The sequence below is a fragment of the Staurois parvus genome, unplaced genomic scaffold (genome assembly GCF_062004578.1).
Source record: "Staurois parvus isolate SC_StPar_1 unplaced genomic scaffold, SC_StPar_1.0 ptg001158l, whole genome shotgun sequence".
NCBI classification, from domain to species: domain Eukaryota; kingdom Metazoa; phylum Chordata; class Amphibia; order Anura; family Ranidae; genus Staurois; species Staurois parvus.
This window is the reverse complement of record NW_028318954.1, coordinates 781,246-845,516: the sequence shown is the minus strand read 5'-3', so window position 1 is coordinate 845,516 and position 64,271 is coordinate 781,246. Positions and strand designations below refer to the sequence as shown.

The window sequence follows — 64,271 nt, the reverse complement described above, 5'->3', positions numbered from 1 at the left end:
AGGGGGGCAATTGTTTCCAACTGCATTAATGGTGTGTTTTTGTTTTGTTTTTGTTTTTTTTATTCTAAATTGTTTTTCTTTGTAATAAAGAACATTCAAATATTGACACAACAGTACAAATTTCTACCTGACATTGCCCTAACTGCTCATGCTGACTGCCCTTAACCTCTGGACAAATTTTGTATTGATGATCCTTGAAACCTTATTTAAGCACTCTGAAATTCACCATATTTATTTTTAGCAAGAATCATAAATTTTTACAGGTGCATGCTGGGAGTATATCATACTTGAATGAGTATTATGCTTAGTATGTTTTAGATTTAGTGTCTACCTCTAAGATAAAGCATGGTGGCTTCCTGTGTTTCACACAAGTCAATGGTGATTCTCTGAAGGAATACTTGGTCTTATTGCCCTTCAGCCAATTAGATTATTTCTTTCATGGCTGCAGTCGTATATGAGAAAATGGGAATATGGCGAGTAAGGTCATTGAGAACATCTGTTCCTTCAGACACTTGATGAGGGTAGGAGTGCAGCCTAGCTGTAGACTCGTAGTAAATGTTGTCAATAAAAAAGCATGCCTTGTCTTTCAATTTGTAAATTTTAATGCTTTTTATTTTGCGTGTTGACTTAATTTTATGTTTAAAATTGTTGTTGGCTTGAGTTAAGACTATAAGGGGATATTTAGATCAGCAATTCATGCTCACAGGATGATTAGGTCCTTTCCCACATCTCACAGACTGGATATCAGTCACATGTACTGTATTTCCTTATTGGTGTGCCACATACACTTATCTACCTCTGTACATAGCCGATAGCTTTTCTGGTAATCTGATGACCCTGTTTGTATATGTAGTTACACGGTTTGTTTAAAAGCAGGCCTGTAAATCTGGAACTCCTCTTGTAAAGGGCTTAACCCCAGAGATCCCTGGGGGCATGTAACCTTTCTTTTGGGAAAAGGGTTTCAGAGCTTCAAATCGGCCTTTATTCAGGGGACACAATTTTTTTCAGATATTTGAGTTTTTCTTTAAATAAATGTTTGTGTTTTCTATACAAGTTTGATGTTGTCTTTCATTTATACATGCAAAAAGTTTATGAAATTTTCTATTCAGTTTTATTAAAGTAGAATATTAGGCAGTTATACAGATGTACAGAATAAAAGTATTTTTTTCTTTTTTGGGTTTATGGGACCTTTCACATCAGTGGGTTGCCTTAACTTATGAATCAGTCCATTTTAAATACCAACCAAAGCTCTTACACATTTTATGTGGGCCCATCTGTGTGTGGTGCACTGTTTGAAATAAATGCTGCACATTTGGTTTCATTGACTTGTAGAGCTTTGACAGTGGACTAACCCCTTGGCGCTGCACCTCCCAGTTCTTTAGGGGGTTTGTGACGCTGGGAAGTGGGGTGGGGTTTATGATCATGTAATTGGCTGTCACAGTAGTCACATGATCAGAAAGCTGATCACAAGTAGAGATCGGGAGCTTCCCAATAGGCATGGGTAACTGTGCTGGGAGCATGCAGGGCACGCGCTCTCAACCCCCAACCCCCCTTCTCCCCAACAGTCCACATATTTGTGCACTGCCATTGCCAAGAGGTTAATATGTTAATCCAAAAAAAAAATTTTTTCTATAGTTTGATTAATTTGATTAATTTTGTTTGTGCTTTTACTACCGTCTGTACTCTTAGATTTATTCATTCTTATCCTGACAATGGTTTTACTGGACAGGAAGTGAGGGAATGTGCAACAGGGACACAGAGATCCCCATACTTTGGTTAAACATTGTCAGGAGAACAGAATTCTCTTGAATTACTGAACAGCTATAAAGGTCTAAAAGGGGTTCTAGCCTTCCCTCACTCTCATCTAAAACTAATAAGATTTGGCTTGACTTACAATTTAATGGGGTACCAAACACAACTGCAGTACAGATGTTAAACATGCCTGTGTTAAGCTGCCCATACGTGGATCAAAATTTGGCCTGTTCAGCAGGGACCAGCTGAATTTGGATCCATGTATAACCCCAGTGTTTGAAGAGAAGTCAATCTACCAATCAATTTCTGTTCAGCCATCTGGTTGGATTTGCCTCTCATCCAGTGCCACAAGCTATAGACTGCAGTGCCAATCAGTGTATTCAGAATACATTGACTCAGCAGGAAGATTCCCTCATCTACATTAAATGTGTGGATGGGAAGCGGGTCAGTTTATTCACCCCACTGGCTGAATGTAAAAAACGTACCGACGTGAACACAGCTTCTTTGTACACTTGGCAGTTGGTTGTTTGCTATCAGCAAAACTTTTTTTTTTTTTCAATCATTGCATACAGATCTACAAATGTATACAATCTGCAGACACCTTGGTTGCATCAGTGAAAACAATAGCCATAGGCCATACATCTACATGCAATTTTTTTTTATTTTTTTTTTTCAACCGTAGGTGGAATGAAAAGAGAATCGCACAGTCGGTTTTTATGGGGAATCCTTCCGGCAGCGCTATTGTGTTCTTCTGGTGGGGAGTGCAGAAAGCCTTCCCCCACTAACAGAATACAATGATCACTACTAGCAGCTGTAGCTGATGGCAGTGATCGCAAGAAAAACACAACAGGCCGATTGTAATGAAGTCAATCAATGGATCAACATCAGTACAATTAGCCTGCCAATAGATGGATGCATATTTGGTTGGTTCCTGCTGAACCAGCCAAGTTTTGATCCGTCTATGGCTGGCTTAAAGTGGTTGTAAACCTCCAACATGAACTATGAATATTTCATATCCCTCTATATTGTGTAGACAGGGGAGGGGCCTCCAGCAAATTGACAGCCTCAGCTCTGTTCATGTGAGCTGTGGTGGGTGTGACGATCGCGGCGTCAGATCCCCAGCCCTTCTCACCAACTCGTGACCGAAGGACTAGCCAATCTAAAACCGCGCTGTCACGTGCGTAACAATGCCACGCTCGGCTGCACCCTGCACAAAGATTTTCCAGCTAATGGACCACAATCTATGTACCTGCAGCCTGAGAGCGATTGTTACTGGGTCAGGTTAATTATGCAATTAACCCTTCACACTGCCACCACTGCCTTTTTGTAGAGAAAAGGAGGAAACTCTCCAATATTAGCAATAACACTGATGTTTGAATAATCGTCTCTATACCACTGTCACTGCAGGTAGCAGTATATAGAGGTTTAAAAACACAGTAGCGAATCTTTAGAGACAGGGATTCTTAGTTTGCATTAAAGCGCTTTAGAAACAGTTCAACAATTTTCAGATAATAGGATTTATTACTAAAAAGGTAAAAATGGTGCAATAAAAATATTTACAGAAAAAGATGTAGTGTGTGTATATATATATATATATATATATATATACATACATACATACATACATACACAGAGAGCAATACCACAACAGAGAGATAACAGAAGTTTAGAGAGGTAGAATACTTGCCGTCAGCCTTGGCTTAAGCCTTAAGCAGATCAAGTTTCCTGAGCAAAAGGGTATCGTCTCCCAAGTTGGTTCCTGGTGTTAAAAGGGAGATCTCTTCATCTTACTGCTCCAAGCATACCAGCCTTTTTCTAGGAACTCAGAAGGGTGTCTCAAAGCAGAGAACCAATTGCCTCATTTGGGGAGGGTTGTTTTTAGGCAGAGAACTCAAGCTATCACCAAATCCCTCCCAAGTTATAACATGGTCAATAACCTTCCCTAAGCACATGCAGCAGCCTAGCCACTAGTAGATTAATATGCAGAACAATATCCTGAACGTTCAGACATCAAACATGGCACATTTCACTATTCCAGCTAGAACTATATGGCTTTCTGCTCTCCTGTAGACTTCAACTAGGGGTGTAAGATATCAGATGACTCACATTAAACTGAGCTATCCGAATATATGCTTGGTTTCCTGGTAATGATTTCCTATCTTAAAATATGAAATTATATGGAAGAGTGGGTTTTAAATGTGATGTCTGTTTTACGGCTGTCTCGGAATGCGTTTGAAGTTCCGTGAAGGACTGGTTTTGGCTTTACGATTATCTCAGATTGAGAAGCTAACAGACACCCGAGCACCAGCTAATTTGGGATTTATAACCATGAAGCTGTGCCGGATTCCTGTGCACTTCTGAACCCAGCACACAGGGACCATGTGTCACAGAGAGGGAGGGGGGAGGTGATTTAGAGTAGAAATGATACAAGATGGAGGGCCTTTGGCAAAATGGAGGTTTGCATCCATCTCTGTACATACAACTGCTACAGAGGGGGTTGGCTCTTCCCTCCAATTAGCTCAGGTCTCCTCACTGAGCTCTGCAGGGTGCAACTTCAACTCCCTGCCCCCTTTTTTCTGAATTTTCATAAGCTTTATAAATTCAGATAAAAACAGAGTGCAGCGCTGAAAAATAAATGTAAAAGCAAATAGTCCGTGATTAATGAAATGGATATATATAAGCGAGTCCCAAGGAATAGCTGATAAAGGCCAGGAAACAATGGAAAGAGTGCGCACTCACCGGACGCGCATGGAAAATGCGCATAAAATGAATATCCCCTGGAATCCTTATAGAAAATGAAGAGAGTAAGCTCCAACTCTGTGGATCATTCAACCTGGAAAGGTATAAGAGAAGTCCAGAGATCCCCTTAAGGATGGTATGGTAATCAGCCAGGATCCAAAGCTCCGTCCCTCCGGTGGTAGTAGGTGCACACTACAGGAATCCGTTTGTGAATCACTTCCCCATAGTTTGGCCGGGGAGTTGACTACGAGGTGCCGGGTCTGACAGCAATGCCTGCCTCTGACCTCTCCCGGAGGCCGGGCTCTCTTTGAACAATCAGAGCACGGACGCTCCTAGTGGTCGGGGGTGTCTGTGTGGAACGGAGGAGGGGGATACGCAATCTGGGATCAGACACTCAGGTCTGTGTCTGATCCCAGATTGCGTATCCCCCTCCTCCATTCCACACAGACACCCCCGACCACTAGGAGCGTCCGCGCTCTGATTGTTCAAAGAGAGCCCGGCCACCGGGAGAGGTCAGAGGCAGGCATTGCTGTCAGACCCGGCACCCCGTAGTCACCTCCCCGGCCAAACTATGGGGAAGTGATTCACAAACGGATTCCTGTAGTGTGCACCTACTACCACCGGAGGGACGGAGCTTTGGATCCTGGCTGATTACCATACCATCCTTAAGGGGATCTCCGGACTTCTCTTATACCTTTCCAGGCTGAATGATCCACAGAGTTGGAGCTTACTCTCTTCATTTTCTATAAGGATTCCAGGGGATATTCATTTTATGCGCATTTTCCATGCGCGTCCGGTGAGTGCGCACTCTTTCCATTGTTTCCTGGCCTTTATCAGCTATTCCTTGGGACTCGCTTATATATATCCATTTCATTAATCACGGACTATTTGCTTTTACATTTATTTTTCAGCGCTGCACTCTGTTTTTATCTGTTATTTGTGGGTACACTGTGATTACCTTCAGTGCTATAGCTGCTTAGTCAGGAGCGCTCACTTTATACCATTTACATTTATAAATTCAGCACTTTGTATGGATGAAGAGAAGACTGCAGGTAGACAGGTACAGCATATTTAGCAGGATTTGTTTAATTTCTGTATCACCTGAGGATAGTCTATTCACTGGGTATATGTAAGGGTTTACAACCACAATGTTCCATAGCACCTTGCTAGTCGCCTCATGTTGACCTACCAATATTATACAGTAAATACAAATTGGTTTAACCTAAAAGTTCTACTTGCCAGGAACATTTTATGTGGCAATAGTTGCTTATCTATTTTTTTTTCTTTTCTTGTAACCATCCCTAACCAGCTGAACCTTATCAGGCAAGTCCTGTGTATTCCAGATAATTTGTATAGAGAAGTATAATTCTACTGTACAGAGGTTTTTTACCTTTGTGTATAGAATGCATGAAGGGAAAAAACTTGAGCCTTTACAACCACTTTAATTCTTTGTGGCATACATTCAACGTGTTAGAAACATTCGTCAGAGATTTTGGTTCAAATTGACATGAGTTACTTTTGCCTTTTTATCATCTTGCACCAGTCTGCCCATTCTCCTCTGACATCAACAAGGCATTTTCGTCCACACAACTGCAGCTCACTGGATATTTTCTCTTCTTCGGACCATTCTCTGTAAACCCTAGAGAGGGTTGTGCATGAAAATCCCAGTAGATCAGTTTTTTAAATACTCAGACCAGCCCGTCTGCCACCAACACCCATGCTATGTTCAAAGTCACTTAAATCCCCTTTCTTCCCCATTCTGATGCTCTGAACTTCAGCAAGTTGTATTCACCACATCTAGATGCCTAAATGCATTGAAATGCTGCCATGTGATTGGCTGATTAGCAATTTGTGTCTCTTAAACAATGCATTGAGGTCAGCTTGTAAGTCATTGGGCAACTGAGTGGCAAATGAGGTTTAATGTCGGTAAATATAAAGTTATGCACTTGGGGGTTAAGAATATGCATGCATCATACATATTAGGGTGAGTACAACTGGGGGAATCAATGGTGGAGAAGGATCTGGGAGTTCTGGTAGATCATAAGCTGTGATTTCTAAAGCAAGCAAAATCCTTTCTTGTATTTAACTGCTTGCCTGCCACCCTATAGCAGAAATACTGTTGCAGGGCTGCTCAAAATCACGTGTATATTTATGTGATTTTTGCATTTCCGGGTAGGGGGTGTGCTTGCCCTACCTGCTGCGCCACTGGAGCTGTCGAGCACCAGGTCCTGGGACCTCTCGTCTGTATGTAAACAATACAGATCTCTCCCCCTGTCAGCTCCAGTACACTGCTTTTGTATTGCTCTGCATAGCAGAGCAATACAAAGCAGTGTGCATACACTGTAAAACGCACACAGTTAACCCTTTGATCGACCCGGAAGTTAACCCCTTCCTGCCCAGTGTCAGTGCTTTTTATTAGCACTGATCACTGTATTCGTGTCACCGGAGATGTCAGTGACAGTCTGTGTCCCCCCCCCAGTGTCAGAATGCCTGCTGCAGTCCTGCTATAAATCGCTGATCGTTGCCATGACTAGTATAAAAAAAAAAAAATCAAATTCATATACCACCATTTGTAGAAGCTATAACTTTTACGTAATCCAATTAATTTATATGTATTGGGATTTTTTTTGTAGCAAAGACATGTAGCAGAATACATTTTGGCCTACATTTATGATGAAATTTGATTTTTAAAATTTTTTTATACTGGACATGTTTAATAGCATGAAGTCAAAAATATAGTTTTTTTTCCTCACAATTGTGGGTATTTTTTTGTTCATAATAAACACAGCGGAGATCAAATGCCACAGAAAGAAAGCTCCATTTGTGAGGAAAAAAGGACATAAATTTCATTTGGGTGCAGTGTTGCATGACCGCGCAATTGTCGGTTAAAGTAATGCAGTGCTGTATCACAAAAAAATGGCCTGGTCAGGAAGGGGGTAAAATCCTGTGGCGGGCAAGTGATTAAAGAGGTATAGACTCCAGCGAGAGAGATATCATTTTGCCCATGGACAAATCATTAGTGATACCTCATCTGGAATATGCAGTTCAGTTTTGGGCACCAATTCACAAAAAGCACATTGGGGAACTGAAGAGAGTGAAGAGAAGGGCAACCAAACTGATAAGAAGCATGGAGGAGCTCAGCTATGAGGCATATGGGTATAGGATTATAATTTTTTTTGTTCCCTTTTATGGTTGAACTAGATGGACTTGTTTGTGATTGAATAGGTGTACCTAATAAAGTGGCCGGTGAGTGCGAGATATATATATCATTTTTTTCCCCCCGGCGCTCACCACTGCATCGCTGTGGTGTGAACTGGCCACACCGGAGACAAAGCATTTTGCCTTGTCTTTAGCTGGGACTGCACTGGAATAGCCACCCAATGCAGTCCCACCACACTTAGTGTGAATTTACCCTTGCTGCTGTCTTTGTCCCTGTTGGGTAGATTTCAGCTCACTTCTTGTTTTGGTGACCACACAGTGAAGAGCATGCTCTCAAAGGGGTCATGGACAGCATGAAAAAAAAGTGTATCCTCTTGGTGATGTTTGGCTCATTTTCTATCTAAATGACTACACTGGAAGTAGTGCAAAACCTAGCCATAATACATTGCTCAAAAAAAATAAAAGGAACCTGTATAATAATAATGATAATTACTATAGCATTGCGCCACGGGCATGTAAAGTACTGGAAAGAAATCTCCAATTTGTGTTTTCTTATTCCTCATTCAGACCTGACGAGCAGGGCTGGCCAACAACCTTGGAGGCAATGGAACCCCAAAAACAGAGTTTCTTCATGTTTTATTTTTTTGCAATTGCTTTGCCGTCCTGCTCAAACATGGAGTAGATTTCAACAAACTACTCATAACATACACAGTACACATGTGAATATTGTAAATATGCAATAGTAAAACACAACCACTTTCACAAATCCTGGGTTTTCAAGTTATCAAACATGCAGTAATAAATGATACTGCAGGGACATCTAGTGGTTGTGTTTGATAGATAAGAGCTGAACTTCAGGAAGACATGAAAAACACAAATTAATGCAGCTCTCAATTCATCATTATATGTGTTTTCTAAATGCAACCAGTGTAAGTATTTGAATGTGACCTGTATCAGCTCAAGCTGGTACAGGTCCAGGATAACCTGGGCTCAGAGGAAGTGGGTTGAATGATGCTGGCTGTCAGAGGACATCTATTTAGTTGGCACTCTGCCTTAATTTGCCTTTGTTTTAAGAAGGCAATACTGTCCAGATTTAAAGTGTTACTAAACCCAGAACAGTAAATTTAGTCTGTATGTACAGTAAAGCATGTTTGTTATATTTAATGTGGAATCTAAGAGGTTAAAGGAGAAGTACAGCCAAAACTTTTTTGGCTGTATTTCTGTGGATTACAGGAGTGCAGTTCGTTCTGCACTCCTGTGACCCATTTTCAGCGGACAGCGGGCTGACGTCCACTGTCGGCTGACGTCACTCCAGGCTGGAGAAAGATCCTGACTTCAAAGATGGGATTCACCCCAGAGTCTGGAGCGGCACCTGGCTCAGAGCGGCTGTGAAAATTCAGCAGTCATGTGTTCGCTGAGTTCTCACACTTAGAGCCGACAGATGCAGCATCTATACAACAAAACTAAAAAAAGTGAAAGGGGTCTGAATACTTTTGTAATGCACTGTAGTTACATGTGAGACTGTATAGATGTGTAGTACCCCCCTAGTTAGATGGTAGGGAAATGTGAGGGTTTTTTTTTGGCTCCCTCTGTAGTCAGAGGAGCAGGATTGTCTATTTTTCTCTGCTTTGGCTCCACAGACTGTGGGATTGATTGCTTCCCCCTAGTCCTGTTGAAAAACTTCCAGAGCCTTGGGCAGGAAGACTAAAATCCTCAGCTTGAATTTTCGCTACCCCCTGATAAATCCTTGGGGAGGTGTGCCCATTAAGTGGTCAGGAAACGGTAAATAGGCTGAAGGCTGGGCAGAGGAGTTAGATGATGCCTGGTTCTACCTACCTGGAGCCATCCAGGATTGGCTGCTGGACCACTCAGGGCTATGGATAGAACCCACAAATTCTAGATCTCTCTAATTTGGTCTGTGAGCAGTCTCCAGCTATGGATGGTGACTTTTCTAAGACTTTTCAAGACTGTTTGTGGTTCTCAATTGCGAGGATGTTAGACTGCTCCATTCTCCTTTGAAGGATAAGTTCTCCTTTTGGAACATGTTCCATATTCCACCCGTTTTTAGGTAAAGTTTATGACATTTTACCACAAAGCGCCATTGATAGCACTGAATATGCTTTTTTTCTGTGAGTGTTTTCTAACCCTTTTAGTACCATTAAAAACTATGTACTGAGAGCACTATTGGTCCTCTTTGTTACCTTTACATGCTCTCTAGGAGTGTGAGTGGTGAATGCACCAAAGAAAAGCCTGAAGTGTGCATCCTACCCAGACAATAACCCTAAGGAGGATCTAGCGCAATTTGACCTAATTTCACTTAGAGGTAAAATCCTGGAGGTGAGCAGTTATATGTTATATGTGGTGGAGGCAGGCATGGCACAACCAAAAAAAAACAACATTTAAAAGGGAACCTCACTCACCTTTTTTTTTTTTTTAACAACGCACAACACCACCCTTAGGCCTCATTTACACAGGGTGTACATAATTGTACACCATGAAGAGCCATGTTTACATGCTTGGGCATGCAGCTTACATAGTTACGTTGAAAAAAGACAAAAGTCCATCCAGTTCAACCATTAAAAAGAAAAAAAAAGTTATAATCCTATACCCACAGTTGATCCAGAGGAAGGCAAAAAAAACCCCAGCAAAGCATGATCCAATTTGCTCCTGAAGGGAAAAAAAGTCCTTCCTGATCCCCCAAGAGGCAATTGGATATTCTCTGGATCAACTTTATAAATGTTAGTATCCAGTTATATTATGTTTATCTAGGAAACAATCCAGGCCTTTTTTAAAAGCAATCCACTGAGCTGGCCAGAACCAACTCTTGAGGGAGTCTATTCCACATTTTCACAGCTCTCACTGTGAGGAAACCTTTCTGTGTTTGGAGATTAAATTTCTTTTCATCCAGACGTAAAGAGTGCCCCCTTGTCCTCTGTGATGACCTCAGGGTGAATAACTCTACACCGAGTTCACTATATGAACCTCTGATGTATTTATACATGTTGATCATATCCCCCCTTAATCTCCTCTTCTCAAGAGGGAATAAATTCAGTTCCTCTAATCTTTCCTCATAGCTGAGCTCTTCCATGCCTCTTATCAGTTTGGTTGCCCTTCACTGTACTTTCTCCAGTTCTCCAATTTTCTTTTTGTGAATTGGTGCCCAAAACTGAACTGCATATTCCAGATGAGGTCTTACTAATGATTTGTACAGGGGTGATATGATATCTCTCTCTCTCTGGAGTCTATACCTCTTTTAATACAAGAGAGGATTTTGCTCGATTTGGAAACCGCAGCTTGGCATTGCATGCCATTATTAAGATTGTGATCTACCAGAACTCCCAGATCCTTCTCCACTATTGATTCCCCCGGTTGTACTCCCCCTAGTATGTATGATGCATGCATATTCTTAGCCCCCAAGTGGATAATCTTACATTTATCAACATTAAACCTCATTTGCCACATAGTTGCCCAATTACACAGTGCATTGAGTTCAGCTTGTAAATTGAAGACATCCTGTAAGGACATTATTCCACTGCACAGCTTGGTGTCATCTGCAAAGACTGAAATGGTATTTTTAATCCCAGACCCTATATTGTTTATAAATATATTAAAAAGTAAGTGTTCTAACACTGAACCTTGGGGTACACCACTGACAACCCTAGACCATTCAGAGTATGAATCATTAACCACTACTCTTTGAATATGATCTTTTAGCCAGTTTTCTATCCATTTACATACAGATTTTTCCAAGCCCATAGACTTTACCTTACACATTAGTTGTGTGTGAGGAACTGTGTCAAACGCTTTTGCAAAATCCAAGTATACCACGTCCACCGACACCCCTCTGTCCAAGGTTTTGCTCACCCCCTCATAAAAAGAAATCAGATTTGTTGGACAACTTCTGTCTTTCATGAATCCATGATGTCTGTTGCTTAAAATATTTTTTTCCAGCAAGAACTCATCTATGTGGTCTTTTATTAAACTCTCCAGTATCTTCCCAACTATAGAAGTTAAACTAACAGATCTATAATTACTTAGTAAAGATTTTGACCCCTTTTAAAATATTTGCACCACATTGACCTTACACCAATCCAGTGGTACTATAGGTGTTCCGTGAATCCACATGAAGGCCATCTCATTGCTCTCAAATGGGACGCAGCAGCTGCACAGACACAGTCGTAGCTCCCAATGTCACCTCCGTGCATGTCCACATCTCCAAATGCATCCTGGAAGCATTCAAAGCCATGCACTGTCAGAACTTTCACTCTGAGAAAATAATCAGTATATAATTTATTAAAATAGACAGTGATCTGGAATTTGTGGGAGATTCCCTACTAATTTTCATAAATCAACTGATAACCCGAGTTCTTTATTTGTGCTAATTTGAAGACGAAATAAAAAGCAATAATGTACAAAAATATATTTTTATTAAAGTGTTACTAAACCCACATCAGTAAAATCAGTCTGTATATGCAGTAAAGCATGCTGTTATACTCACTGTGGAACCTAAGGGGTTAATCTTCTGCATTGTGTGCACATGCTCAGTTGGGGTTTATTGCTAGTGCATGAGATCAGCACAGGGCCAATCAGCACTGTCCAGACAGAGGTCAGGGGTTTTGCATCCTCCTAGAGCAGAAAGAAAACTCTTCCTACAAGCTTTAACCAGTGCTCTGCTGGACATTGATAGAAGTCACAAGTCTGCTCTAACTGCTGATGAGAAAAGAAGTTTATATCTACTAAAATAATTTTATTTCTATGTTCTGTGTACTGTGGGAGATCAGAAATAGTGAACGCGGAGTTATGGGTTTAGTAACACTTTAACCATCTCCCGCCTGCCATATAGTACAATGACGGACGCAAGGCAGTTCTCTCGTTCTGGGATGACGTCATATGACGGCCTCCCATTCTCACCGCGCATGCGCGGCTCTGGGAGCGCGCAGCATGGCGATCGGCGGTGCGCTGTGTCCCTTGGACACAACGGATCACCGATCTACGGAAAGAGCTGAAGATGTCAGCTCGGTCATTTGATCAGCTGTGTCCAATCACAGCTGATCACATGTAAACAGGGAAATGCTGGTTATCGGCATTTCTCTCCTCACCAGCTGTCACACTGACAGCTGGTGAGGAGAGCGGTAATTGGCATTCCTCGGAGGGGACATCTACACAGATTATCAGAGCACTGATGATCAGTGTGCCCTGATGATCTGTGTAGCCCCAGCAGCGCCACCTGCCAGTGCCCATCAGTGCCACATTTCAGTGCCCATCAGTGCCACATATCAGTGCCCATCTGAGCTGCCTTTCAGTGTCACCCATCAGTGCCACCTATCAATGCCAGTCATTGCTGCCAATCAGTGCCAGTCAGTGCTGCCTATCAGTGTGCATGAGTGCCGCCTATCAGTGCCCGTCAGTGCTGCCTATCAGTGCCGCCTAACACTGCCAGTCAGTGCCACCTAACAGTGCCAGTCAGTGCCGCCTATCAGTGCCAGCCAGTGCCGCCTATCAGTGCCATATATGAGTGCTGCCTTTCAGTGCCCATCAGTGATGCCTGTCAATGTCCATCAGTGCCACCTACCAGTGCCTCCTCATCAGTGCCCATCAGTGCCACCTATCAGTGTCCATCAGTGCAGCCTATCAGCGCCCATCAGTACAGCCTCATTAGCGCACATCAGTGAAGGAGAAAAATCATTTATTTACAAAATTTTATAACAAAAATCGAAGAAAAAACTTTTTTTTCCCAAGATTTTCAGTGGTTTTTGATTTAAGAAAAAATAAAAAAACCGAGAGGTGAATAAATACCACCAAAAGAAAGCTCTGTCTGTCACAAAAAATGATAAAAAATGTCATATGGGTACAGTGTTGCATGACCGCGCAATTGTCATTCAAAGGGCAACAGCGCTGAAAGCTGGAAATTGTCCTGGGCAGGAAGGGGGTAGAATTGCCCTGTAGGCTAGTGGTTAAACCTGCAGGGTGGCCATTAGCAAGCTCTATATTTAATGTCTCACTGGTTTCTAATAGCATATAGTTCATATTTATGGGCACACCATGCATATAAGGAAAGCGAGCCCTTCACTAAGAACACCTGTTTAGAAGCAAGAGTACGTAATGCGCCTGCGTACTAGTGCTCACGGCGCTGCTTGCGTTCCAAGCCTCGGGTCTACGGAAGTCCCAGTCTCCCGTTCTCTTCGCTGATTGGTCAGGCAGGATAGAGTGCAGCTTCCTCGTCGCATCCTCTGCAGCAGCATGGCCCCGATCATCCTGTTGTGTGTTATGCTGTACCAGCTGTGTGCCGGCCAGTCGGGGCCCCCAGATTCGCCTGGCAGGATAGGTAAAGGGGAGGACACAGGCGTGCCTTTCTAATCCCATACACCGCACTGCTCGCTGTATTCATCTCCATTGCAGGGGACCTCACATATGGAGCTTGCTTTCAACCCACCATCAGCAGACACCATCTCCCTGCTTGGCTGTTTGTATTATTCCCCCTGTGCCTAGAAATGTGATTTGTCCCCACTGCCATCATCGTGATGAGTGGACTGCAGGATGTGTACCTGTTAAGTGCCTGGTACTTAAAGAGTGGATTGATCTCCATTGGGATGCAGGCAGTGATTGCACTGTCCAGTATGATGCTGAAGCTCTAGGCCTGGTGATTCACCTGCACAGGACGAATCTTCTACACGGGCTGGCAACATCTGTGTGCCCAACTCCGGGTAGTGAAGCCTTCCCTCACTGCAAGGGTTAACCACGTGTCCTCTGGAAGATTTACCCCCCCCCCCCTTCCTGACCAGGCCAATTTTTGCAATACGGCGCTGCGTTACATTAACTGACAATTGCGCGGTCATGCAATGCTGTACATAAATAACATGTCGTTTTTCCAAACAAATAGAGCTTTCTTTTGGTGGTATTTGATCAACTCTGCGTTTTTTATTGTGCTATAAACAAAAAAAAAAGAAATTTTGACACCTTTTTTTTAGTTTTTGCTATAAAACATATCCAATAAAAAAAATCACATTTTGTCATAAATTTCGGCCAAAATGTATTCTGCTACATGTCTTTGATAAACTAAATCCCAATACACGTAAGTTAATTGGTTTACGTTTAAGTTATAGCGTTCACAAATGGCGGTATATATACTGGAATTTTTACTAGTAATGGCAGCAATCAGCAACTTATAGTGGACTGCAGCGGGCATTCTGACACTGGGGGGGAACTAACTGCCACTGACATCCCCAGTGACACTAATAAAGTGATCAGTGCTCATAAAAAGTACTGACACTGTACTAATGACACTGGGCAGGAAGGGGTTAACATCTTGGGCGAACAAAGGGTTAACTGTGCTGTGTGTGTTTTACTAAGGAGACATCCTCTTTTGTATCTCTGCTGTGCAGAGAAATACAAAGCAGCACGTCCATGCTGACAAGAGAGACACCTGTGTTGTTTACACACAGGTCTCTCCCCTGTCAGCTTTCACTGACGATCGATCGTCGCATGTCAGCAAGGAATCGCTGGCCAGGACCCAGTGATTGACATCCCTAGCCACCAATGGTGGCGTGCGTGTGCACCCCCCCACCCGGTAATGCAAATCACATATATACAGTATCTCCCCGAAGTGAGTACACCCCTCAAATATTTTATTCTATATTTTCATGTAACAACTTTGTGATGCCTAAGAAAGCCTGCAAACAGTTTGCTGAAGACAAGCAGACTAAGGACATGGATTACTGGAACCATGTACTGTGGTCTGATGAGACCAAGATAAACTTTTTTGGTTCAGATGGTGTCAAGCATGTGTGGTTCCAACCAGGTGAGGCGTACTTAGACAAGTGTGTCTTGCCTACAGTCAAGCATGGTGGTGGGAGTGTCATGGTCTGGGGCTGCATGAGTGCTGCTGGCACTGGGGAGCTACAGTTCATTGAGGGAACCATGAATGCCAACATGTACTGTGACATACTGAAGCACAGCATGATCCCCTCCCTTCAGCGACTGGGCCGCAGGGCAGTATTCCAACATAACGAACCCAAACATACCTCCAAGATGACCACTACCTTACTAAAGAAGCTGAGGGTAAAGGTGATGGACTGGCCAAGCATGTCTCCAGACCTAAAACCTATTGAGCATCTGTGGGGCATCCTCAAATGGAAGGTGGAGGAGCGCAAGGTCTCTAACATCCACCAGCTCCGTGATGTCGTCATGGAGGAGTGGAAGAGGAGTCCAGTGGCAACCTGTGAAGCTCTGGTGAACTCCATGCCCACGAGGGTTAAGGCAGTGCTGGAAAATAATGGTGGCCACACAAAATGTTGACACTTTGGGCCCAATTTGGACATGGTCACTTAGGGGTGTACTCATTTTTGTTGCCAGCGGTTTAGACATTAATGGCTGTGTGTTGAGTTATTTTGAGGGGACAGCAAATTTACACTGTTATACAAGCTGCACACTCACTACTTTACATTGTAGTGTCATTTCTTCAGTGTTGTCACATGAAAAAGACAGAATAAAATATTTACAAAAATGTGAAGGGTGTATTCACTTCTGTGAGATACTATATATTGGGATTTTTTTTTTTTTAATTCTTACTATTAATGTCTGCGATCTGCAATTTATAATGAGACTGCGGCTGGCATTCTGACACTGGGGGGAACTGACTTGGTGTCACTGACATCTCCAGTGACACCAATTCAGTGATCGGTGCTAATAGAAAGCACTGACACTACTAATGGCACTGGGCAGGAAGGGGTTAACATGTGGGGGTGATCAAAGGGTTAACTGTGTGCTGTTTTACTGTGGGCTGTGTCTGTGCTTTCAACTGTAAGCACATTGCTAGCAGAGCCATGCAAAGTGTGCAGGAGCTGACAGGGGAGAGAACTGTATTGTTTACATACAGGTCTCTCCCCAGTCAGTAATACTCTGCGATCACCGGGTGCCAGTGAGTAATCACTGGCCAGGACCCGGTGATTGACGGCCAAGGCCACAAATAGCGGCACGGGTCGGGCGCGTGCTCCCTCTACCTGGAAATGCAAAATCACATGTATATACAGAAGCAGTGTATCTGCTATAGGGCGGCGGGAAAGCGGTTAATGTCCGCATCCATTAACATCCGTTTTTTTTTTAACAAAAAAAACGGAACGAATGAAAAACAGATGTAAACAGATGAAAAATGGATGTGAACTGATAAAAAACTGCTGTGAACTGATCCGGTTTTTCTTGGAAAAAATGTGACTGAACTGATTAACTCAGCCCAGCAATCACTGTACTAGCTGGGTCTGCTTCAGTGATTTTCAGCTGCCAAAAGGGATCTTCCAGCTAGTGCACATACACACTGAGCCTGGCATTATACAATTTTCTTGAGATTTTTGGTTTAGATTTTGCAAAAACCATACAATATGAGAACAAACCTAAACAACACTTTCAATTGTATCCAATTTAGGCAAGCTCTTGCACTATATAGTTGAAGGTAAATCTAAAGGAAATTGGACAGAAAATTGTATAGTGTATGGCCAGCCTTAGTCCAAACTTCCAAACTGGGCCAATGTAACTATGGAAAAGAGTCCATACTTAAACTTTAGCTTTAAAGTATAACTAAATGAAAAATGTTTTTTTTTTTTAGTTTTGGATAGAGTGTAAAGGGATTAGAAAACCTGTCAGTTTTATTGCTGACTGTTCTCTTTTATTGCTAGATTCACCCTCTGTATTTGTCATGTTTACTGTTATCATTGAAAGTGGAAAGTAATCCCAAATTTTGGGTTGTCCCAGAAAAATAATAGAGGGGAAACCTAATGGGGACAATAGTTCTGGTGACATGGTTGGTCAAGGGATTCCCATCATTTGCAGGGGTTTTCCCTCACTTCCTGTTTGGCTATGAGACAGGAAGTGAAATCTCTGCAATGGGCCACAGATGGAAAAAAAAACAAAAAACGACGGATTTTAACCCTCCCGAAATGTGCAGGCACAATTTTTTATATCGCCTCACCAAATCACATGGTACTTCGGTACCACAAGTTTTGATGGGCATGAACCAGTTTGTATTCAGTAGTTGAGTGAGGATGCCCATTAAGAATTAACCACTTCACCCCCGCCCTAAAGGAGTTTTACTGCTACAGAGAGGTGCTTCTGTGCATAATCACATTTATATACGTTATTTTGCAGCTCTGCCTCACGGGGGGCGCGTGCGCAGTGGATCGCTTTTGCTGTGAACTATCACAGTAGAAGCCAATCTGTGAGTCCTGGCGAACCGCAGATCGTCGGACAGGGAGGAATAACAGAGCTGTTCCTATGTTCACATGGACACAGCTCTGTTGTGACAGGAGGGAGTGATCGATCGTGTGTCTTTGCAGAGCTGGGAACACGATCCATCATTTCTTCTTGTACCAGCATCATCTAGTGTACACCAAGCGCATAGCTAGGCACACACTTAACCCTTTGATCACCCTAGATGTTAACCCCTTCCCAACCAGTGTCTTTAGTACAGTAATTAGTGTATATTTTTAGCACTGATCACTGCATTAGTGTCACTGGTTTCCAGAAAGTGTCAGTTTAAAAATGTCGGCCGCAATATCGCAGCCCCACTATAAGTCACTGATCGCCACCATTACTAGTATTAAAAAGAAATAAAAAAATTCCAGTATATGCCCCATAGTTAGTAGACACTAAAAACAAATAAAAAAAAAAAAAAAATCAAATGAATGTATATTAACATAAAATATGTAGCAGAATACATTTTGGCCTAAATTTATGAAGAAATTAGATTTTTAATTAGAAATGTTTTATAGTAGAAAATATATATATATATTTTTTTTTTCAGAATTGTTGGTCTTTTTTTGTTTATAATGCAAAAAGTAAAAAACTGCAGAGCTGATCAAATACCAACAAAAGAAAGCTCTGGGGGAAAAAAAGGACATACATTTCAAAAGTTCAGGTACAGCTTTGCATGACCGTGCAGTTGTCAGTTAAAGTAACGCAGCACTGTATCGCAAGAAAATGGCCTGGTCAGGGGGGGGGGGGGGGGGGTAAATCTTCCAGAGGGCAAGTGGTTAATGACACTTGCGTGTGTCTGCAAAAGGCAGCACCTTTTTGGGGGTGGTGCGGGAAAATGCATGTTTTTTACACGTGTTCCCACACTGCACCTTGTGTGATACGTTTTATAAATGGCATGGTAGACTAGTATTTAAAGAATAAGTTCACCTTTTGTAACATGCACCCCCAATCCACTGTTCTAACAGAAGGGCTGTGGATCTTCTCTCTGCACCTGATGTCACAGTTTAAAAAACAAATGTGGATGTGCGGTGCTCCACCCAGCCGTTTCATTTATTCACAGAGTTCTGTGAATGGGAGAACTACAAGTACTGATAGGCTTTGCTGACGGCTTGTACATCGCATTCAGAAAGTATTCACAGTGCTTAACTTTTGCCACATTTTGTTATGTTACAGCCTTATTCCAAAATGAATTAAATTCATTTTTTTCCTCAACATTCTACAAACCATTCCCCATAATGACACCATGATAGAAGTTAGTTTTGAAATCTTTGCAATTTCTTAAAAATAAAAAACGAAAGAAAACACATGTACATAAGTATTCACCGCATTTGCTCAATACATTTGTGAAGCACCTTTAGCACCAATTACAGCCTCAAGTTGTTTTGAGTGTGATGCTACAAGCTTGGCACACCTATTTTTTGGGCAATTTCTCCCATTCTTCTTTGCAGTACCTCTCAAGCTACATCAGGTTGGATGGGGAGCAACGGTGCACAGCCATTTTCAGATCTCTCTAGAGATGTTCAATCAGTTTTAAGTGTGGGCTCTGGCTGGGCCACTCCAGGACATTCACAGAGTTGGCCTGTAGCCACTCCTTTGTTATGTGGGCTGTGTGCTTAGGGTCGTTGTCCTGTTGGAAGATGAACCGTCGCCCCAGTCTAAGGTCCAGAGCGCTCTGGAACAGGTTTTCATCAAGGATGTCTCTGTACATTTTTGCATTATTCTTTCCTTCAATCCTGACTAGTCTCCCAGTTCCTGCAGCTGAAAAACTTCCTCACAGCATGTTGCTGCCACCAACATGCTTCACTCTAGGGATGGTATTGGCCAGATGGTGAGCGGTGCCTGGTTTCCTCCAGATATGACACTTGGCATTCAGGCCAAAGAGTTCAATCTATGTTTCATCAGACCAGAGAGTTTTGTTTCTCATGGTCAGAGTCCCTCAGGTGCCTTTTGGCAAACTCCAGGCGGGCTATCATTTGCCTTTTACCGAGGAGTGGCTTCCGTCTGGCCACTCTACCATACAGGCCTGATTGGTGGAGTGCTGCAGAGATGGTTGTTCTTCTGGAAGGTTCTCCTCTCTCCACAGAGAAACGCTGGAGCTCTTTCAGAGTGACCATCGTGTGCTTGGTTACCTCCCTGGCTAAGGCTCTCCTCCCTCAAAAGCTCATTTTGGCCGGGTGGCCCGCTCTAGGAAGATTCCTGGTGGTTCCAAACTTCTTCCATTTACGGATGATGGAGGCCACTGAGCTCATTGGGACCTTCAAGGCTGCAGAAATTTTTCTGTACCCTTCCCCAGATCTGTGCCTTGATACAATCCTGTCTCAGAGGTCTATGGACAATTCCTTGGACTTCGTGGCTTGGTTTGTGCTCTGACATGCACTGTTAACTGTGGGACCTTATATAGACAGGTTTATGCCTTTCCTATTCATGTCCAGTCAACTGAATTTCCCACAGGTGGACTCCAATCAAGTTGTGGAAACATCTCAAGGACGATCAATGAGAACAGGATGCACTAGAGCTCAATTTTGAGTGTATGGCAAAGGCTGTGAATATTTGTGTACATGTGGTTTTTTTATTTTTAATAAATTGCAAAGATTTCAAAACGAACTTCTTTCAGGTTGTCATTATGCGGTATTGTTTGTAGAATGTTGAGGAAAAAATAAATGTAATCCATTTTTGAAATAAGGCTGTAACATAACAAAATGTGGCAAACGTTAAGCGCTGTGAATACTTTATGGATGCATTGTAGTTCTACCAGGGGGCTGTTGAGCGCTCTAGGTGGTCTATTGTCTCTTCCTATCAGTGTGTAACTGCCTGCCCATACAAGGTATGAGCAGACAGATACACTAGCAGTCTTCAGGAGCCTGATGCTTTACAGGCTCCTAATAAAAAAATAATAAATGTACATTTTTTAACCTGCAAAAATGTGCATTTACTATTTTTCCCAATTCATCTTTCAGGACAGCACATCAGAGAGAGAGTCTCGGCAAACCTAAAACAGAAAACATTGAATGCACAACCAGATAAGATCACAGTCACCTAGAGTTCTCAGTATTTGTGTTTCCTCCAGCCTAGCAAGAACATCAGAATGGTTTGTTATTTTACCTCAGGCCTTCGTGCTAGTTGCAGGGGCCTCCTTAGTACATGCTTCCCCTTGATTCCAGGGTCTTGGAGGGGTTGCATATCTGGGGTTTTCTAGGCTACTCTTGTAAGTATTCTAGTTGTGGGACCTTTCCTCTCCATTACCTTTTTGGTTTTCCCCAAGGTTCCTTCTCCGCTGGAGGAGAGGCAGCTATCCCCTTGTGCACTGAGTCTCGAGTGGAGCCCTCCCTTACTCACATTTGGTCAGGCTCCAAGTCCTCGGTGGCTGACCGAGCTGCTGATGTTTGCTGTTGATTGGTATGGATGGAGCGTTGCCGCTGGCTTCCCCCAATCTTTTGGAGGGAAAACTGCATGGCTGGATTAGGTTCATACTTCACCCCCTTGGGGATCAGTGATGTTGGAGCAGGGTTAACGAGAGTCCATGACTACTTCCAGATGAGGGGACGGGGGGCATCTCTGCTGAGACAGGTGAGCTATGGTGGCATAGGCTAGGACAGAATGCAGCCTGCTATGCTGAAGGTCCCCCTGAATGGATAGCAATGTGGTGGGTTTGTGAGTTTACCCTGGTAGCAGCATCCACAGACAACAGAGAGAAAGTGCAAAGGGGTGGGGGATGGAGCAGTAGATGGCCTGGATCTTCCCAGGAGTATTACAGCAGACTTTATCTGGTTAGCAAGGCCTCACAATGCAGTCTGATTCTACATTGACAGCTGCTGTGAATCTGGCAGATGGCTCCAAGGTAGGTTGGTTGGAGTCTTTTTTTCTATTACTCTCCTTCCAACCATACTCATACTTTGGATAGTCACAGTGTGGGGTTACCATTAGGAGAATGTCCTCTCGTTGAATGTGGGAATGCGGTAAATGTGGGAATTTGGAGGCAGAGGCTTTGACACCTGTCAATATGCAGAGCAGAGTGATCAGCAGAGGCTGCAACCTGTTAACACTTTCCTACATTTATATTACACTTGTGCATGTGCAAGGCTACTGGGGCCTGCTTACTCCATGTTCACCAAGAATCACACTCTCCTTTTATTTTCAGCAAGGGGAGGTGACAGCCTAGCGGGCTCTGCTGTGGTGTATTCAGGATTTTCTGTGCTTATATTTGGGCAATAACCCACCCCTAGACTGAACTAGAAACATAAAATGTGGATCATGCATCATTTAATTGTCAGACTTCTAGGCTCCATGCAAAGGTTGCATAGACACACACTTGTGTTTACTGATTGCTTGTTAATGCCTACTGGTATTGGACTTCTGATTGCTCTGGTTAAACACTTCAGGGCTAATATGTTTGCCAGTGGTCAGTAACTTTCTTGTATCACTAGATTTGGACTGAAGACTAAATAAGCTAATGTAATGTGCTTGGGCATATAGGATAACACACTTTAGCATCTAGGAGCAAAAAAAAATGCTAATAACGTTCTGGGAGGACGTCATATGGCTCCGAGAGCGTGCAGTGCGGCGATCGGCGGTGCGCTATGTCCCTCGGACACAGCGGATCACCGATCCACGGAAAGAGCCGAAGATGTCGGCTCGGTCATGTGATCAGCTGTGATTGGACACATTGGATCACATGTAAACAGAGAAATGTCGGTTATTGGCATTTCTCTCCTCACGAGCTGTCACACTGACAGCTCATGAGGAGAGGAGAGCCGGTAATCGGTATTCCTCGGAGGGGACATTTACACAGATCATCAGAGCACTGATGATCAGTGTGCCCTGATGATCTGTGTAGCCCCAGCAGCGCCACCTGTCAGTGTCCATCAGTGCCAGCTCTCAGTGCTCATCAATGCCACATTTCAGTGCCCATCAGTGCCACATTTAAGTGCCCATCAGTGCCCATCTGAGCTGCCTTTCAGTGTCGTCTATCAGTGCCAGTCAGTGTCGTCTATCAGTGCCGCCTATCAGTGTCCATCAGTGCCGCCTATCAGTGCCATATATGAGTGCTGCCTTTCAGTGCCCATTAGTGATGCCTGTCAATGCCCATCAGTGCCACCTACCAGTGGCTCCTCATCAATGCCACCTATGAGTGTCCATCAGTGCCCATCACTGCAGCCTCAGCGCACATCAGTGAAGGAGAAAAATCACTTTATTTACACAAATTTTTAACAAAAACTTTTTTTTCTTTTTTTTTTTTCAAAATTTTCAGTGGTTTTTGGTTTGTTTGAGAAAAAATAAAAAACCCACAGGTGATTAAATACCACCAAAATAAATCTCTATCTGTCACAAAAAAATGATAAAAATTTCATATGGGTACAGTTTTGCATGCTCTGCGCAATTGTCATTCAAAGTGCAACAGCACTGAAAGCTGGAAATTGACCTGGGCAGGAAGGGGGTATAAGTGCCCTGTAGGCTAGTGGTTAAAGGACACTGTGAAGTTTCCATTATATTTTTTAAACAGGTGGCTATCATTGGTGCTGACAGCAGTCTGCTGCGTTCGGTATTTTTTTTTGTGGTCGGCTTAAACAAATCAAAAGGGAGTACAGCATGGTAAAACGGGACTCCAAGCAAACAACTGAATACACAGATGAAATGCGCATAAACGAGCTGTTTTTCTTGTTAAAAGATTTGTGTTTCTGTCCATCCAGTTCTGAAATTTACACAGTACAACCCTGTGTGATAGGACAGGAGACCTGATTTTCTTATTTCTGTTGCAGCTAGGTAACAGTTGCAGGGCCAGCCTGTGACAAGACCGTGAAAGGAGAACCAGCAGACATATTAGCTCATTTCTCTGTCACTCTGTTTTCTCCTCCTATAAGCATGCTCCTTGTCAGCACATCAACTGATTTCCTGTCTTCATGTGTTGTCTCACTCTCATCCAGTCTGAGCTGTGCTATACAGGGATTTCAAGAGACTGATACCAGTTCAAATGCTGTAATTATAAAATGAATACAAAAATATATTATTGATTACAGAGCTGTATTCACTTGTGGCATGCATATCTACCTGGAGATGTACACCGATCAGCCATGGGTTTATGACCACTGACGGCTTAAGTGAATAACATTCATTATCTTGTTACAATGTATTCAGTACATATGATATATTAAGCAGCAAGTGAACATGTTGTCCCTGAAGTTCATGTGTGAAAGCAGAAAAAGTGGGCATCACAGTTTGTTGTATATGGGACTGCGTAGCTGCAGATCGGTCAGGGTGCCCATGCTGACCCGACTACCTAAATATTGTTGCTGATCAACGCCCCCCCCATCATGGAAACAGTATTTCCTGATAGCAGTGGCCTCTTTTAGCAGGTTAATGCATCCTGCCACATTGAAAAATGTATTCAAGAATGGTTTGGGGAATACAGCATGCTCGAGGTGTTAACTTGGCCTTCAAATTCTCCAGATCTCAGTCCAGTTAAGCATTTACGGGATGTACTGGACTTAAAGGATCTGCTACTGACAGCTTGGCACCAGATAAAACAACATACCTTCAGAGATTTAGTGGCATCCATGCCTTGATGGGTCGCAAAAGAGGGACCTACTCAATATACGTTGAGTGGCCATAAAGTTATGGCTGATCGGTGTAACTGCTGAAAGGGATCCTGCCAATGTAACCTGTTAAATGTTATCTCTGTTTTCCAGCTATTGTCGGTGCAGGTATTGGAGGCTCTGCAGTCACACATTTCCTACACCAGCAGTTCGGCTCTCAGGTGCAGATTGATGTCTACGAAGCAGAGCGGGTTGGAGGCCGTTTGGCCACCCTGACAGTGAACAGTCAGCAGTATGAGTCAGGCAGCCCTTCCATTCACTCCTTAAACTTACATATGCAGGACTTTGTCAAGCTCCTGGGTGAGTCGTCTTTACATATCTAGTGCTCCATATTTGTATTCCTGTCATTTAACATAATCCAGCTGGCTGCTCTATTTGTGCGTTGTACAGAGTTTATAGCAAAACGCTGTATTTGCAGATTAGACACCCAGTATAAATAAATAGTCTTTTTTCTAAAGCTGGCCATAGATGGTTTGAATCTCAGCTGGTTCTGCATTCAGACCTTGTATGGGCAGGCTGAATGTACTCAACCAGCCTGCCCGGATTTTACATGCGATTATTGCTAGTGGCTATATCGTTAGTGTCCCCGATGGGGACAGCTTCCCCCCCGCCATGAAAACTCAGTGGCTCAGCAGGAGGGATTTCCCCATCAACCCTGACCTGTGGTTGCAGGAAAGAAATTTTACACCATTTATGGCCTGCCTAATTGCACTTTGCAGTAGACTGCATATGGTATTGGAATCAACTCTCATTTCAGCACTGTTGGGGGTTGTCCAGTTCCCCTACAGAGTACTGTAGCTGAAATATTATTTATATTATTAAATAAAAAGTAATTCATTGTAGCTTAGGGTGCGGTTGCCATCATCCTTATTTTCATAATAGAGAGAACTACATCTTACATTTAATAGGATTTTTAAGGCAACCTTGGCGTATATACAAAGAAACAAATTATTTAAAATATCAACATTTTATTTGAACAAATTTCTTTTGTTTGGCAAATCCTCACATTTCAGGTAAACACTGCATATTCACCAATATAAAATAGAATTTTAACAACTTATTCACTTTGCAAAATTGTAGTTGTTGCAATATGTATCCAGTGGTATCGCCCAAAGCTGATTTCCATCTTGCAACTTTAAGGTTTGATTGAAGATCTATTCAGCCTGGGATCCAACGCATTTCGAATAATTAACACAAATTCTTCCTCAGGGAAAGTATACAACTCTCTAACAATTATTGTCAATGATCAATTATTATTAAATATCTTTATAATTATGTAAAGGTAAAACGAACCATATAGGGTACATAACTTACATAACCACCACAAATAATCAAAAGAAGATGTTTCACTATAACAGTAGGTGAGTCTCCTCAAAGAATGAGGCCATCAATTAGATGTGCAAAGACCACGGGTGCCACAATCACTGTCATAACAGAACATATATAAATATAATGCAGTATATAATAATAACTTTAGAAGTACAGCAAAGCATCAGGTATAAATAGGAATGAGTTTGTTTACACTTCCTGAAGACAATCTTTGATCGAAACGCACTGAGGTTTGATGACGCAACTTCCGCTGACGTCACATCTGGCCTATGGAGCGCACACTCTGAGGAGCGCTTAGTACAGTGGCTTCCATATATCAGGAGCAATAAGGCTGAGTACACCAGGTTCCAGGCATGGGCACTTCATTTGTGAGTTATTTGATATTCTTTTACTTTTTACCCCTCAATAAAATATCTTACGGTTTTACACTATTGGAAACTTGCGGAGATCTGGAGACAACTGTTCTATTGGGTAGGGCCCTCTTACCCCTAGTACGTTGTTTGTTATTGTTGTACTGTGCCATGTATTGTCCCCCCCCCCCCCCTATTGTACAGCGCTGAGCAAACCCTTTGGCGCTATATAAACTCGATGTAATAATAATAATAATAATATTGGGGAATTCCCCACAAGCGTTCTAGACCACTCTAGAAATAGATGGTCTTTGGCTAAGGGTGAGTTCTAGGCCATGTGGGTCACCTTGTTGAACACAGTGGAGCACTTTGATTTGACTGAAGGAACTAAGCACTTTAATTACGTTGGAGCACAAGCACGCACACTTTTTTCACCATTGGCGACGTTATTAATGGCAACTTGCTGTATGCTGTATGCTATTGTTTGTATTATATGCACGATATGTTTAATATTGATGCGTGGTCCGTTTAAATTTTATTCAGTTAACCTACTAGCAAGTTTTTTGGAGTGTGGGAGGAAACCTCAGAGGAATCCCACACAAGCACAGGAAAAACATATAAAATCTATGCAGATAGTTTACTGATTGAGGATCCCAGTGCCGCAAGGCAGGAGTGCTAATTGCTAAGCCAATGTGCAGTCTGTGTTCCAAGGTTCCGCATTTTTTATTACAACAATGAAGAGTACTTTTTATCTTTTTTCCAAACAAATGTTTATGGCATATTTTTTACTGGTACCACAATAGCTTTAATAATAAAGTTACAAATCTTAATGTATAACTCTACATTTTCCTTAAGGCATCCTCCCCCCCAAAACTTTAAAGCAGACTAAGTTAGGGACCTTAGATTGTACGCCCTTGAGGGTTAGGGACTGATGTGACTGTACAATATATATGTGTAAAGTGCTGCATAAATTGACGGCTCTATATAAGTACCTGAAATAAATTAAACGCGTTTTAAACTTTCTTGCTTACTAAGCCTGTGGTATGTACCGTATTTTCCGGCGTATAAGACGACTGGGCGTATAAGACGACCCCCCTACTTTTCCTGTTAAAATATAGGGTTTGAGCTATACTCGCCGTATAAGACTACCCCTCTTCCAATGCACACCAAATAAAAATTAAAAAACATCAGATTTGATTTCAATATGGTATGCTATTTCAGTATGGTATTCCAATGATGGGGTGCTATTCCTCCCACTGACACCAATGATGGGGCACTATTTTATCCACTGACACCAATGATGGGGCACTACTCCTCCCACTGACACCAATGATGGGGCACTATTTTATCCACTGACACCAATGATGGGGCACTATTCCTCCCAGCGATACCAATGATGGGACACTATTCCTCCCACTGACACCAATGATGGTGCCCCATCATTAGTGTCAGTGTGTGAGGAATAGTGTCCCATTATTAGTCAGTGGGAGGAATTGTGCCCCATCATTGGTGTCAGTGGGAAGAATCGTGCCCCATCATTCGTCAGTGGGAGGAATAGTGCCCCATCATTGGTGTCAGTGGGAAGAATCGTGCCCCATCATTGGTATCAGTGGGAGGAATAGTGTCCCATCATTGGTGTCAGTGGGAAGAATCGTGCCCCATCATTGGTATCAGTGGGAGGAATAGTGCCCCATCATTGGTATCAGTGGGAGGAATAGTGCCCCATCATTGGTGTCAGTGGGAGGAATAGTGTCCCATCATTAGTGTCAGTGGGAGGAATAGTGCTCTATCATTGGTGTCAGTGGTAGGAATAGCACCCCATCATTGGTGTCAGTGGGAGGAATAGCGCCCCATCATTGGTATCAGTGGCAGGAATTGCGCCCCATCATTGATGTCAGTGGGAGGAATAGCGACCCATCATTGGTGTCAGTGGGAGGAATAGTGTCCCATCATTGGTATCAGTGGGGAGGAGGAATAGTGCCCCATCGTTGGTGTCAGTGGGGAGAATAGTGCCCCATCATTGGTGTCAGTGGGGGAGGAACAGTGCCTCATCGTTGGTGTCAGTGGGGGAGGAACAGTGCCTCATCGTTGGTGTCAGTGTGGAGGAGGAATAGTGCCCCAGCGTTAGTGTCAGTGGGGGAGAGGAGCGGCTGCTCCTTCTTTCAGTTCGCCCGCTCGATTTTCGCGGGGCCGCTCGGCTCCGCCTCCTCGCCGGTGATTGGTTGCCTGTGTTCCTTTCCAGTGCTGGTGCCCAATCACCGGTGAGGAGGCGGAGCCGAGCGGCTGCGCGACCATCGAGCGGCCGAACTGAAAGAAGGAGCAGCCGCACTTCCTGGACCGGATCGTCGTGGGACCGGAGCCAGGTAAGGTACAGCAGCCCCTCTGCCCACCCCTGTACACCCCTGCCCCTCGAAAAAGTGCCGCCCTGACACCGGCTCGCCGTATACCGGCGTATAAGACGACCCCCGACTTTTCAGAAGATTTTCATGGGTTGAAAAGTCGTCTTATACGCCGGAAAATACGGTACTTTAGGGCATATCTATTGAAGGAGAAGCCTTTGGAGGATTTGTTTGCTCTCTACCTAAATTATGTGAAAGAGCAACTAGTGACATTCAGAAGAATGTGGATACAATACCCTTTTGTGTAAGCTTTTTTTTTTTGGAGGCTCATGCCTTGTTAGCTGCCATTTTAGGCAAAAGGAGGCACTAGATCAACCATTCTCTTGTACAGGAGAGGAAATTAACTGTGTTTGAAAATGTCTGTTGCTGTTATACCTCCTTTTGGTTTATTTTCCTGTTTTGTTTCTGCCATGAACAATGTTTTTAGAGGCAGTTTGTCGCTTGGGAGTGACAAAAGAGCACCGATAGGAAGTGCTGACTTTCCTTTTGACAGTTTACATTGTGTTTGTTGATTTTTGATATCATGCTAAGCAGTGTAATCTTATAGGCTCACAAACCTGTGTTAATAATACAGCATAAATCAGTATAACAGTATAATATACATGTTCCTCCTATAGATTGGTCTATACAGTCTGGTGTATGGTATATACCAGTGGTGGGCAACCTTTTTTTTTCAACTGAGCCAAATCTCGCCAAAACCACGATTGAAATTTATTTTGAGAGCCACATTTTTAAAACTGAAAATACATAGGATGGTACACTGTTTTTAGTTTCAATAAGTTTTTATAGTAATTCATCCCCCATAGTAATTCATCCCCCATATAGTAATTCATCCCCCATATAGTAATTCATCCCCCATATAGTAATTCATCCCCCATAGTAATTCATCCCCCATATAGTAATTCATCCCCCCTATAGTAATTCATCCCCCATAGTAATTCATCCCCCCTATAGTAATTCATCCCCCATATTAATTCATCCCTTCATATAGTAGTAGTAAGTAAGTAGCAAGTAGTAAGCCAAGTCCCCCCTGTGTCAATTCACTTACCTTTGCTCCGCGCGGTCATCTCGCCGTGTTCCCGCGCCGTTCCGGTCTTCAGGGCGGACTGTGAGAGGAGCCTAGCTCCTCTCACGTTCGTCACGCTGCCCCGCCTACACACATCCTGACAGCCAATCACTGGCTATCAGGATGGGAGTGGCAGCGAGACTGGCCAATCATTGCATTTGAGCGTGCTGCCCTGGCTGTTTTTTTTTTGGATCACGCTGCAGAGTCCCTGCCGCCCGAGAGGAGGGAGGGGAGCGGGCGCCCGGCACACAAGAGCCGCATTAAAGCATGTAAAGAGCCGCATGTGGCTCGCGAGCCGTGGCTTGCCGACCACTGGTATATACCAAACTGGGACAGACTTAGATCTAAACAATATAAAGTGCACAGAAATATAATATAAGAAATCTAATAATTTGTATTAACAATTCAGGTCATATTCTGGATTTTTATTCTCTCATGGCTCCTTATTGCAGGGCTGAAACATCGCCGAGAGGTGGCTGGAAAGAGCGCTATATTCAATGGAGAGAATCTGGTTCTAGAGGAAACAGACTGGTATCTTCTTAATCTTTTCCGACTTTGGTGGCATTATGGGATCAGTTTTTTGAGACTTCAGATGTGGGTAGAAGAAGTCATGGAAAAATTCATGAGGTTTGTTATCTGTGAAATTTCATGTTTTTATCTGTGCAGGAACCCTGTACTGGGAGAAACACAGGGACTGTCACTGCTGCCTTTATTTCAAAGGGTAGTTTTCTGGCTACCTCTGGCATCAATATTTTAGGTACTGAAAATGCATAGATTAGGGTGAAGTTAGAACTTCTGACCTGCTTACTTGTTCAAGACCAGTGCCTAAGAAGGTGTTAACAGTTAATATATTTTCATGCTAAAGTGGTTCTAAAGGCTAAAATGTGGTGTTTTGTTTTTCAAGTAAATGCAGAAAATTTTTAACCTTAATGCATTCTTTGCATCCTGAAGCCAGGACTGCTGGCGGGGAACCCAAAAAGAAGAGGATCAGGGCTGCTCTGTGCAAAACAACTGCACAGAGCAGGTAAGTATGACATGTTTGTTAAAAAAAAAAAATGACAACCTTTCGAATCACTTTAAGCCTCATACACATGTAAAGTGTTTTTTTTGCAACCCAGAGGACTGAACAAAAAAAAGTGACATCACTGTATTAAAAACAAAAAACGATGGTAGTGGGCCGCAATATCCTCCGTTTTTTCCCTTTGTGTTCTGGCAGGAGGACTGCTCCCTGCCAGAACACACTGGCTTCTTTTCCAACATATTCCTTCAACAAAAGCTTGTCTTTTGTCAGAAAGACAGCTGTACACGTTAAACGAATGTCTGCTGTCTCTGTGTACCGAGCAATACTGGCTGATATTCGGCCCATGTGTACCCAGTCTTATACTTTCCTTAATACTCACTCAATCCAGTGCTTTGCCCATCTATAATGGCTATCCCCGGTCACACAGGCTTTGCTGAGGCAGCTGGAGCCATCGGCTCCCTCTGCTGTCAGTCAGTCCTGTGAAGAAGGAGCGGGGGGTGGGACCAAGCTGCGCTGTTTGTGTCTATGGACATAGGCAGCGCAGCACGGGGTTGAGCCTATGGGTGTGCCACAATAGGAAGCCGCTTCAATGGAGGCACTCGAAAAGAGGAAGAGGCAGGAGAGGCTGCAGTGGACCCCAGAAGAGGAGCATCAGGGCCAGTCTATAATTATATTGCACAGAGCAGGTAAGTAATACATGTTCGTTGTTTAACCACTTCCGGTCCTGCCCAAGTACATAAATGGCCGCGCGGGAGCAGTGCAGGAGCGGGTGGCCATTTATAAACGTCCTCCCGCTTCCCTGCCTGTGCGCTCCCCCCCCCCCCCCCCGGGAGTGCGCGAACACCGATCGCTGTACGGAACCTCTGTGTGAGGTCCCGATCATGTGATCACTGTTTGGCAAATCAGTGATCACATGAATAGTAGTAAGCAAGATGTCACTTCTGACATCATTGCTTACTACGTGTGAAATCTGTGAATGATCAGAGGTCACATGGTACAAGTCTATTCACAACAGCCTTGTACCATGTGACAAGCTGTGACCAAAAAAAGAAAATCTTCATCACCCCCCACAAGTAGTACAGTGTCACTGTACTGCTAGGGTGACAGTATGTTATAAATAATATTAAAAAAAATAAAAATGTAAAACAATTTTTTTAAAATTATAAACTAAATTTGGGTTATTTTTTTTTTTTTACTAAAGAGATAGCTGAATAAATTTTGGCCAAGATTTATGAAGAAAGAATTATTTGCAAAATTTTATAAGAAAAACACTTTTTTTTCAAAATATTTGGACTTTTTCATTTATATAGCAAAAAAATAAAAATCCCAGTGGTGAATATATACCACCAAAATAAAGTTATATCTGTCTCAAAAAATGCTAAAAAATTCATATGGGTACAGTGTTGCATGACCACGCAATTGTCATTCAATATGTGATAGCACTGAAAGCTGAAAATTGGCCTGGACAGGAAGGGGGTGAAAGTGTCCGAACTTGGACTTGAAGTGGCTAAAAAATAAACTTTGCAATCACTTTAGGCTCAGGTACCATGAAAGTGTCCCATGTACCATATGTTATCTCTCACAGAGATCACAGTACTACCCTTGACAATACCTTCATTTGCTTTCTTTCAACAAGTACAGAGACATCTTTGTTTGTCAGTCAACATCATCTTACTGGGCTGAGATACGGGCTCAGAGATGACAAAATCATGTAGCTCATGGTGTCTGTTCTGGTTTTGGCTCTGAGTGATCAGTGGGGGAGAAGAGACTAGGGAAATGCTGTTATCACAGGCTAGGCAAAGTCATTTATACTGTTTAATGCAAGAAAGGTGAAGCATTTCTGGAAAAAAAAAAAAGATACTGTTGCTGCATATTGCAAAATTTAAAGTAATCCTAAACACACACCATTTCATTTACACGATCCCTTCTCTTTCTGTATGTAGATGTTGGCACTGTAAATACCGGCACCTTTTCTACTAATCAATATACAGCTGTCACATGACCCAGCTCTTTCCTAGCCTGTCTGCAGGGAAACAGTGGCAGGAGGAGCCTCTGCTACTGGTCACATGTTAAAAAAAAGACAGCCTTTGGGATACAGAGTAAAATTAAATAATTATTATCAGTAAACTGTTTTAAAGTGTCATACAAATATGTATTTGAAATGTAATTATTTTTGGCAATAACATGGTGTGGGTGCATTTCTGCTAGTCACAGGCTGTGTCACTCCCCTCTTGCCTGTGTCTTAGAATTACAGGGAGGTGAAGCCTCCATTAATCAAGATGTAATATCCCATCCATTGAGGAGGGAGGGAGCGGGCTGTCATTTACCACTGTGTATACGTCCATATGTGTGACTCTATAGTCACATGGGCTGCTCAGATGCAATAGGGAGGAAATGCACAGGGTAGCAATGCGCTGAAAATTGAGCATGTATACTAGTTGCCAACACTGCTCTGCAAAATCCTCAACTGCAGTGGGGACATGGACAGGGGGGGGGGGGGGGATTAGAGATTAGCAGGATCAACCAGTTTTTTTTGCAGAATACAGAAAACGAATCCCATAGTGCTTATGATCAGTATATAATACAACATTTATTGATAGTTTTTAATGATGTGGGTTTAGTGATACTGTAAGGAATATCCTCATGCTAACTTAAAGTTACTGAAAGATAAAAATGAAGCTACTAGACCAGCAATGACAGTTAGGCAAAAACCATTTTTAGAGGAGCAGTTCAGCACTTGCAACCTTTGTATCTTGTATGTACAGGTCTCCTTTAAAATCACGAACAGTTTGAGAAGTGCAGTAGCCAAAACTACAGTTAAAAGTCAAAACCTTGTATAACGAATATCTTAACTTATTCCCTTTTTTTTTTTTTTTTTTTTTGTCACAAACATTTTTATTGAATTTAAGGAATAATTACAATTTCACAGACAGAAGCTTGTTGTAGAGCTCCAGAAAAAGGGGGGAAACTAGCAGGGAACAAGTATTCATTCAGCAGAGATATTCCATCACAAGATACACTGATACACTAGCAAATTTCCTTTGATTGGCATGCTAGTGCACTCCTGTCCTCTGAAAGTACATGTGTTTTGCCTGCTGAAGCTGCTCTTATCAATGAACAAATGGATGGAAACAATGTGTTTCTTGACTGACTGGCAACCAGTCTGGGACTCCTTCCAGAGCAAATGTTTTGATGTGATGAAAAAATAGATTAACTGTAAAATCCATCAAGGAATACATAATAGGCTATAATCATTACTATATGGGTTATGCGCCACCTATAGGTGAATGGACACTGGCAGCCCAAACAGGAAGTCCCGCTCTATATAACCCCTCCCATACAGGAAGTACCTCAGTTTTGTAGCAAGCAATTAAATCCCAGAAAGAGGGGCGGGACCTAGGTGTTCCGTGATGTACTCCCAGAAATGGATTTTACAGGTAAGTATGTAGAAAAAAATCCAATTTTCTTTCTCGTACATTACGAGACACATTACTATCTAGGATGTCCCAAAGCAATATACTTGAGGGGAGGGAGACACACAGAAATTTCCATCAGACAAGGACCTACACTGCGACCAAATGCTGTATCCTCTGCAGTCCTAACATCCACCTGGTACAACATTGTGAATGTATGTAGAGAAGACCAAGTTGTAGCTTTGCAAATCTGAGCCTCTGACCCCTGATGATGGAATCGCCCAAGAAGCCCCCACAATTCTGGTAGAGTGCGCCTAACTTGAAAGGGTGGATATTTACCCTTCAAACCACAGGCTTGAAATATTGACTGACGGATTCAATGAGAAATAGTTGCTTTAGATGCCACTTGCTCTTTCCTGAGCCCTTCTGACAACACAAATAAGGATTCAGATCTTGTGATCTGTGCTGACATTTTCAGATAGCTCCTGCTGGGTTGTACTACATCCAAAGAATGCAGCAATTTCTCTGCTGCAAACTGAGGATTCAGGAAAAAAGGAGGGTAGGACAATGTCCTAAATCAAATTAAAGTTAGAAACCACTTTAAGCAAGAAAGATGGATGAGGGCGCAACACCACCTTATCCTGGTGTACAAGTAAAAATGGCTCCTTACAAGAGAGAGCTGCCAGCTCCAACACCCTTCTTGTGAAAGTTACTGTGACAAAAAAAAACTTTCCGAGTCAAAAGAACCAGCAGGATATCACAAATAGGTTTAAACGGTTGCTTCTGCAAGACACTGAACTCTAAATTCAGGTTCCAAGGGCACATGGGTATTTTGACAGGAGGAGCCATAAGAACCACCCCTTGAAAAAGGCCCGAATCATAGCATGCGAAGCAACAGGCCTCTGGAAAAATTCAGACAAAGCAGAAATCTGACCCTTATTAGTGCCTAAGGCCAACTTATTCTCCACACCAGACTGGAGAAAAGAGATAATTCTCCCAGTGACATATTTCCGAGGATGCCATCTCCTGGCCTCAGAGCATGAAATGTAAGCCTTCCACACTCTATAGTAGATATTTTTAGAAATGGCTTCCTAGCATTCAGGAGAATAGCAATAACTGGTCCTGAGACTCCCTGATCCTTCAAGATCCGGGCTTCAACAGCCACTGTAAAGCCGGGTGAGATATTGAACCTTGGGACAGTAGGTCCAGCTGGGTCAGAAAAGCCCATGGACCATCTACATCCAATCTTACTATGTCCGCATACTACGATTTCCTGGATCAAGCAGGGGCTACCAATAAAATTGGTATTCCCTCCTCTCGGATCCAGCAGAAGAGACGAGGCAGAAGTTGAACCAGATGAAAAGCGTAGATCAAGGAGAACTGGTCCCAAGGAGTCACCAGAGCATCCACATGAACAAGGATGCTGATAGATCTACGTTCAAATTGCCCTAACGCCAGCAAATTGCCGAAAAAACATTGGGGTGCAGCGAACACTCCCCCTGGATTAACCTCTAGCAACTTAGGAAATCCGCCTGCCAGTTCTCTATACCCAAAATAACTGCTGCCAGAAAAGGTACATTAAGTTCTTCCCAGGGTGGTTCCCCTCCTGGGCTGCACAGCTCTTGGTGCCCCATTGGTGGTTGATATAAGCCACAGTTGTGACATTGTTGGACTGAATCCTGATGGGGTGACTGTGCCACCTGTTTGTCCAAAACGTTAGAGCAAGATGTACTGCCCGAAGCTCCAAGATATTGATTGGTGTTTTCTAGCTGGGACCACTTCCCCTGCATAGTGGCTCCCTCCAAAACAGCCCCCTAGCCCAAGAGGCTGGCATCCATGGTTACTATCTTTCAAACCACCGGCAGAAAGGACTTTCCCCTCTCCAAATTCTAAATCCTTAACCACCAATTCAGACTCTGTCGTACCCTTGGGAAAAAGAACATGCGACAATCCAATGCCTGGACCTTCTTGTTCCAGAGAGACAGAATGCTCCTCTGTAAGGGCCTGGAATGGAACTGTGCATAGGGAACCGCCTCGAATGAAGATGCCATTTTCCCCAGCAATCTCATGCAGAGGCATTTAGAGGGACAACTTTTTCTCCCTACATCTCGAACCAGATTCCTTAGTGCAAAACTTGTCCCCGGAGGCAGGAACACCTTTGCCTGAACAGTATCTAGGGTCAGACCTAAATACTCTAGGCTCTGAACAGGTTCTAAGGCCGACTTTTTGACATTTAGAACCCAGCCTAGATGTTCCAAGACCCATAGTGCCTTTTAAGCCTAGTACACATGATCAGAAAATCTTACCACTTTGAAAGCAATCATACGATAATCTGATCGTTGGTACACAGCTTTCATCCGAAATTATTAGAAGGGACAAGAACAAAATGTTTTCTTTTACTATATCAGTTCATGCGATTTTCATTTAATCAATACAGTTTCCATCCAAAAATACAATACATTACATCACTTCAGAATTTTTATTCTGTCGTACAAGAATTTTCGTAACTTGAGTAACCTCTTCATTTTTGATATGAGACTAGCATGCAAAAAAAAAAAGGACTATCATTCATTTGTCTGATATTCTCATCATGAGTGGGGCTTTAAGCCTGGAATAGACTGTTCCCTGAATAACAACAGATCGTCTAGATATCCAAACACCAATATTCCCTGATATCTTAGTAGGCCCAATACTGGAGAAAGAGATTTTGTTACTACACGAGGAGCCGTGGTAAGCTTGAATGGCAGAGCCACAAAATGAAAATGACGGTCTTCTGTTGCAAACTGTAGAAGCCTCCTGAGGTTGAAAAATTGGCACACGCAGGTATGTGTCCCTGATCTCTATGGATGCAAGAAAATCTCCCACCTGCAACAAGGCCACCATCAAATGGCCTGATTCCATCCAAAAAGAGTGGACGACTAGACACCAGTTTAGGGCCTTGAGATCTAGGCTAGGCCTGACATCCCCCTTTGGTTTTGGAACCATGAATAGGTTTAAGTAGAACCTGTGAACCTCTTTCAAGACGGCACTTCCTTGGGTTAACAGGTGATCGAGGGCTTGAAACAATGAACTTTTCTTCAGCTGATCTAAAGGAATATTCGACCTCAGAAAGCGAGAAGGAGGAAACAACTCGAAATTTTAGTCTGTACCCCTGAAAAATGGTGGAAATCACCCACTTGTCCTGGATCACCTCCTTCCAGACATTGAAAAATGCAGAAGCCTCCCCCCACCCACACAAGTGGGGGTGCCTCTTCATATGGATGGCTTAGAGCCTGTCTTACCAGGCTTCTGACTCCAGGGCTTTTTCTGCCCTTTTCCCTGAGGTTTGCCTCCGGACGCAGATGTCTGTGGCTGCCGAAACTGCCTGGAAGATGAAAAACTAGCAACAGAGGTACCGGTTAGTTTGAAAGATGGGCTCTTCTCCTTTTAACTGGACTGTGTAAAATGGTTAGTCAGGAATTTTCCTGGTCAGGAAGAGGTTGTGGCTGAGCAGGTGGCAGATTTACCCAACGCCTTGTGCTTTGCAGTGGATGCCTAGATATGCCTATCCAAATCCTTGCCAAACAGATGTTCCCCATGAAAAGGGAATCCAGCCAGCAGTTTCTTGCAAGGCAATTCAGCTGATCAACTTTTTAGCCATAGGATTCTGCGCATGTGCACTGATAGCACAGCCAAAAAATGAAACCTGCTGACTTTGAGTATTTCAGGGCATCCACTGCAAAGCACAAGGCGCGAGGTAAATCTACCACCTGCTCAGCCACAACCTCTTCCTGACCAGGAAAATTCCTGACTAACCGTTTTACATGGTCCTGCAAGCACTGACAAAGGCCAATTGTCCCTATATCAGATTGTGTCGCAGAACCAGCCAGTTGTCAGTTCACCGCAGACCACCACAGAAAGCTCAAGCCTTTCCTTTCCACCCTATCTTAGAAGAGGGCATTTATGCTGACAGGGATCATCTGGACAGAATCTTTGTCCCTCCCAAGAGGTTTTCAAAGCAGCTTTTAGTAATGACTCCATGTTCGTATCCGCTGGGTCTTTAAACACCTGGGCACTGTCTACTGGACATGTTAAATTCCTATTCAAGGAGACAGCACCGTCAACCGCTGGCATGCTCCATTTTTAACAAGTCTCTCTTCCATAGCATACAAGATGGAAAAGCTCTTGGGAGGGACAAAGATTCTATCCAGATGATCCCAGTCAGCAGAAAGGCTTGAGCATTCTGTGGTGAACCCAGAGAGGAGTAGGAGGCTTCAGAATCATGCTCACCCACTCCGCTATCTGGAAGACATTACCTACTCAAAGTGCACTGAAATTCAGCTGGGGCTTGTGATCAAAACTCAACCTTCCAGCTTAGCATCCCACGATGCAATCTGTAATTTAGCAATCAGCAGCTATCACAGCCTAAACAGCACGATGCAACACTTAATCCAAGACTCAGTATACATTGGCCACCTGTAGCTGAACAATACCCAAAGGACTCTGCTCTGTGTCCCTTGCAAAACTGGAGATCCACATGGAGAGCACTTCTTCCCGTAGTAACATGGTTGCCTGCAGCTTCAGGACGCTTCTGCACCTTGTGCTCCATCGAGCAATGCCTACTAATCCAGGAAGACTACCCCAGGGATCAATCTTCTCATCCATCTTCTCAATATCAGCACGCACATACCATATGGCACATGCCGGTCATAAAGTACACAGAGCAGGTTTAGACACCCGATGCCCCTAGTGGTCATATAAAGCAAGGCACAGAGGCTGTGGTTAACTGGCTTCTCGTAAGTATTACTGCTGTACTGTATAGCAAAAATTAGTGCTTGTAGTACTCATATATTGCCGACAACATTGAGACTGCCCCTCAAAGAATGTACTTTAAAATCTCTCCTTCTTTTGCCATCACAGGCCATGTCACTTAAGGACCTTCAAGGACTGGGGCCCCCTTAACTCATGAGGTCCACTCCCTTGGACCCGTACAGCACTCTGCCAGAAATGCCTTGGTCATTAGAGCATCCACAGGGTTCTTTAACACAGTGTCCAACGCCAAAAAAGGTTGCATTACAGACAAAACCTCGTTGACTCCTTCCACACGAGGCTCGGGTACCATTCATCTTAGGAGTCAGCCATCAAAATGGAGCCGATTAATCAGCCCCTTGATTCCTAAGATCCATTTTGGGACCAGCAGAGTTCACACAGAGAGCTTAAAGCAGAGCTCCACCCAAAAGGGGAAGTTCCCGTTTTTAAAGACTGGTCCCCCTGCTTCCCATTAAGGAGTTGGGAGGGGAGTGGGTACCCGAAATTGACAGGTACCCGCTCCCACTTTCGCTGCAATCAACTAGGCGAGCGAAAGTGGAAGTTGTCCTCCCCGTAGTTTTCTGGGACACGTGACAGGTCTCACGCAGTGGGCACCCAGCTATGAAGCCGCAAGCTGTCACAGCTGGGTGCCCACACTGAAGATGCTGGTGCCGGGAACACTGGACAGCTGGTGAAACTGGCTGCAGGGAGGACACCGCAGAATTGAGGGACAGGTGAGTGGCTGTTTTTTAAAAGTCAGCAGGTGCAGTTTTTGTAGCTGCTGACTTTTATTTTTTTACAGTGTGACTTTAGCTCCACTTTACCGTCACCATCGTCTTCAGACACTGGTAAAACAACTGAGGTACTTCCTGTATGGGAGGGGGTTTGTATGGGAGGGGGTTTATATAGAAGGGGCTTACTGTTTAGTATGCCGGTGTCCATTCACCTACTGTATATGTGACTCATAACTCAGATAGTAATGATTATAGTCTACCCTGTGCCGCGTGATGTATGATAAAGAGAGATCATGTAATATTTTTATTTTTTATATTGTTCAACTTAACATTTGACATGCTTTCTTTAGGGTGTATAAGTACCAAGCTCATGAGTATGCGTTTTCAAGCATTGAGGGATTGCTGCGTTCACTTGGAGGGGACCATTTTGTGAATATGACCCAGAAGTCAGTTGCGGAATCATTGCAGGGAATTGGAGTGTCGCAACGTTTCATAGATGACGTGATCAGTGCTGTGATGAAAGCCAGCTATGGACAGTCAGTGTCCATTCCAGCTTTAGTAGGTGAGTCTTGCATTGAAGACTTTGTCACTATATTGACCTAGTCAGTTATACACAGGCTGTCAACAATCGTGTAAGCAGAGCTAGCTCTGCATATATTGCAAGAAAGTGTCATAGGTGCTCCTTATTCCAAAGCTCAACATTAGTGCAAAAGTGCAGTATACACTGCAAAGCTACGGTATAAATATGTGCAAATATATTGTAGTAACATTTTTTTTTGGACTTGTTAAGATAATCCAAAGTCCTGAAAATGCAAATGACAAAGCCAATAATATTGAGTAGCCAGTATATGGATCATGGCTTGTTTCTGGGGCTATGTAAGTTTATGTTCTATATAAATCACAGCATCATCTACTGGCTTAAGAGCTAAGTACACCTTAAAAACAAAAAAAAAATTAAATGCATATTTTTTCAGGAAAAAAGATTAACATTTTATTTATTTTTACAGAAGCCTGCAAAGTATTGCACCTGCAATTAGTGGATGATGGATGCAGTGCCTGGCTCCTGCAAACACTTCCTCCAGCTCTCTGCAGAGCTGAAAGAAGTGTCAATGGACTACTAGTGTGCTAATTACTGGACTTGAAGCCTGTTGCAAACTACTAATCTGATTGCTACTTTGTCAGACAGGACTTGCAGTTACAGATCTCCACACGGCCACGCAAAATTTAAAATTGACAGCATCTGCAGGGGAGAAGAACCCCTGCATGCTGTGGGGTGGTGGGGGAAGGTGACAGTTGCACCAGGCTACATGTTTCACCCTAAATACGTATGCTGTAACATATGACATGGTGCAAAAGGTGAACCATTGCGCAGAGCAGGCAAGTATGACATGTTTGTTTTTAAAAAAAATGATAAAAAAAATTACAATCAATGTCTTCATCTGCAAAGCTGTCAATAAAAGCAATGATGCAATCCTTTGTATAATGATTTAAGTATATATAAACTCAAGAACAAAAATGTAATATATTGTAGCTTACCAGTACTTCAATGTGTTGGCTGCATTCATTATTATTATTATTATTTTTTTTTTGCAGGCTTTTTTCACCTGCAGATTTTGCCAGTAACACACTTGCTGTTCTAGGGTGACAACACTTGCTTATCTGCTATATCAGTAAAAAAAGAAATAGGATAGGAATACAAACACCATCACTTCTCATTCTCTCCATAGAGTAGAATGGTGGTGTTCTGTAGTCTTTAGCGAAAACTTGAACCAATGTGATTGATAACAGTGCAGCACACACAGAGAAAACATAAAGTTTATTAGCTGACTCGAATTCCGGCAGGATCAGCAAGTACTTTTTTTGACCTTAACAGATCTAACAAGCTTTCAGTTGTATATTTAACATACCAAAAGGGACCAGATAAGGGAAGCTCATTGTTAGGGTTTACATACAATGAAAGAAATGTCCATACCAGTAGTTGATTGAACTAAATAGATTTTCATTGAAAAGGATTGGACCTTGAAGGGGGTACACCTTGAAAGCTTGTCCTGAAAATTTTTATGTTTGTGCAAATAAAAAATCATGGACAGTACTCAGTTGTTTTTGGCAGAAAAATGGAATCTCTTTATTATTATTATTATTAATTGATTATTTTTACATGTATGGCCAGTTTAGGGGATTGCAAGTTGTATTTATAATCTATTTCACTTTTGATCTTGCCATTTAAAAGCCACTTCATGATTTTTCTGGTCCACTGATCTGATAAAGCAAGTAGTTATATACTTCATTTAGCAGCCTCATCATAAGTAGTTCCCTGTGACTCAGAGTGCACATGGTTGTACAGCCATTTTTAAGGTATTAACTCTACCTATTGCATGTTGAGCATACTGACAAAAGATATATACTTGGCAAAAAACTTGCCTGGTTTTCAAAGTTGGGCATGTCCATAGACATCCAGTAATCTAAAACAAACTGCCTGCAGTCATTAGCCTAACGTTTGACCTGCATTACAAAGACCTTGCTCTTGAGATGTCACTAAGTAATTTGTTTAGGATATGTTAGGTCTTACCTGTACATTACTGATGAGTATGTGATAGCTTTAGGGTAAGACCTGTAATTACTTTTTTTCCTGTTTCCATATGTTTAAGCTGAATTAACCTAAGGGTCAGTTTGCTAGTATAACTACTTTTACTACTTTATATCTTGATCATTTTCTCATGAAAATGTTTAGATAGGAAAACAAGTAATGTTTGCTTGTGATTTTTTTTTTTTTTTTGTTTTTGTTTTTTGTTTTTTACATAAATTAATTTTTTTTCTGAGTCTATATTTGTTTTGCTTGCCTTTATCCTCTGCTTTAAAGTGTATATGAAGCCAAAAATATTTGGCTTAACATAAACTTTACATTTTGCCTTTGCAATAAAAAACAGAATTGGTATCTAAAGCCATTTATTTTTTTGTCTTGGATAGAACATGGAAAGGCTGAATTCGCTGTGTAAAGCAGGCCATAGATGGGTCGAACATTGGCCGATTTAAAAAAATAAATAAAAAATCAGTCGTTTGATCGGCCGACATTACCACCAATGTTAAAAAAATCCGCCGATTTTCGACCCGTCTATGGCCGGCATTAACCCCATAACTTCTGTCCCTTGCAAAGACGGGAGCACACCATACCACGATATAAATGGATACATTTGTTGCAACCGCAACTTCTTCTTCCTTCTTCCTCCTTCTTCCTTCTCCTTCTCCCTTCTACTTCCTCCTTCTTCCTCCTCCTTCTTCCTCCTCCTTCTTCCTCCTCCTCCTTCTTCTTCCTCCTTCTTCCTTCTCCTTCTTCTTCCCCAGCATTGCTGGGAAATTTTCCAACATGACCGATAAAAAAAAATGTGCGAAAAACGGCCGACCAATTAACCCAGTAACGGTGCGAAAATCGGCCGATTTTTTTTGTTATCGGCCGATTTTCGACCCGTCTATGGCCAGCATTAGATGGATTTCCTTTCACTTCCTGTCTCAAGCCAAACACTAGTAGAATTTCATTTGAAAATTTTCATTTTAGAAACATTTGTTAAATTTTCTAATCCATGCTTGTTTCCAACCTCTGACGCAAAACTTCGAGTAGGATGGAAAATTTTTCACAAGCAATTGAATTTCTGACAATGACTATGGTTTTAATTTCATGCACTTCAAAACCAAATGTTTTTATGTACTTTTCACTGGCATTCATCAGGCCCTTTGAATGTACTCATGAGAATTTCTTGGTACAAATGTTTGAAATTTACTAATGTATGGCCAGCTCTACAATGAAGACCAGGCCAAAAATAGGTAATTTTCCCCAAGCAGGATGGATAAATTCCATATCCTACGTTCTTACTGCATCCAAAGCAAACAAAAACATTTTGGCTTTAGATCCATTTAGGCTAGGCTCACATATTTGCGTCTCTGTGCAGGTGCGTTTGCGTGGGGGCATACCAGCACATTCATATGAATATACTTGAAATCTTGAGCAAAAGTCCCCAACCCTCTTTGTAATTGCAGCTGCATGGCAATGCATAGGGCTATGTCACCATGCAGTATCACGTACCCAAAAACATGCTGCATTTTCAGATGTGTGGGAGTGACATTAAGAATTAATGGCAACCTCATGCATCTGCTAAAGGGCAGTCTATTTTGGCTGTAGATGCAGAAATGTGTGCAATTTCCACACAGTCCTGGACCCACATATGTGTGAATGTAGGCCTAAACTAAAGAAAACTGATACACTAATCAATTGACTTCAACATTAAAAATGCTGCAAACATTCATAATATACATGGGGTAAATTCATCTGATATGTGTAATAAACCTTATGTTTTATCATTCCTTGAGGGCTGTTTTTGGTTTGACTGTTTCAGATTTAACATAACTGTTATATGATTACAAGCAACTAACGTATCTGTAAATAATTGATCTGGTGTGTTCTTGTGTGCTTTCCTTAGGAGCCATGTCTTTGGCAGGAGCCCAGGGAAATATGTGGGCAGTGGAAGGAGGTAATAAGTTGATATGCTCAGGTTTGCTAAAGCTGACGAAGGCCAATGTGATCCATGCTAGAGTGACGGCAGTGTCTCTACACAGCTCAGGTACATTATTTGTTTGTTTTTTTCCAATTCATAAACCTTTTTTTTTTTTTTTTTTATGAGGTTGCTGGGGTATAAACAGTTTAAGAAAATATTTGTTTTGCCTGGATAGTATACAGGGCAGTTTTAGGCTGACGAGCAGGCAAATTCAATTTTGAATTAAGGAAAAAAAAAACATTTTTTATTTTTTTATCTGACCTTCACTCTTGAAATGAAATCCCTAGTGATAGGAGGTAAAGATAGGTGGAGCAGTGGGTAAGTGTCTAGTAGTGCCACTGTAGCAGTTTCTGTGAAAAAAAAAATGTAATTAAATCCCTTTAAAAATCTGTAAAGACTTCTGCAGATTTCTGCAACATACAAGAATTCACTGCTCTTTCAATAAATACTATTATATAGTTGTTGGCGCAAGGCAACTTTTGGGCAACCAGCTTCACGCGATGAATCGCACGACAATCACATATGGCGTATAGTGGCATATGGAGGTAAGTATTCGCATGAGATTGCTATTGACACGAGTGTTTGCTTTGAAGTCAGTGGGAGGTGCTTTTGCATTAAAGTGAATGGGAAGCATTTCTGCATTGAATTCAAAAAGGGTGATTTTGCATTGAAGTCAATGGCACACGATTTTGCATTGAAGTCAATGGCACGACATTAGTGGTAGTTCCAATTTTTTAGGTCATGCAATATTATTGCAAAGGTCTAGGAAATGCAAAATTTCAGTAAAAATTACACTAAAGTGAATTGTAGGGCAAACTAACACAATAAATTACCCAAATTTTGGTAAAATATAAAAGGCAAGGTTGTGCCGAGTAAATAGATACCCAACGTGCCAAACCTTAAATTTTGTGTGCATCTATGAAATGGCGACAAACTTCAGTACGCTACATTTTCTATAGACGACGCTTCAACAGGCCTTATAGGTCATCAGTTTAGCGTTACGAAGGAGGTCTGGTGCTAGAATTCTTGCTCTCACTCTGGCGCTCACGGCAATATGTAACATTTCTCACAATAGGCATTTTCACGTGTAGGCGCCCCAATGTGTGCGTTTACTTTCGTACTTGCTTATATGTGGGAGGGGAACCTCATTTTTTTTTTTTTGGATATGTCCTTTTTGGTGTAACTTTTTTTTTTTTTTTTTTATCACATAGGGGAATTGAGCTGCACCAGTTTATTCCACTCCGTCACCTCTAATACGTCCCCCAGGGCTTGTTCCCAGCGTTCCATGTAGGGTAACTTGGAGGAATCCATTTGTAAGATAGCATTTATCATGGATATATGACCATTGTGTTTATCTAGAGTTCTCCAGAAATGTTCCATTGGAGTCAATGAGGACAAGTTACTGGTGCGTCTAAGGGTATGAGGAAAGTGGCTTATTTGTGAGAAGCGATAGAGTTTCTAAGTGGGGAGGTGATGTTGCTCCTGAAATACTATCCTAGGTATGGGGCCTCTATGGTTGCAAAAATCTGCAAACCGAAGAAAACCTTTATTTGTCCACCAGTCAAAAGCAGAGGGGCTGAGTCCCGGGGAAATGCCGAATTGCCCAATAAAGGATCTAGGGGAGTGTGGGGATTTAAAGCATTGCTTATTCGCCAATCTGTCCCATAAGGAAAGGGAAAACGATAGCATGGGACACAAAATTGCGGGTCTATCCCTGGCTTTCAGCCACATCATATGGCTGATCGGGATATTAGGGATATGGGACAATTCTAAATGCATTCACAGGGGGCGGACATGTTTAGAATGATAGTGTATCAATGGGACCAATTCGGCGGCATAAAATATTTAGATAGGTCTGGGGCCCCCAACCCTCCCATCAATCTCGAAGCAAAAAGTGTACGTCTATTCACCCTGGGTCTCTTATTTCCCCATATGAATTTTAACACCTTATATTGGAAAATACGTAAGTCAGACATGTTTATCATTATCGACAAAGTACGAAACAAGTACAGAATTTTAGGCAAAGTATTCATTTTTATTGAGTGCAACCTACCGAACCATGATGGGGGATGGATGGCCCATTTGGAAAGATCATCCTGCAGTTTTTAATATAGGGGAGGATAATTTCGTTGATACAGGGTGTCCACGGAAGAGGTTAGATTCCTAGATAAGGAAGCGTGTCCGCTTGCCATTTTAAAAGAGAAGCTTTGTTGTAAAGAATGAACTGTGGAGTCATCCAGAGTTAAGTTGAGGGCAAGGGAATTATTATGGTTGACACTAAGGCCAGAGATCGCTGAAAAATATGATAGGTCACTATACAGGTTAGGTATAGACGTGGCCGGGAATGTTAAGAGCATTAAAAGATCATCCGCAAATAGAGTGCACTTATGTTCCCTGTCACCACACGGGATGCCCAAAACATCCGGGTTATTTCTAATTTCAATGACCAGAGGCTCCAAAGCCAAGAAAAATAAAATGGTGGATAGTGGGCAGCCCTGTCGAGTGCCTCTGTGTATGAAGAGGTAATCTGACCCATATCCCTTGACCGACAATCTGGCTATTGGTCCACTATGTAATGTATGGAGTATTGTGAGAAAATTCTTGCCAAACCCATAGCGATCCAAAGGGTAGAATAGATATTCCTAGGACAGGGAATCAAATGCCTAATGAAGGTCAAGAGATAAGAGCATAGCTTTCCGTGTCACTCTGCCGTCCCAATTAGATTTGAGTGTGGAAATAATATCAATCGGTTGCCTTGTTTGATCAGGTGTTTGTCTATTGGGAACAAATCCCATTTGGTCCGGAAGGATATAACCTGCCAGAAAGGAATTCAATCTGCATGTCAATATCTTGGTCATAATCTTAAGGTCTACATTAATAAGGGAGATTGGGCGGTATTTTGCACAGTCACCATGATTCTTGCCCGGTTTAGGTATAACATGTACAGTTGTGGCCAAAATTATTCAACCCCCAATGCTGTAAAGGGGTTTAGGGACTATAGTGTACATTTGGAATTGTATTCAGAATCAAATCCTACAAGGACGTTGTAACTACCCAAATGCAACTAAAATGACATCAATTGTTTATGTAATACAGTAGTAAATGGTTCTTATGTGGTTTCTTCATTGCCACAATTATTCAACCCCTTAAAGACTACCACTCTGAAGAACAGAGGTTCATACAGGTGCTTTCCATCAGGTATTGAAAACACCTGTGGATGTCACCGAGCAGCAATCAAGCATAATAAGCACCAATTAGGCAGCTTTAAAATGACTGTGATACTCAGCTCCTTCTAGACATTTACTGGTGTGGTTACAAACATGGTGAAGGCAAGAGAATGGTCCAGGAAGACAAGAGAAGAGGTGATTTCTCTTCACAGGAAGGGCAATGGCTATAAGAAGATTGCAAAGATGTTAAACATACCAAGAGACACCTTAGGAAGCATCATTCGCAAATTCAAGGCAAAGGGCACTGTTGAAACGCTACCTGGTCGTGGCAGAAAGAAGATGCTGACTTCGACTGCTGTGCGCTACCTGAAGCGTAGAGTGGAGAGAAGTCCCCGTGTGACTGCTGAGGAACTGAGAAAAGATTTGTCAGATGTGGGTACAGAAGTTTCAGCCCAGACAATAAGACGCACACTGCGTAATGAAGGCCTCCGTGCCAGAACTCCCAGGCGTACCCCCTTGCTGTCTCCAAAGAATAAGAAGAGTCGACTGCAGTATGCCAAAAGCCATGTGGACAAACCACAAAAGTTGTGGGATAGTGTTCTGTGGACTGATGAAACAAAATTAGAACTGTTTGGGCCCATGGATCAACGCTATGTTTGGAGGAGGAAGAACAAGGCCTATGATGAAAAGAACACCTTGCCTACTGTGAAGCATGGTGGAGGGTCAATCATGCTTTGGGGCTGTTTTGCTTCTGCAGGTACAGGGAAGCTTCAGCGTGTGCAAGGTACCATGAATTCTCTTCAGTACCAGGAGATATTGGATGGAAACGTGATGCAGTCCGTCACACACCTGAGGCTTGGGAGACGTTGGACCTTTCAACAGGACAATGATCCCAAGCATACCTCCAAGTCCACTAGAGCATGGTTGCAGAGGAAAGGCTGGAACATTTTGGAGTGGCCATCGCAGTCACCAGACTTAAATCCGATTGAGAACCTCTGGTGGGACTTAAAGAAAGCAGTTGCAGTGCGCAAGCCTAAGAATGTGACTGAACTGGAGGCCTTTGCCCATGAAGAATGGGCGAAGATACCCGTAGATCGCTGCAAGACACTTGTGTCAAGCTATGCTTCACGTTTAAAAGCTGTTATAACTGTAAAAGGATGCTGTACTAAGTACTAAGATTGAATGTCACTTGGGGGTTGAATAAAACTGATAATGCTGTGAGCACAGAAAAGACATTTGTGGTTATTTCATTATAACTGTTATGTTATATTTGTCTGACCTACAAGTGCCTCTTTAATGTAAATGTAAGCAAGATGACTGAATGATCAAAAGCAATGTCAAACTGGCCAAAACACTCAATTTCAGTGGGGGTTGAATAATTTTGGCCACAACTGTATGAATGCATTATTTTCAAAGCGTGGAAGTGGGGTACCCCTGCAAATGCCATTGAAGAAAGAACATAATGCCTCAGAATACCGGGGGTACCCCGGCGAATGTTATTGAAGAAAGAACATAAGGCCTCAGAATATTTCTTATAATAATGGCCCCAAAATCCATCTGATCCTGGTGCCTTGGAGGAATTCAGGCTTTTTATTGCCTCTGCAACTTCCTCAGCTCGAAATTCCCATTATATGACCTGGAATGATACTCGGTAAGGGGAGATTTTGAAAAAAGTATCAATGCTGGGTGGCTGAATTGGTTCCGGTTGAGAATAAAGTTTAGAATAGAAGTTAAAAAATTCACGCACCACCAATTGAGGATTCAGAGATATATGTCTGTTACTCAGGCGCAGTTTCAGTAAAGGCGGGGAGTAAGCTTCCGCGCAAGCAGAGTATGGGTCGTATCTCCAAATGTATAAAAGCGATGTGTTGACCAGCGGATATATTTTTCGGCTTTCGCAGTTAAGCTAAGATTAAGGGATGTTTTATCACCGTGTCTGTTTTATGTCTAATGTCTACTTGAGGGTTTGTGTTTTTTTTTTTTTTTGCTCTCTTGAGTAGCTCCTTGAGTTTTTCTTCCTGTTGGCATATAAGCCATTCCCGGTTCCGTTTTGCCCTAGATGCTATTTGAATAAGTTTACCCCGAATCGTCGCCTTATGTGCCACCCATGTAATAGTGGGCGATGTGTCATCTGGTGTATTCTCAGCAAAATACTGATGGATTTTCCACCTCCGTGTATACTGAGGGGTCTTTGAGTAAAGAGGCGTTGAGTAAAGAGACGTTGAGTCGCCACACTATCGGATGAGCCTTCATCCAGAGATCCGCTATTGTCATCTGAACCAAGGAGTGATCTGACCATGAAGCAAACTATGAAATAAAAATGACCACATGCTCATTAATTTTCGCATTTGCTAAAATATATCCACCCTCCTTATCCCGAACAACCACACTAGGGGTGAAGGACACTCGTTTAGCAATACTGATCGCAACTCCTCTCTTTTTATCTGGACCATTGGACAGGTAATATGTGGGGTATTTAGCATTCAAATGACGTGTGTGATTTCCGAGAGAAATGAGTCCCCTGTATCCCTAATTTATGGTATTGTTGAATGCCAAGGTGAGTTTGTTTAGGGAATGAAAGCCTTGGGCGTTATGGGTGAGTATTTTAAAGTTTGTTGGGGCTATTTTAGTCATGGTTCGGCAGTTTGTACTCACCTGTTGCAGTCCCTGCACACTCCACCATGGGCCACCCAATGGTCCTCCGATCCCCCGCGTCCTTGTACTGAAATAAAGAAGAAACTAAGGAAGAGAAGGAATGGAAAGAAGGATTAAGGAAAATAGCAATGGTTTTTCCCGCTGCCTGTCAATTATTAGGCCGCGGGAACGTCATCAAAATAAACTTCCACATTACAAAAACAAAGGCTGGTTGTGGGGACCAGCACCCCAATATCTAAGGCAAGTTTGCCTGCAGAAAACGGTTAGAGACAAGTTCACAGTAAGTGGCATTCAGTTCTGCTTTGGCACATAACCTTCAACACATATCGGGAGAGCAGCAAGAAGAGAGGCCGAGTATGCTTTCCCAAGCTTCCAACTATTAGAAACATACATAACCTGATAGGGATTCCCCTCACTTGTGAGACCGTAAAATCTTCTAAGCAGCAATAACAATAACAGCTCCAGTGCCGTTTGAAAACTATGCCTCCCCTACAACTATTGGAAATAGCATACTGGAGGAGGATGTACTCTGAACCCCAGCTAGCAACATCCTCAACAATGGTTCCACCTGAGGTAGCAGGAAAATTGTGGCAGTCCCCTCTGCGGTATTCATGGAGTTAACTGGGCCTTCTTGGTGGCTGATCTTGAAGGCTGTGGACCATATGGGGGAGACCTGTCTGGATTGAGATGTAGATAATTTGGCAGGGGAAGGGGTCTGTGAGATCAATCCCAGGTCCATGGGGATCCCCTCCCCTTCCTCCAGACTTGAAAATGAGCATGGCTTTCCTTTTTAATGTAAAGGAGAGCCGGGAGGGAAAGGACCAACAGTATTTGATATGACGATTCAGTAGCTGTGACAGCAGTGGTTTCAACGAACGTCTCTTCTGAATGGCCTGTGGGGAGATGTCTTTAAAAAGTTGAATTTGGTGACCCTGTAGGACGAAATACTGTCTGGTTCTGGCCGTCATCATTATTCTTTCTTTGATCCTGTAAAAGTGTGGCTTGATAATGATGTCTCTGGGTAGACCATCAGATCTAGGAGCCATCAAGGCCCTTTGAAAGTGGTCCAATTCCTGCTGATGTGGTGTAATATCTGGGATTAAGTTCTGCATCAGGGTGTGTATAACAGGCTCTAGATCCACTACCGATTCTGGAAGACCTATTCTCAAGGTCTTCAATCTTAGCTTGAGCCTGGTCCAGTTGATTCTGTAAAGTTATGTTCAGATTAGAAATCTGGTTAACCTTTTTAACCGTGCAATCCAATTTGGATTCAATAGAGTCCAGTCTGTCCCCTATACCTTGAAAGTCCCTTTTAATGTCATTGGTTACAATGGTGCATGTTTTGGATAATTCTTGCTGTAATAGTGTGGAGAAGCTTGCTATAAGCATCGCATCCCCAGAGTATGTAACCGGTTGTGCCAAGGGTGACTGTTCAGTGGAACTTTTCAGACTTAGAATGATATCTGCTAGTTCTGCCATATTTTTGTCCATAGAGGAGGCAGGTGAGACTGAGCACCCCATATCTCCCCCAGGTGACTGGGGACACGGAGAGAACTGCTGTCCACCCACCTGAAATGCTGGAGCTGTGGATCCTCCTGGGATTGTGAGAAGAAAGCATCTCCCATTATATCGGCTGGAGATAGAGGAGATGCAGGTCGTCGCCGAAGGGGAAGGCTGGCCACCGCCACGTGGCGTCCCCTTCTGCACTGGCGCCATCATGGCCAGAGGGGCCTGCTGTTGGAGAGGAGGCTGGCGGCCTGATTGGGGTTGCGGTGTGGTTTGAGCTGGCTTCCTCTTTGCCGCACCTGTTTACCGCCGGTGCATTATGGGCGCCTCTCCTCTGCTCCCCTCTGCTATTCTTCGCTCGGATGGCCGAGGACGTGCGAAGCACGGTCAGTTCATGACCTGTCCCAGCGCCGCGTGTATGCGCACTCGGTAAATTTATATTCACAAAAATCTTAATCAAACATTGCTTTACAAAAGGTTTATTGATGACCTGTTCTTTATTTGGGCAGGATCAGAAGGCGAGTTATTACAATTTTTGACCTAATTTAATAATAACACCAATAATATTAAGTTAGAACATCAGTATAGTAAGGAATACATTTTTTGGACATTAATATTTTTAGACAGGGCAATGCTCTGGTGACTAAAACATATTTCAAGCCCATGGACCATAACAGCTATTTACCATGGTTTAGTGGACATCATCCTTCCTGGTTGAAAAATATCCCTAAGGGCCAGCTAATGAGAGTGAGAAGGAATTGTTACCTTGACTCTGATTTTCTGGCCCAATCAAGAGTAATTACAAAGAGATTTGTTGAAAGGCTATAAGGAAGAGACTTTGCAGGATACTATATATGAGGTGTTGAATGTACCAAGAGAACAATGTTTAAAATCTAAAAAAATAGAAGAGCTCACTATTAACCAGCAATGGGGTTTTATATCTAATTCTCACTCTCAATATAAAGAAGTGGAGAATATGTTTGCCAAACATTGGCATGTATTACAAATGGATAGAGTATTGGGATCTGTCTTACCACACAGACCTTTGTTTATTTACAAGAAGGTCCCAAATTTTGGCGATAGGGTAGTTAAGGTTCTTGACCCACCTACCAAGTTGAAAATGTTTCGGAACAAATCTGTGTTTTTGCATGCCGGAAATTTTTGGCATGCAAAATAGTAAGAAATACACTAAGAGAGATAATTCTAAATTTAGTTTACCAGCTAATGGCAAAGAGTTTAACATTCCAGTATTTATTACGTGTGAGACCACTCATGTTGTGTATGCTTTAGAGTGCCCTTGTGGCCTTATTTATATAGGTCGCTCTAAGAGAAATCTGAAGAAAAGAATTAGTGAGCATCTTCATAATATCACGATTGGATATACTGTAAATATCATAGTGTTTCTATGCAATTTAAGAAACACCATAATAAAGACCCTTCGGGTTTGAAATTTTGAGAGTTTTAGATAACTCTCTCACCAGTAGTGAGAAAGTTATCTAAAAGGGAGATAAAGTGTATGTACATGACTGATTCTTTGGTTCCTAAAGGTTTAAATATAGAAATAGATATCAATTTCTTTATAAGAGACTATTGAGGTTTAGTAGTAATTTTATTTGAGCTCTGGTCAAGTTAACTGAGATCATAGTCTGTTATATTAATATGTTCTGGAAATTTATGAACAAAGTATTTTAATGTTGTTGGAGTTTGTCATTCTAGAACCGGCCGATGTAGTGGTGTTTTTTATCCACTGGATGGCGGCGGTACACTTGAAGGGTTAAGAGGACAGGCTCTATGACAGTGTTTCTCAACCTTTTTTCAGTCAAGCCACCCTTTAAAATTATGGAGTCTTGAGGCACCCCATTCTAAAATGTGAAAAACTATTCTAATAGTTTTATATAACGCAGCAACATCCACACATGTAGGTCACCCAACATTAAAGGTGATTCTTCCAAAGCAAACACACTTTTGCACACTGGTGCTGACTAGTATTCTAATGTTTCTCTTCTCCCTCACTGAGCTAATGTGACCCCAGCACTGATGGAGAGGGGGCGGGGGAGGGTCAAACTAGGATGCTGTGCAGGCAACTGGCATTCTCCTTATCAAATGATGATGTCATTGGTTGTCAGGCGGCTAGAAGGTCGCACAGTGAAACCTGTGGCTTAGTGTAAATAAAAGGCAGGCTTGTTCCACCCGCTGGCTTGTATACAAATTTTGGGCAATTTTAGACATACGGAAGTGCAACAGCGGGCTGCACATGGAAGCGTGGTGAGATGCCAGATTCACTGCACTTGCTTTGACCATCGCTTTCATTTATTGTAAAGCGCTTTGTATTTTGGCTCAATGTGGGTAACTTTTAAGGGGGGAAAGTGGCAATAAAGTGTCTTAAACAGAGTCATGCTATGTGGTTTATTTGTGTTTATCCTTGGGTAAATAATTACTTTTTTTTATTTGTAAACTTACAATTAGCACAACACCTAATACAGGCTTAGCCGAGCTTTGGATCCTAGGGGTTGAGTTAGAGGGTCCTGTATGTTTTATCATCACCAAAAAACTATGTTCAGGCAAAACCATTGATTTGCTGGTCAACTTACGCATGACCTCTCCTCCCTCCTCATGGCTACAAATGCAACCTGCATCTGGACCTTAAAGCGGAGCTCCACCCAAAAGGGGAAGTTCCGCTTTTAAGCTTTTGTCCCCCGCTCCCCATTAAGGATTTGCACCTTTGGGGAGCGGGGGACCCGAATTTGACAGGTACCTGCTCCCACTTCCGCTGCGATTGCCTAGGCGATCGGAAGTGAAAGTTGTCCTCTCCCTCCCCGTAGTCTTATGGGACACGTGACAGGACCCAGAAGACTACGGGGCCATTCACAAAGCGTAGCGCTTCTCACGCATGCGCAGTGGGCACCCGGCTGTGAAGCCACAAGCTGTCACAGCCGGGTGCCCACACTGAAGATGCCGGCGCCAGGGCGAGAAGACGGCCGGTGAAACCAGCGGTGGTGAGGACACCGCTGGACTGAGGGACAGGTAAGTGTCTATATTTTAAAAGTCAGCAGCTACATTTTTTTTTTATTTTTATTTTTTGTCAGGTGGAACTCCGCTTTAACCTGGATTGGATATTGTGTAAGTATTTTGAGTGTTCTTTTGCAGCTTACACGGCACTGCAGGAGAACTGAATTAGACCTACTTTAACTAAAGATACTGCATTATGACTACTTAACAGGCAGATGATATGCTGCCAAAATGCAAAGTACATTTTTGGGTAAAACCCATGAATTTTAAGAGCCACATGAATGTTTTCAATAGTGTTCAGACCATAGCAAATATAACTTTGGATTTTGCACATAGACACAATAAATACAGACATTTGTTAGAGTTTAGACTTGGGAGTAGACTTTGCTTATATGCATAATGTCTTTTGCCCAGTATTGCTGCACTGTATTGTGATTCCCCAGCAGAGGGAGCTTTAACTCTGATATATAAGAGCAGAATGGCACATTGGTTCTCCACTTGTGTACTAAAAAGCAGGAGTAACATTTTGGCATATGAGTACTGATGATTTACAAATGCTGTAGCAGCTACGTATCTTGGCTCCCACATAGCAACTATACAGTATGTGGACTGGCACACTTGTCTTCACTAATAAAACATTTTTTTTGTGTAACTTGTGAATGCAACATATTCTTTGACATATTTTAGAAATCTGCATTAAAAATGATCTAAATGGGTAAAAGGGAAAAAAGTAGAACTCTAAATCCTCCTAGTGTTGTGTTTTTTGTTTTTTTCTAACCGAACTCACAAGGGATGGCTAAAATTTGTCATTCCTTAGTTAATGAAAAAAAAAAATACAAAACATATATACAAAAACAAAATAACAGACTCGATGGGCCCTTTGGTATTTTTTGTGCTGTCAGTTTTCTGAATGTCTGCTCTGGAAATCTGCCTTCACTGTTATGTAACACCCGCTAAATGATAACCTTACAGGTGTGGATTGCACTGCCCTTTTTTCTTCATGGACTTTTCACCACAATCGTATAGTCATTTATTTTTAATAATAATGTTGGTTACTTCTTAGGATATTATGCAGTTATTGCTTATTTTTCTCTCTGTGAAGACTGCTGGCCCTTCAGGTTTAATGATGGGAAGCATCATCCACATTGCTTTTTGTGGACCCAGATTATCGTGGACAATCCCCCTGGGCTTTAAGTACTCTTGAACTGAGCTACATTTGCATGTCACTCAGGCCAGGAGGAGGGACCACTCACCACTGAGGAAGAAGAGGACGGACCAATGGGGGTTTATTTACTAAAGCTGGAGAGTCCAAAATCAGACTCCCTTCTGCATAGAAACCAATCAGCTTCTAACCTCAGCTTGTTCAATGAAGCTTTGGCAATGAAACCTGGAAGCTGATTGGTTTCTATGCAGAAGGGAGTCTGATTTTGGACCCTGCAGCTTTAGTAAATAAACCCCATGATGTCACTGGGCAAGTCTGAAGACTATAGAATTTAAGAGAGGTTTCCAGCTTTAACTTCACTTTAAATAGGTTGGCCCAAATTAAATCTTTCCATGATATAATGATGCTGTCACTCTGTACACTGTAATATACTGTAGTAGTGTTGGTGACATACAATAAGCTGTGATGTGTTCTGGGAACAGTATAGATGACTTCCCATCTGCTGGTGGAAGTAGATTTAAGCTGGGCTTAGTGCTTCTCAGACATTCAAAAGAAAGCTTAGTAATACAAGGCTTTCTCTGATTAGCGGGAGTGGAAATGGTGATGTCATCTGCCCGCCTCTCCACCCTGGCCAATCACAAGAATACTTGTATTTACTGATAAAAATACATTTCTTCTCTGGAATGGTGGAGAAACATTCAGCCCCACTCTGCCTTATACTGGCACCAGATGGGAAGTCTCCCATACTGCTGCTGGAGCACAGTGCCTCTTACTGTATGTAGCTAATGCTACTACACAACTGTCCCATCGTTCTGTAATGAAAAATGTTTGTTTGTCCCAGCTTGGCCTAAACAAACTGTAAAATTTATATTAAAGCTGAAATTCTATTTTAAATTATGTATAAGGGCATGTATTTTTTTTTAAAAAAGTGTGTTGGATTGATTTAAAGAGGTTCTGTTATTTTGCCCATTCCATGGCTGCTTTGGAGTCACCAATAAATACAATACCCTGTGCTTCTAGGTGTGGGGACAAAGTGACCTTCTGCAATGGTGCAGTTTTCAGGCCTATCAACTAATAGTTAGGTTTAAAATTTTTTCACATAAGGAGGATGGCATGTCCTTGACACTAGGTATGCTCTGACACAGAGTTTGTAGGTGATTATGAGTCAGGTAGTGGGCTTGTAACAGACTTGCCCTGTGGAAGTCTGAACCTCTGGATATTCCTTATACAAATTGTCCTGCCTCCGCAAGGCTAAGCAGTCAAATTGAGCATGGTTGGGTGAATTAGGGCAGAATGTTGGTATTATTCCATAAAGACCTTCAAGTATGTAAGTGAATGAGGATATCTGAAAGGATGTGCATTCAGAAGGGTGGAGGGGTTGTGTCCAAATACACACATTGTGTGACCACGTCTAGCATTCAGTTATTATTTGATCAGCTGTGTGTCTTTGTGCCATTTATGGTATTCTCATTGCAGATAAGGTCTGTATACCATATGCTGACATGATCTGATTTGAACTTGTTCACTGCTATAGTTGAATTGCATTATTCCTGGTAATTTCATGAATGTTCCCTTCAGAGTGAAACTTTAACCTTGGGATTGGGAAGAAAGCTCCCTTTGATCACTGTTTTTCTGAAAACATGTACGCATTTGCTTAAAGTGGAACTTCACCAAAATGGGGAAGTTCTGCTTGTTTGCATCCTCCCCTCCACTGCCACAGTTGGCACTTTTTTGGGGGGAAGGGGGAAGGGGGCAGCGGGTACCTGGCTTTGACAGGTACCTGCTCCCACTTCCGGGTCATATCAGCAAGGAAATGTGAGGAAATTAAGTCCCTCCTCCACCCCCCCCCTACAGCTTTCTGGGACACATCACAGGTCCCAGAGGACTTCGGGACCGTCCACGAAGTGCAGCGTGGCTAATACATGCACAGTAGGAGAGCGGCTGCGAAGCCAAAAGGTTCCACTGCCGGTTTCCCTTACCTAAGATGTTGGTGCCAGTTGAAGAATCAGGTCGTGTGAGAACCTTGCTGGATCCCTGGACAGGTAAGTGTCATTATATTAAAAGTCAGCAGCTGCAGTATTTGAAGCTGATGACTTTTAATTTTTTGGGGGGGAGACTGGAGCTCCGTTTTGAAAACCATGTGACTGACCCAGAGGCCTTTAACGAATAGGTAAGTGCCTTTCATCTGTTATTCCAGTATGGTTTTATGTTATGATGATTGGATAAAACATAACCAGTGGCTGAAATCAGTAATCATACTATCTTGATCATGCAGACAAACGGCTAAAATGTATGGCAGCTTTTTACCCGCCATTATTTTTGTCAACCCAGTGCCTTGCCAGATGGCACAGCCAGGTTGGTAACCTGCCATTTATCTAATCCTGGTAAGCCATACAGTTTTTATAACCTCCTTGCCTCCTTCCTTCCAGATTTGTGCTGATAAATAGTGCTAAATTTTCACTGTATGTTAACTTAATTGTGGTAGAGCTTGTGGTAGTGTGCAGGTCACTCCCTAACAGTATACAAAGTGATCAGGACTTTGCATGACATTATTTGCTTTCTTTTTCATTCCAGAAAAGAAGCCCCTATATGAAGTGCAGTATGAGAGAGATGGGACACTGGGTTCTGATTACTATGATGTGGTGATTATAGCTGCTCCATTACAAAGAACAGGCTTCCCTATCTCATTTCGGAATTTCCAGCCTACTCTTCCAGAGTACATAGGTTCTTACCATCGAGTGGTGACATCCATTGTCCATGGCTACCTCAATTCTTCCTATTTTGGCTTTACGGATCCCAAGCTATTTCCATTTGCTAGTATCCTCTCCACAGACAGCCCAGATGCTATATTTCACAGCCTCGAGAGCCTGTGCCCAGTAAATGTGTCTGTTGGCTTCCGGCGCAAGCCTCCACAGGAAGCTGGGGTTTGGCGGGTGCTTTCTTCACTGCCTTTGGACAGGAAGGAACTGAAGACTCTGTTTAAGTCCTATTATTCTGTTCAGGTCATTGAATGGCAGGCTTTCCCAAACTATGGCACAGCCAGTTCTTCCAAATCACTCCCTCCCATCATTCTCCATGATGGTTTGTATTTCCTGAGTGGTGCAGAATGGGCAGCCAGCTCAGTGGAGGTGATTGCTGTGGCTGCAAGAAATGTGGCTTTGCTCGCTTTCAATCGCTGGTTTGAGCTCAATGAGAAAATAGACCAGCAAGATTTGATGCACAAACTGAAAACTGAACTTTAAATCAAACATCCATAGAATGGTTTATCAACACTTTGCCATGGCATTATGCATTCAACACTGGATAAGTCCAACATCGTGACTGTGCATTTGTATGTTCTTTCCTGAACAGTGGAGAGATGGAACACTATATCTTATGGCGGCTGAAGCAATGAAATAAAGAGCGTTATGTAGCAAACAGAAACTCATTAACTTTTTATTCACACTCTTTAAGTTTTAAAAAGACTTTAATTGTGTGGTTTGGTAAACTGGAAATGATTTGTATGTTCAGGAGACATTCCCTGTTAAAGCAAAAATGTTATTTGTGTCTGGGGGTTGTGTTTGTGGGTTACTTTTACCTAATCAGATGTTTTCCACATTTATAGAACTTGGTCATTTATTTAACACCCACAGTTTTAATCATTCCTACCTTTAGCGATGCTATGTGAATGCTTTGTTACAAAGTCACACCCCCGTATTGTGTCTCAGAAAAGCAGGCATGAATGATGTTTGGATAGGAACCTCATGGAAACTAGGAAGGTTCCTGCAAAACGAAAATATTTATCCAATGATCCTGGTATATTTATACCAGGCAGTTACTATGGGACTAATGGAAAAATTATGCTAATGTCAGTTTAAACTAACTTTACACAAATCTGGGAAATTAAAACTCTTCTTATAATATAAAATACATAAGCCAAGCTATCCTCGGTTCCCATGTGAAAAAGATCAGTCATTTTAGAAGAGCAGGCAACTAACACTACAATATTTGCAGAAACTGTAAATGTTGAGCATGCCCCCATTCCTGAGCCTCCTTTTTTTTTGTCTAGGCCACGTGTTACATGGCATACCCAGTAAGAATGCAATAGGAGAGTGGGACCATCTTGATGTATGCAAGAAAAGACTGTTACACATTATGTCACTTGCCTATATCTGTGGATCTGATCCTTTTTGAATGCTGATTTCACTGAATAAGTTTAAATTGCCAGGTTTGTGACAAGTTTTTTTTTTTTAATGAATTCTACAGCGTTCTGTGTGCATTCATTTGTCTTTGATCTCAACACAGGCCTTTAATGATCAGCATTGACAATGCCACCCCTCATTCTGGTAAAGTCACTGTAGTGGTTTCATCTTTGTTCTGTTACCTTGCAGTTATCTGCCTAGGAACATTTGTGATTGTCTTGTGTTTATGTTGTACTGAACATACCTCACAACCACTTACTTGTATATATTACTGGATTGCCAGTAATTTAAGCATTGTGGTGAAATATTACCTTATTGTATAGATTTTCAGTTCATTTTAAAAGGTTTGGCTTCTTCATCTAAGAAGACAGGCCATGTAGCCTTTTGGGTAATAAGACAAAGATTCGAGCAGCTGTTAATGTTTGTGTGTATGTGTAATGAATGATTCTGGTTACTAAAGGGCAAATATGGAATAAACTTATTTCTCTAATTATCTTACAAAGATAAGTCTAGACATAGAACCCTGGACCCTGTTGTAGGGGGAGAGTGGAGAGGTATTCCTTACCCCGCAGCTTTCCCCAGCTCCCTCTGGTACCTGCTTCCCTGTTATTAATTTGGCAGTTGGCAGAAGTCTTCATCTAGCATTACTAAGATGGAAGACATTTAATAGTCTTGTAATGTTCAGCATATCAAGGGTTTTGACCACCCAGGTCCTCCATTCCTCTAGGGCCTGATTGCCAGAGCTTTTACCTTTATGGAAAATGTATATCATATGGAACCTTGGTCCACCTAAAGGTTAGTCAGCTGAGTTGCTAACCCAATCCATGGTGGCATTTACCAACAGAAACCAGAGAAATCTGTTTTTATAGATCTACATATTGGAGGATAGGAGAACTGAAAGGTCAAACATTTTTACTGTTCCTGACTAATTGAGATTTGCATGGCTGAAGTTTACTATGTGCGGCTGAGATCATACAACAGGGTTCTGATAATTGTACAGTGTCTTTGTATGATTTATGATTGTAAGCACAAAGCTTGAATATGAAGTGGGAGTGTGACTGCAGCTTTAGAAAATTGTTTTATGAAATGATCATTTGCCACAAGACTTGTATTTGTCATAATAAATCTCATTAAACAGTGGACACTGTGCCATCCGCTTGTAGTTTTGCATTATTCTGTTCAGTGAAAGTTTCACAGAAAAATGAATGAAAATTGAAAAATGAGTATCTTTTTATGTGGCTTGTAAATATAGATTTTACTTTTTAATGGACCTACCTTGATATAGACTTTTCACTGCTAAATTCATGGTAAGTATTCTGTGAGTGTAATATCTACACGTACTGTATATATTAGCTCTCAGAGAGACCACAATACTCCCCTTGACAATGCCCTAATCTGCTTTTCTCAACAGAAGAACAGAGGCATCCCTTCCACAGGTCAACATTTTCTTCCTGAAAAGGGATCAGACAGTCATGTAACTCCTGATGTTTGTGCAGTTCTTTGTGTGTTCACAAATGTTTGACACAGAGCAACCTCAGCATAGGCAAAATCACATGCTTCGTTCTTAGCAGGGGCGGACTGACAACTCATGGGGCCCCTGGGCAATAGGGGATCATGGGGCCCGTGTCCTTGCCCAAACTCAAAAAAGCCTAAGAAAAAGCTGTACCAGGGGCATCTCATGCGGCCCCCTACTGACCCCGGGCCCTCGGGCAGTGCCCCGAGTTTCCAAATGGTCAGTCCGCCCCTGGTTCTTAGCAAATGTTAAGGATAAAAATGATGCAGCTTTTTAAAATTTTTATTGTAAGAAGATCACAATGCATTGTTACTCTTCAGTTGTAGGTATAAAAGCAGTACATGCATCATTCTCATTGAAAAAAATTACACATGTAAACAGAGTACTTGGTAGCAAAATATTCATAAGGTGTAAGTCCTGTTCAAGGTTATAATATGCAGTCTAGTCTGGATGCTGAAAATCTGGATTGCAGATCACATAATGACAGCAGCTATAATGGGCTCTGGAGATCCTAATTTTAAGGAAAAAGGGTTAATTAATAGGAAGACAGTAATGGGGCAAGGAAATTTGCACAAGAGAAAGGAGAGGATTTGAAAATGGAAAAGTGGGGGGAGATAAATGAGACCATAGCCAGGGGAGGAAAATGGTGGGTAAATATAAAGCTGGCCATAGTTGGGTCAAAATTTGACTGATTCAGCAGGGACAGGCCGAATTTCGATCCATGTATGGCCACCTCCACTCAACAGAAGTCGACCAGGATTGCTGGAAAACTTTTGTTGATCAGTGTCTGAAGTTGCTGATCAGTATATTCTGACAGTAGTGTCCCACTGTCAGAATACAATGTCCCAGCTAGGTGGAATTCCTCCATCCACCTCGGTTGTGTGGATGGAAAAAGATCCATCTTTGGTTAGCTTAAGAAAGGAGACAAAAACTGGAGGGGGGGGGGGGTTGGGTTAACATAAGACATGTGGGGTCTACAGTAGAAGAGGGAGTAGAAAGGGAAAAAAACAACTAATTTTTGGTGTGAAAAGACATGTTGGACCAGGACAGAGAGCTTTGAGGGTACATCTTGTGTAATATTTCTAGGGTCTTGTACCATTATGTCAACAGCATCCGGATTCCTGGATTTTACTGGAAACCGAACATTTATATGCTAAAATTAGGATTCTGTCAAGTTGATTCACTGTATAGGAACAATTGAGATCTGTTTTTCCAAGCTCAAATATAGGGAGGTTGGGAATGAGTGAGTCCAATCAAGTTGAATGTGCAAGGGAGAGTGTAGAAAAGTTTCTCGGAATGGGTGGTAGCTCGGAACAGCCTTTCATTGTGCGATTTCAAGCAGAGAAAATGAGAACGTTGTAGTAGACACCAGTCATCCAACTGTGGACCAAACTGCATTTTAGAGTGAGAGAGGATAAGAGTAAAAACCTGTAGCTCTAGCAAAATGAGGGGTTCGGAGAGCCTCCTTTAACCAGATTTAGAAAGGGAGCATCAGAAGGTCAAAAGCAGGCTTGCCTAGGAAGGTGATGAAGAGATCCCAAGAGGATTGAAAAATGTAACGGGATACCCAACAAGTGGATCCCATTAGGGGATGGTGTCCGAGGGAGGTTTAGAACCTGAAGTTTTATTCTTGCCTTTTCCTGGGCCCATAAAAACATAGGAACATTGAACTTGAAGCCCTACGAAAGTGTTGGGGCAGGGAGATAGGCAGTGTTTGAAAAAGATAAGTCTCAGGAGGATATTCACTTCAAAGATACTATTACAGCTAAACCAGGTGAATACACATTGATGCTATTTAGCAAGATCATATTTTACCATTGGTAGCAGGAGATTAAAATTAAGTTTGAAGAATTTGTGATCTGCAGAGATATTGGTCTCCAGACATCATATGTGTGAGAAAACCATTTTAAAGGAAAGTTAGCCCCAAGACCTTTTAAGGTTAAATTGGGCAAGATAATCATCAGGGCTTCAGTAAGTAGTGGTAGTTAATTTTGTAATTAGCTGACTGAATATCTTAAGTTGGGTCATAACTGGAGGAAGGTTGGTTTTGAGGTTTGAAAGGAAGAAAACAAGATCATTTGCATAGACTACCACATTGTGGCCAAATGGGTGGAAAAGCTCAGATATTTGGTATAGGGGTCTAATCTCCTCTCCCATTTTACTCTGTTAGTTCAATGGCTTCGACTCAACTGGCTTCCCAGAGTAAGTATTAATTATAGCAGTAACCTTACATTTCAGGTTCTGTCTGATCTCCAGGACATTCCTGATTTTGACTTTAGCTCAACCACTTCGATTTTCCATATCATCTACAAGTTGTTGATGCAAGGCAAACTTGTTCGAGAGAGGTCTGGGCTTCAGCAAGAGCCTCTAGAAATTGTTGCATTGCAGATTCTGCTCATTCCAAGTCCTCGTGCCAGGATGTAATGTCGTGTTGAAGCCCAAATCCTCTAACTCTGTGAAAAATAATATAGTATTTAGGGTACTTGGTATAGCTCTCAGCTTCCTTCTCTCCAAGAGCCCTAAGCTAGATGCCATGACAGGAAGTGAAGGAAGGGTTATCAGGTGCAGTGGAGTTCCCAGAGAGTGGTGAAGGCAATGCCGACAAAGATGTCGACGTCGTAGATGCTGGTGCCTCAGGATGGCTGGGCTGCTCCGGGCAAGCAGTTGTAGAGTTGTAAGGCATGCTGGAAGTTCTCCCTGGGAGATTTTGTAGTAGAAGCTGAGAGATTTGTGTAATGGGCCAGCTGGTTTTAGGGTTCGAGGATCTGCTTCTCCCAGACCTGCCAGTTACATTGATCACATGACTGGAAAGCCTATACAACTACTCTGGTGTTAGGAACTTTTGAAGGACTGGTTCCTGCTGGCTGGAGAAGGATGAAGAACTAAAAGTGAAACTCACATTTCTCATGAATTAGAATTGTGGTGTAATAAAGGACTAAACTTTAT

At 42.4% G+C, this 64,271-nt stretch overlaps 1 protein-coding gene across 1 annotated transcript; it reads left to right on the top strand.

Moving 5' to 3' along the window:
- Positions 1–13,817: 13,817 nt before the first annotated feature.
- PCYOX1L (prenylcysteine oxidase 1 like) lies at positions 13,818–60,964 on the top strand. Its single transcript, XM_089659450.1, has 6 exons — positions 13,818–13,975; positions 24,579–24,785; positions 30,082–30,256; positions 39,936–40,147; positions 44,058–44,198; positions 58,206–60,964. Exons 1-6 carry the CDS (start codon positions 13,891–13,893, stop codon positions 58,871–58,873), a joined length of 1,488 nt encoding a protein of 495 aa, XP_089515576.1. The 5' UTR covers positions 13,818–13,890; the 3' UTR covers positions 58,874–60,964.
- The last annotated feature ends 3,307 nt before the right edge of the window (positions 60,965–64,271 follow it).

What these genes read in the sequence shown, in the direction of transcription:
- PCYOX1L (XM_089659450.1), top strand. Translation starts at nt 13,891, where the DNA reads ATGGCCCCGATCATCCTGTTGTGTGTTATGCTGTACCAGCTGTGTGCC. An exon ending in AGATTCGCCTGGCAGGATAG is followed by an intron (nt 13,976 to 24,578) that starts GTAAAGGGGAGG and finishes TCTGTTTTCCAG; the next exon opens with CTATTGTCGGTGCAGGTATT. An exon ending in GGACTTTGTCAAGCTCCTGG is followed by an intron (nt 24,786 to 30,081) that starts GTGAGTCGTCTT and finishes TCCTTATTGCAG; the next exon opens with GGCTGAAACATCGCCGAGAG.